This window comes from Wolffia australiana, chromosome 5 (genome assembly GCF_029677425.1).
Source record: "Wolffia australiana isolate 7733 chromosome 5, ASM2967742v1".
NCBI lineage: Eukaryota > Viridiplantae > Streptophyta > Magnoliopsida > Alismatales > Araceae > Wolffia > Wolffia australiana.
In genome coordinates, this window is record NC_135839.1 from 18,710,577 (window position 1) to 18,781,282 (window position 70,706).

Genomic DNA, 70,706 nt, shown 5'->3' on the forward strand with positions numbered 1-70,706 from the left:
ATCGTGTTTGACAATTTTTGTCATTCATAAAAGTAATTCCATTCATAATAAGAAGTATGATAAATTGTGAGGAATCATCTAGAATAGATTTTCATTATTAAAATTGAGTATGATGACACAGCTCGTTCATCCCTTTTTAAAAAAATTTCTCATCCAAACGACTCCACATTTGAAGATAATATCAGAAAAATTTCATGAAATTGTGACCAAATTGTGAAGCTAAACTCAGAAATTGTGTTTGATGATTTCTTCCATTCATAAAAGGAGTTCCATTCATAAGAAGAAATATGAAAAATTGTGAGGAATAATCTAGAATAGATTGTTCATTATTAAAATTGAGTATGATGACACAGCTCGTTCATCCCTTTTTTTTTTCCAATATGCTTATCAAAATGTTATCAGGCAGAAGTACAACATCAAACCTCCAGTACTTTTACATACATTTTTTCCCTAAGCTGATAGGGGACCATCACAACAATGCCAACATGGGACGAGTTTAACCACGCCAAACTGCTCGTGCTGATGTTCGCAATCTCAGTTTCAAATATTCAGCTTGAATTTATTCGGAAGTTTCATATGCTATTTCGTTGTATTTTAAATCTTGGCAAACAATCAGACTGGGCCATTATGTTGTGGGCCTCATTCATTAATTTTCTTTCGTCATTGTAATGTTCGTATAGGGGGCATCATCTCATGACAAATTCTCCCCCTATTGTCGGCCACTTGGCAACCCATCCTTCTTATATAAGGGGATGACATGCCCAAGTGAGGGAGGATTTGTCAATTTGAAAGGTATAAAGTTTCTTTCTTGTGTTATTAGAGAGTAGATAGCAGTTAGATCCGTAGCGAGTGGAGAACATGGATCCATCGTCGCCGCCGTCACAAACACACATCGAGAACACTCCGTGGGTCGCCTCGCCATCGATTTGTCCTCTCCATGCCCCAGTTTTTGTGATCTTTCAAGAACCTGGGTTTCTTGATCAATTTTCATCCAAGATCTTCCAGAATCGCATGTTCCGGGCAACTTCTTGAAGATACAACCGACGCCGCCTCTGTTGCAGCCATTGCTGCCTCCGCCACCATTGTCACTATTGTAGCGCTCACCACCGCCACCGACGGTCACCGCTGTGTGGCCGCCGCCGCCACCCAGTGCCCTTGCAAAACCCCACGCTCGTGCGCCCGCTCACGCGCTCGCTTGCGCGCTCGCCCAAGGGTCCGCATGTGCGCATGCCTGCGCTTTGCCCATGCGCCCGCTCACGCATGCGCATGCGTGCTCGCCTGTGCGCCTGCCAGTGCACCCCACCCGCACCCCCGCCCAAGCACCCGCCTGCTCGCCTGCCAGAACTGCTACCACGCACTCCGCCCGCACATCCTATGCCACATGCCGCTAGCCTAGAGCCACCCTCTCTTTCCCCACCGTCTCGTCACCGCTCTCCACTAAGTCATGCCATCCTGGTGTTTCAGCTGACTTTAACAAAACAACGTCGCCAACTCGCTATTGAGGAAACACGACCATTGACCATTATCTAAGCCAGGTTCCTTTCGTCTTCCCCTTATTATTAGTGTTATTACCTTTTGCAGTGCCGTCTTCCCCTATCAGTTCCTTTGCCGCGTTTTAAAAATACGAATCAAATAGGATAGCCACCCATGCTGAGGTAGGTTTTCTTTGAGGTAAATGCTAAATATCTGATAACGAAAGTTGTGGATGCCTCTGAGCTATCTGGCTCCTTGCGTCTTAGGTATCTGGTTGGTTTAGAAGGTGTTTGGGAGTCTGATTGTGCTCTCTCTCTTCTCGAAACCTTAATGAATCGATCATCCGGTTAACTGCTGGAAATTTTTTTTCGTCAAGAGCTATTTCATACTTGCATCCATTTCATTTTAAGAATATTGAGTTCATACTAATTGTGTTGCAATAGAGCCGTCAAACCCGGCCAATATCATATTACATCATAAGCCTAATATATAATTTATTCAACCCTATTATAAGCGCCCTACAGTGTGAACCAGCGTATTGCGAGGCAACAGAGGAAAGGGAATTATATATACCCCATGTCAACCAAATAATATTCAAGAATCAAGAGCGCGACAGATGATTGACCAGAAAGAACTACACCATGTTTTTCCATAGATCTCTTCCCATTGCAAGCACTTTTTCAAGAATCACTGTCAAAGAAACATCAAATGGATAACGGGCATCACATAAAGCAGAGGTAAGAGGAAAGAGACGGTATGAACCAGATGCGATGCGCTGAAGAGAAGATCTAGGAGAACAAAGTGGCAGGGAGGAGCAACCGCCGGCAGGTCAATGAAGACCTAAGATCGAAGAATTGAAGAACCCTACCTTGGCAATGTTTAGGCAATGAACCGTTTGATTCCTTAGAGCGGTCTCCGCACCCGTTCCTTGTCAGCCTATCAGCGTTCAGAAGGGTACACTAATTCCTATTAGTAGTAGTAGAGATTTAGGGCTATCCACTTTAGGTCAATCTAACTTTTTAATATTTTCACTACGTCTAAAAGGTCATGTAATAACATTACATAATGAAAACATGCTAACTAGGTTTACTTTAAAAACATTAATTTTATGATTGCTTAGTAAATGAAAAATACTAGTAATCTTGCTGAAAGATAAAGATCACTCAATGGAATTTATAAGAATTAAAAATATAACTTTTAAATTAGTTCACTACATATGTATAAAATGACCATTTCTTGATTTTAAGCATTTCCCATTGATCTAGAGTAAGTCACGATTTTGAAAATATTCAGGCCAATATATTATATGCGTGCTTCACTTTTCCTTAGTTTTCCTTATTTTTCTTGGTCTTGAAGCTGATTCCATGTGAATTGTTCATCACAGACCATATAGATGTTTGACCTTTAGATGTAACCATGTGGTCCTCGATGAGCCAAATATCTCCATTCTCTACTCTTCAAGTGCCAATATCAATCTGGGATAATATTTTTTCCATTATTGTCACACTACAAGGGTATGGTGCTCAAGAGAGGACACTAACGAGGGTATCTGAGAAAATATTTGATGGGTTTTATTTGGGATTATTTTCCTCGTAATTTTTCATACATACCCCCTTAACTTAAATATATCATTTCATATCAAAATAAACATTATGTATGGCTTTCTAGGCTTGCGCCCCAATCTAGTAATTATTTTTTTACTAACCTATCTTATATAGGAACAATGAGTTATTTTAACTAGCCTAACTTACTAACTATATCTAACATACATAATTATTTACCTTATGTTGATATTAACCCAATCAATAGCCACCATGTAGGTAAAACTTTCATCTTCGTGACACACCTAAAATAACCGAGGATATCGTCAACTATTAACCTTAATAGATCATTCTGGTAGGAATCATATATTGGAAAATCATCGTAAAACATTTTTACCATGTTTTCATTACATTTCATAGGGACTTAATTACATCATCTTCTGTGAGTCTACCTCATCTGGTACAGAAGTTGAACAATGTCATTTTAACCATGCAGTCATATTTGTAACCTTAATTCTACATTTGAGCTTAGAGTATTTGAATCACATCACCAAAGACTCCGTCATGGACAAAATATGATATCTATCCACTATGTCAAGTATGTCCCATTTGTAAGAATCACTTAAGCACGCTAACTTGGATCAATGTGGTTCAAAGTCACTCAAGTCTTCTTCTAAAGAGAATCCATCATCTCCCCTTGTAATGATTGTGTTGGGCTTCATGGGTTCCATTGAAGATCCAAAATATATGTTTACAATCATCAAAATCAAACAAGACTGAGCTATTAAATTTAAGCGGATCACATCACCTTGTGTGGCACTAATAATACTATTCATTTTTTCTCCTTAGAAGAGTAACTTCAACACATTCACTTGTTAGGTCTCTAAACATATCCATGCGAGCACCGTAACAATTGGTTTCCTCTTAAACTTTTAAAATCATCCATGAAGATCCGTTTATCACTGCCTGGTTTCAATAGAAGGGGATAAAATATAATGTGCTGCTAGATCTGGCTAATGTGGGCACCTAAATGAGTGCTCCCCTCTATTTCTACTTGATGGATAATATTTAGTTGTCAAGCCAAATCACACCACCATATTTTATTTGATTGAATAAAAATATTTTTTCATTTTTATTCTATTGTGATTTGTATAATGAAGTCCACGAATATATGCCATGACCTAGTGAATTATGACGAGATCATAATTCAATGACCTCTAATCTTTAAACATGAATTCAAAATATTCCTATTTAATGGATAATCAAGATGGACATCAAATTATCCAGATAGAATAATATTATATGATCATACTTATATGATAAGTGCGGTTGATCTTGTGGTTGTTAGTGTGACAACACCAAGGACAAATAATGTGTGCTCTTTGGAGAAATAGTTCAGGGAATTGATCCGAAGAATCCCTGAATGGTATGGTTCATGTCACGGTTGTATAAGTGATTCATTGACATGGGACACCAAAAATATATTATGGATGAACGACTATATTTTGACTACGACTTGCAAGTCTCTAACCATGGGATTCAAACAAGTCATAGCTTGTATGTAGAAGGAAGTCCAAAGAGAGTATCGAGTGGTTAAGACATGATCATCCGTCCTAGGTATAAGAGGAGATTGGCTCAAGGAAGATGATACAACAAATCCCTGGCCAGGGTAGTCTGGATATTTGAGAAGACATTTTCCAATAATCCTTGTTACGCATTAGTGCTAATAGATTGACATATTAGGGGTTGACAATAAATAATACCCTGTCATTCAAGAGTCTCACACAAGTGAACATTTTTGCATATAAGGTAATCAATGACGGTAAAGGTTCCATGACAGAGTTCTAACACTACTTGGTATCTACTAGATTATGAGGTGCAGCTTAACACCCCATAGATTGGAAACTTAACATATCGATTGGGTTAAATCAATCCTTAGTTAATTAATATGTATGTTGATATGGTTGACTAATGTGGTTGGCTAATAATTTTTATCTGGCCACCAAAGTTATTCACTATAATGATACATAGGCTTAGAGGGTCACACGCAAAAGATCATTGGGGTATTAGTGAATATATTTTACTTGATGGGTTTTTGAGAAAAATCTTAATTAGAATATAATAGGGGATGGGGCACCCATTTTAGGCACCCAAGCCAGCAAGAGCTAGGGGGCCCCCTTGCCTCTACGTTTTGAGATTTTCTCCACTTATCCAAGTATATAGTCTTCATGGTGAGAAAGATCGTCAAGATTTTCAAAAGGAGTTGGAGAAGAAGAAAACGAGATCCAATAGCAACTTAATCACGTGGATAATTCTAGAGGGTGTGCACATAAATGGCTTCAAAACATCTCAAAGTGAGCAAGTCAAGGGTGGAAAAAGTTCCCCACAATGTACATATGATGTATTGATTTCAAAGATCGATTTTGAATTTATTTTAAATGCTTCCATTGTATAGAAAACCACTTTTCTATCATCAACCAAGGTACCAGAACCCAATGATACTTAATATGAACTTTTGTACAAAAGCCCTAATAGTTAAATAGTATCCACCAACATCCATTTGTATTGTGTGTGACCCTCTAGGCCTATATCCAAGTCTAGTTTATAATTTTAATAACCTAATAATATTTATTGCCCAACCTTATACATGAAATATATAGATAGGTTAAATTTTCAACCAGTAGGTGCCCAAAGATACCTCATAATCTGGAAGATATAGAGAGGTAAAATACTCTTTCACGAAACCTTTTATAATCATCAATTATCATATATAGATAGGTTAAATTTTCAACCAGTTGGTGCCCAAAGATACCTCATAATCTGGAAGATATAGAGAGGTAAATTCACTCTCTCATGAAACCTTTATAATCATCAATTCAATCATTTTAAAATTAAACACTTGGTATCATCTTTTTCCCAAGTGGCATAGTGTGTATCATTGAATCTATTTACTTAAAACTATGCTCCTTCCATTCACGTCCCTCTAAGATGGCGTATGTTTCTCTGATAAATAATAACATTCATAACAACATACAATTGGCTTTTATATTAGGAATTTTTGTCCAGAGGTTCTGCAAGAATTAAGAACCCGCTCGTAAACTCGCACCTTAATCAGAAAAGACTATTAACAACAAACATTCAAGAATGTCTAGAAACGATGAGCGGCCGCCATTATGTAAACATAACTTCACGGGATGCTTCGGCTTCAGGGTAAAGGAATAGAACCTGCAGAGAATGACCAGTGACATCTTTATCTGACATTATCGCCCTTCCCCAAACATATCCTAGGCTCAGCCTGCAATGAAATTCCGAGGACACAAACACATTTTGACAGTAAAACCACATTGGAAGAAGGGGTCATGGCCCTGGATGGTAAAGTTTGGCATCTAGGTTCCGACTTTAGGAGGAAGAATGAAAAAGCTACAAAGACGTTGCTAGTCTTTTACCTGGAAGACTAGCAACAAATGGGTTCCTCTATTTTCTTTAGGGGTTCAACTTCAGGGGTTCAGGTACCACAAATGGGATGGTGTTCTGATTTGTATATTTTCCAATGTGCTGAAAGATAACATTTTCACATTTAAACCCACTTTATTATTATTATTATTATTATATTCCTCTATCTTTTGTATTATTAGTTCTTCAAATTTGACTTCCTCCCTACAAAGGCATAGATTGACATACTAGACGGAGCATTAACCTCCATACAACCAATGTTTTAAACACATTTTTACTAAGATATACATGGACTTCTAAAATATGTAAACAATGTTGGACTAAAAAGACAGTTTTTTATCTTCACTGTCAATCTCAAAATAGAGCATTGATAAATAGAGGACATTACGATACATGTAAACTCAAAATGTCAGCCCCAAATTCTGTCTAGATTCATAAATGTCAATTCATAGATGCGCCCGATGTTTTTCTTGGCGCCACTATTATGAATATGACCCTATACATGCTTTGCCACATTGAAATTAAACAATTGGCATCATCTTTTTCCCAAGTGGCATAGTGTGGATCATTGAATCTATTTACTTAAAAACTATGCTCCTTCAATTCATGTCCCTCTATTATGAGTTCAACTTCAGGGGTCAGGTACCACAAATGTGATGGTGCTCTGATTTGTCTATTTTCCAATGTGCAGAAAGATAACATTTTCCAAACAAAGGTGTGAGAGAGAGAGATAGGTAGGGCGTGAGTGAATGAGTGAGAGAGAGGTCGGTTGATTGTGAACGAATGAGTGTGAAATCGGGCGAGAGTCACCGAGAGAGCGAGAGGTCCGACGAGAGTGAATGAGAGAGAGAAGGTTGGGCGAGAGTGAAGGAGAGAGAGAGCGAGCGGGAGAGAACAACAGAGAAAAATTGAGAGAAAGCAGTAGCGGGAGAGAGAACTGAGATACAGAGAATGCCACAGCACATTAAATTTCCTAAGGAATTTTACTTAAATTTTGTGTCATTTGCATGCTTCTTTAATAAAAAGATACAATCCCATGCCTGTTGGAGGAATGAAACGTATGTGGGGTTTAATGTTAAGAAAACGGTGGGTGTCCAAAGATACCTCATAATCTGGAAGATATAGAGAGATAAATTCGCTCTCTCACGAAACCTTTATAATCGTCAATTATCATATATAGAAAGGTTAAATTTTCAACCAATGGGTGCCCAAAGATACCTCATAATCTGGAAGATATATAGAGGTAAATTCACTCTCTCATAAAACCTTTATAATCATCAATCATAATTGTTTTTCTTGGTGCCCAAAGATACCTCAAAATCTGGAAGATATAGAGAGGTAAATTCACTCTCTCACAAAACCTTTATAATCATCAATTATCATACATGTATAATCCTTCATCCATGTGAGGATCTTGAATGATTCAAGGTATGTTCAACCTTCGAATCCTTATTTGTCACTCCTTATAGTATTGATGTGAAACAAAGATCATAAGATAATGTCTTCTCCTATATCTTCAGTACCTGTTGTAGGGATTTAATGCATCTTTTACCCTGATTCCATCTCTTCTTGTATGAAGGGCTGACAACCCCATATTGACCACTCAATCATATTCATGTACTTATAGATTTATATGGCTAACATTTATTTAAATCACATGATTATGAACTTGCAAGCCATTATCCACGACATGCCTTTGGTTTCTCAAGTTTAAGGACCACTTATTCAACTGTGAGGTGATTAAAATGGATTGATCTTTAGGTAGAATACCATTCAAAGATTCATACAAATAAATTATGTGTAATATTTTTCTAAAGAGAACCCACTGTCCCTCATGATGATATCTAAACTAATGGATCTAGGATCAGCTGTATTTATCATATGACGAGGATGATATAGTGTCATTACTTTCGTATGGTTTGATATATGTCTTGAGTATATTTTAAATATAAATATTTGCAATACATTTTTAGAAACTATTTATGTCTATATTATGATCCCATTATAATTATTGAAGTCATTACACATAATCATTATAAACATTGCATGAGAAAAGTAAAAAATAAATATACATCTTGAAGAACTTAATCATGACATAGAAATGTGATTGGCCTAAAGGCAACATTTCTTTAATATCCGTCACACAAATGTCTCTTACATTGAAACATTTATTTCGATGAAAAAAATTATGGAAGTGTTGTTTTTGTGCCCTGTTGGCATTAGAGTGCGAGGATTCAGAAGAATAAAAAATAAATCAATGAATACAGGTGATCAAACATCAAAAAACAGTGTCTAAAAATTTAAACTGAGTTTCAGACTGAAAATTTTAGGGAGTTATCTTTACTTTCTCTGTCCATATACGGTGTTGCAATTATAATTAGTCCCATTTTTATATAAAACACATTGTTGTATTTTATTCATAATGATAGTTAATAGAGTGATTTGCTCATTTAAAATATCATTTGAGTTTTTTCTCAAGTTTTGAAAGCAATGATCAAAGAAGTGGGTATTTAAGAAAAAAATGAAGAGAAAGCACCACTGGGACCTATTGGGGATGTGATGACGAGGCAATGGTAATTTTGGCTTTTTAGAGTCATATCTTCATCCTTTTTATGGGGTGATCATTTTCAAGCATAGACTAGGCTTTTACCATCCCACATTCCACCATCATCTCCGCCACTCACCTTTGCATACCTGTCTTTGTATCAACCACTTCGAGATACAATCACTTACCCACTCTACTACTTGTTAATGTGTATTTGTCACCACCTCTGCAATATTCAGTGGTGGTAAAAACACTACATTTTTTTGTACTCCTTTACTCTCTGTAGTTCCCCATCACCCAGTGCTACCGAAGCAGCAGTTAAGGTGATAGCTGTTTCAAATTATAATAATAATCAACTAGAAAGCCTCGGAAACTCATACAACTATTCTAATAAAGTTTAATACATTTGGTTAAACACAGTTAATACTTTTCTAACCTTCCTAGAAGTATTTAAACTATTTTCCTTATTCTTTTATTAAATTATATTAATTTATCAAGAATTCACTTTTAAAAATTTGCTCATTGGGGATCCCTTACTCATATGCTTGTAAGGAAAATTACAAATATTTTTGCATATAAATAATAAACTTTGAATGACACAATTAAAAGTGATTTTTGGTTTGTCATGGGTGATAAAATCTACACCTAACAAATACAATTTAATGGGGAAAACCTTGTTATCTAGCATAACAATAAATATATTTGGCATCTCTATCAAATAGGTTCAATATCATGGTATGAATCTTTATGCATGAAAAATGATGTGGATTCATTATCTTCTTAGATAATCATATTTTCTAATAAGGTCTCATATGTGGATGTATTGCCCAAAACCAGGCAACCATCTTCGTTGCGAGGAATATAACCTTGCATGAGAGTATAAAGCACACTGACATGGATTGCTATGATATGTGTGGCAAGGTATCCTTCATTCACAATATTCAACATTTACTTTTATCATGCCTAAGAGATTCACTTTCCATCCGCTTAACTTCTGATTGGCTTAGGTAGGCAGAGATACGGCTCGCTATGCATCAACTTGCGCATGTTTAATATTCAAACTTGACAGAGAGGGCGATATGACACGCATTACTTCAACAATGTCCATGTCATCCATATTGGTCGCAATCCTCTAATGCGCGGGTTAGTATCATTTTTTATAACATCTGTTTATTTTGTAGGACCTCTCTTTTGTATATAAGGGATGGGGGTCTACTGTACTTCTGTAGACACCATTGAATACCTAATTATAAAATATAATGATAAAATTAGACGTTAAAATTTTAGATTGAACAAGAAAAATTGTAAGTCTATACATGTAAATTAATATAATTTGTTTAATTTATAATTGTCCCGCTAATTTAGAGTTAGCACCCCGGACATGAAATTTATACCCTTTAAATAGCTCATTACGGCGTTAAAAATCAATCTTTCGGATGTACCCGAGGAAACCGCCCGAAATCAGCGCGCGACGAAAGAGAAAAACGGCGCACCGCGCGAAGAAAACGGCCGCCGGATCATCACCGGAAGGTGTAAGAAGAAGGCGGGGAGCGCGAAGCGCGGAGAGGATGTCGATATTAGACCGGTTCATCTGCCAAAATCTCTCTCTCTCTCTACCCATTTATCGATCTCTCAATCGATCAGTCAATCGATCAATCAATCGGTCTATCTATCAATCTATTGTTCGATCTATCTCGTTCTCCCGTTCTCCGTTTTGCGCGAGGAGAGAGGGAGAAGGGGTTGGCAGGAGAATCGTCGATGGGTGGCCAAATGGGAACGGCGCCGCAAGGCGTAGAAGCTTTGAGCCGGCAAGCGAGCACCTTGAGGGAGTCGTTGCTCAAGAGCCAGAACAACACCGACGCGATGGTGTCCATTCTCGGGTCGTTCGATCGCCGTCTCTCGGCGCTCGAGACCACAATGCGTCCCACCCAGGTCCGATGATCTTTTTTTTATCACGATTGAGCGATCAGTTCTTCATTCTCTCGATTCATCGTAGTTTCCAGTTTCTGTGAAATTCTCTCTATTACGCCGACGTTTCTCTTAGGAATTCGTTTTAACCTCTGGGGTTGTCAAGTATGTACATAAATACGCGAAGAGCTCTCTCTACTCTGCGGTTCTGATGAACACAAGAATTGGGGGTAACAATGCCGAAATTTATCTTGTCAATTAGATGATGAGGGGACCCTTTATTGGCGTAAAACTCAAGAAGGACGAAAATATTACGATTTCATCTCAGTTGATTTATTTTTGCTGTTATTCATGACGACAGCCAGAGTATAAGCTTGGTATTTATTCCCTTCTGGTGTAGGTGAGGACTCACGCCATCAGAAGGGCACATGAGAACATTGACAAAACGCTGAAGTCTGCGGCCATCATTCTTGCACAGTTTGATCTTTCACGCGAGGTTTCAGTTCTCATACCATTTTTGTCTTTAGCCATAGAAAATAAAAGCTATTTTGCTTAGGAAAAGGTGATCATGAAGGGTTAATAAGGGCAAGGATTTTAAAAAGTCTTTAAAATTGTAGGCTGAGGCGAAGATTCTCAAAGGACCGCATGAAGATTTGGAGAGTTACCTGGAGGCTGTTGAGCAGCTGAGAAGTAACGTTCGATTCTTTAGTTCAAACAAAAACTTCAAAAGCAGCGATGGTGTGCTTAATCATGCAAATAACTTGTTGTCGAGAGCAATTCTGAAGCTGGATGACGAATTCAGGCAGCTTCTTTCCAATTACAGGTGCTAACCATCAACCTCATTTTATATTTAGTACTGTCCATTCATTGAAATTATCACTGTTTGAGAGGCTTACAAAAAGATCCGCGGAGATATGACATAGGAGGAGGACATAATTGCTACGTGTTGTGGATTATGGAAACAGAAGGTCCATTTGAAAATTAGGATCTTTGGCTGGTTTCTCCTTAGATGATGGCTGATGACAAGAGCCCTACATAAGCGCCTACTACAAGACATGTTAGCAATGTGTTCCATGTGCTCATAAGGATAGGAAGACTGCCAAATTGTTCCTCTTCAAGTGAGATTCTTTAAAAGTGTTCCATATCTCCTCGGAAGATTCGAGAGATAAGAATTCAAGAGCAAAAGATGTCTTCATATTGTCAAGGAGCCAGCGGTGAACAATGCCCTCGACATCAATCCAATGATCATAAGGGGAAGCAGTTGGAAGTGGTGGCAATTCCACAAGATGCTTCATAAGCTTTCCTTTCAAGGTGATTTGAACATATTGATGCCACTAAATAAGATTCAATCCTGTAAAACAAAATTCAGGAGGTATGCGAGGCAGAGGATAGTGCTAATGACTCAATTCTGTTGTTGAGAGAGTAGGCTGCGCTGGTGGCAGATTAACTGCAACATAGAGGAGTCATCAATAGCCACGAGATAACCCAGCAGCAACTCAAAAATGATCAACTGGAAGAACTGAAGCCGAAACAATGGGGTCGATACCGATGGAGCCAATATGAGCAATGGCGGAGCCGATGTGAGCGCCAGTGGAGCCGGAGAAGGTGGAGGCGAAGCCAAAACAAGTAGAGCCACTGCCGGTGCAAACGGTGGTGAAGCCAGCGCGAGCGGAGGCGGACTCGACGTGAACCATGGTGCAGCCTGAGCGAGCTGATAGGAGATCAAATCTGGAAGAAACGTCCTATAAGTGGCTAGGATACCTTGAAGAAACCTAGAATTGAAAGAGACTGAACCTCATAAGTTTGATTTAGGGTTCATTACATGGCACATAAGTTTGAGAGAGTCCGAAATGGGCCCATGTTAGTGGGATAGTACATAGAGATAGAAAAGAGAAAAAGAAAGAAACCCTTTCGACAGATACCGTTTTCAATGATGTGGAGAGCAGGGTCTCTTATTGGTTGGGTGCGGAAGAAGTTTGGTAAATGGACCAAGGTAGTTGGTCATGTAATTATCATGCTGATATATATTATTGTACGTGGGTTGATCACCGTTCTTGGGTGATCTTCTGTTCATTCCTTTAAAAAAACTGCCTCAACAATTCTGCGATCAACACCAAGGTGCATGCCACAATCAACTTGTAGTCAATTCCAAGTTACTCAGCCATGGTCAATGCCATGTTCTTCATGTTTTGGTTAATGCCACAGTTGTCCTGGGACTCCCAGGTTATTTCCAGATCTTCCACTTCTCTCTAGTCTCTTGGGCCTCTCCCAGGCGAGTCCAGGAGTCCCTTTCTTCCAGGGGCTCCCTCCAGGACATCTGGATCTCCTCCTGGGCCTCATGTGGGTGCTGAACTGCGCTGCAGCAGTGGGCTTGTGAACAGGCCCTGGGCCTGTGGGTAAACCCACTTAGTGCAAGTCTACTAAGGAAAAGGACTGCCTCAGGGCAGGGACTTGGGTTCTCTGATTGGTGCTGTTGTCTTGCACATTAAATGCAGCCACAGAGTTGTCAGGTTGTTGTCTTCATTATGGCCACTTAGTGTATGTGCCTCATTAAACACAGCAATTAACCCACTGCCTTGAACACAGCTCTTCTTATTAATAAAAATGCTTTAATGAGGTTGCACTGAACTTCATGCTTGTGCTGGCCGTGGTGGGCTCAATCATTTTGTTGAGCAGTATGGCATGTGCCCGCCATTCTGCAGTCTGCCTTTGCTCCCTGGGCAGCTAGTGCATTTCATCAAACACATGGACTGTGAGCAGTTCTCTGCAGTCCACCAAGGTTTCTGCTGTGAGCCTGCTCATTTTATCAAACATTTAGAGTGCACTCATTGTTTAGTGGTCTATCACACTAATAGGAGTGGGTAGTCAAGGTCGTCAGTCTTATTGTGTACAAACCAGCAGCAGGGCTGGTACTCCTGCACTGGGATGACTGTCAGACTTCTTAGCTCGCAGACATTGGGCTCACCACAATCAATTTCCTGAATTCCAGCTTGAGGACAAACAGGTCGTGATAGGGGAGGGGGTGGGTATTTGACATCCATGGACATAGGTGTTTCCGCCAGACTGGTGGAAACCGTAAAATGAGAATAGGCTTCTTCTTTAACAACAGAAAACCCTATCTTGTTCACTATTCAAGCAATGTTAAAAGATACATGTATTGGGCCAATAATGAGGCCCATTAGTCTAAAAACGAAAATTACAAAAAATAGAAAGTAAACATTAAAAAGGAAATAACAATGTACATAGGGCAATCCGGCTGACACCCCCCCTCAAGCTGGTAGGTAGATATTCTTGTTAGTGAGATACTGTTAGTGAGATACTAATCCTCATGGGCTAATGGGCCCTATTCTATAAGCCCATTAGCCCTCTTATCATCCTCTCTCTCTCCTAGGGTATACATATACCCACACATGTACTCTCTTAAGGTTGCGTCATTATCTTCCTCCTTCCTCACTTAACATGGTATCAGAGCTCCAGAGCTCTTCTTCCTCTACTTCTTCCACCTAGGGTTTGACATCACCCTCTCGCTGTTTAGCGAACCCCGGAGCGTGACCGACGGATCAGCCACAGCACGAGCTGTAGTCAGCCCGCGGAGCTTCCGGAGAAACAGCCGCAGCCGCAGCCGATGCCGCAGCCGCACGCACAGCCGCACGCCGCAGCTGCGCGCAAGAACGCAGCCGCGCCGCGACGCACAGCCGCAGCAGCAGCCGCACGCGCAGCTGCAAGCCGCACAAGACAGCCGCGCGCGCTGGCACAGTCGCCGCCGCAGCCGCGCGAGCAGCCGCACGCCGCAGCCGCGCGCAGCCGCAAGACAGTCGCAGCCGCGGTGCGCGACTGCCGCAGCCGCAGCCGCGCCCGCAGCCGCAGCCGCACGCACAGCCGCAGCCGCCGCGCGCACAGCCGCAGCCGCAGCCGCACGCCGCAGCCGCGCGCGCAACCGCAGCCGCAGCCGCGCGCACAGCTGCAGCAGCAGCCGCAAGCCACAGCCACGCGCGCAACCGCAGCTGCGCGCACAGCCGCAGCCGCAGCCGCACGCACAGCCGCAGCCGCCGCCGCAGCCGCAGTCGCAGCCGCAGCCGCCGCCACCGTTACAATGTCGGAGGAAATTTACTCCACGGGCCAGACTCGTCAGCCGGTCGTCAAAGCCGAGGGCTTCACCGATGCGGATTTCCAAAGATAACCCTTGTCACACAAGGTCACTCATTCACTGCCTTTGGTTCCCGACTCGATGTGTCTTCAGGGCCCGAACTTGCTACAGTGGCGTCACTTTGTCGAGACCACTCTCAAGGCTCGCCAACTGTTCAAGCATTGTACGCAGGCTCCTCTCCCACCGACTCATCCACACTATGCTGCATGGGAAGCCGAAGAACACTTTGTACTTGGTTGGCTCTACACGAACTCTCTGGCACCCTCGTTCCGTGAACGGTTCCCTCGCTGCTCCACTGTGAAAGGCTTTTGGGACCAGGCTGACATGTTTTGCGGACGAGACGGGGACAACTGGCGTCTCTTTATGCTGGTCGCAAAAGCTAGCAACCTTCGCCAGGGAGCAATGTTCATCTCGGACTATGCGTTGGAACACAAGAAGCTGTGGGACGAGGTGGATTATTACTTGCCGCCGGATGACCCAACGTGCAAGTCGTTCCAGAACACCCTTCGCCTACGACTCTTGGGGTTCCTCCATGGTCTCAACAAGGAGTACGATGACACTCGTTGACGTGCTCTACACCGCAAGGAAGGCCTTCCCACAATTGACGACTTGGTGAAGGAACTCCAGGAACAGGAGAGCCATTTTCAGATTCTTGGCACTCTCTCCCCGGAGACGGCTCGTGACTCGACTGCCCTTCTCACCTGGCCTCCCTCTCCAGCCCCTACTCCAACCGCAGAGACGGCATCCTCCGGGCTAGTTTGCTACTACTGCAACAAGCCTGGACATCTTCGCAAGTGGTGCAAGAAGCGTCAGTACGACAACCGGAAGAAGGAGGCCACCGAAGGGAAAGCTATGGTCGCCTCCTCCTCTACCACCTCTACCAGCCCCGCGACTTTAGAGCAGCTCCAGGCTGATTTGGCCCATCTCCGCGACCAAGTGGCTACCATGCAGACTCCGGCTCAGTCCACAGCACACTTCGGTGGATTTGGTGCGTCTCCCTTCTCTCCGTCTGATCAGTGGTATTGTGGTCACACGGCTCTCCACTCGCCTCTTGTATCGGATACGAGCTGGGTTCTTGATTCGGGGGCAACCGAACACATGACCCCGTTCAATGACCGGTTTGTATCCTACGAAAGGCATAGTGGGAACCGTACAGTCCTCACCGCCGGCGGTGGACGGTTGCGTGTGGCCGGTATTGGGGCAGTTTTTGTCGATGGCCTCGGAGTGGTCAGCAACGTCCTCCATGTCCCAGCCCTGCGAGCCATCCTTATGTCCCCTCAGCGTTTGGTTGACAGTCTCTCATGTTCATTTCACCTCCAACCTGACGGGATGTTTCTGTCTGACAAGGTGGGCCAGACTACACCGATTAGGTGGGAGAACGGGCTGCTGTTGTTGGACGATGGGGGTCGCTCTCGATGCTTTCTGCTGCACCGCCACCTCCGGCTGGCCGATGCGCAGCGCATGGGACGTCTTCAGTTGGCTCACCAACGGCTGGGTCACCCGCCCTTTCCTGTTTTACAGCGTCTATTTCCTTCAATGTGTACTGGATTGGACCTTCAGACTATTGTGTGCGAAGTTTGTCAGCTGGCCAAGCATCGTTGTTCATCTTTCTCTCCGTCCACCTCGCACTCGTCGACTCCACTGTTTCGCATCCACAGTGATGTTTGGGGACCCGCCCCGCAACCCAACCTCAAGGGCCACCGCTACTTTCAGATCTTTGTTGACGAGGCTACCCGCTACACCTGGGTCTACTTGTTGACTGCCAAGTCTGAGGTCGCACCGACGATCCATCACTTCTGCACCATGGTTCGCACCCAGTTTGGCCGGGGTATCCAGCGCTTCCGCTCCGATAACGCCCGGGACTTCGTCAACGCCGATTTGACCACGTATTTTGCTGATCATGGGATTCTACACGAGTCCTCCTGTGTGGCTACCCCTGAACAGAACGGGATGGCAGAACGTCGGATCGGGTATGTCACGTTGACAGCCCGTACACTTCTGCTCAACTATTCTGTTCCGTGGGCTTATTGGGGTGAGGCGGTCTTGACGAGCACCCATCTCGTAAACCGTCTCCCCTCCCAGCCCCTCGGGTTTATCAGCCCCCTGGATCGGCTGAACACGGATTTCCCCCAACTCTCGCTGCTGACTGGATTTCTACCTCGCATCTTCGGGTGCACGACGTACGTTCACGACACGGCTCCCTCTCGCACGAAGCTCGATGCTAGAGCTCTTTGGTGCGTCTTTGTCGGGTACGCTTCTCTCCAGAAAGGTTATCGCTGCTATCATCCTCCGTCTCGGCGGTTCTTCATCTCGGCAAATGTCACCTTTGCCGAGCATGAGCCTTATTTAGGTGACTCTACCTCGTCCCGCCTTCCGCTGGATGAGGCTTCCTTGACTCCTTCCTTGGAACCCTACCCATTTGTGGGACCCATTACATCACCATCGCCGTCTACCTCTCCCGCCACGTCTACCTCTCCCGTGCCTTCTCCTGAGAGGCCTTGTGAGCTCTCTCCACCTCCTTCACCTTCTCCCTTGCCCCCTACCACCTCTCCTCCCGGTGCACCGTATCCTTCTCCTAGTGCACCTCCTTCCCCCGGAGAGCCCACCTCTAACCCTGGGGAGATACCCTCTCCTCCCACCTTTGCTTCCGCTCCTCCGTCGGACGATGCATCCCCCTCGTCTACTGATGACGATGCTCAGTTGGGATGGCCTATCGTCCTTCGGAAAGGGGTTCGTCAGTGCACTCGCACACCCCTCTACCCCTTATCTCACTATCTCTCCTTCGACCGGCTGAGTCCTCCCTACCGGTTATTTCTTTCTCACATAGCGTCGGATCCACTCCCATGTCGCCTAGCCGATGCTCTCTCTTCTCCACATTGGAAAGCGGCGATGGATGAGGAGATGCAGTCCTTGCTCAAGAACCACACTTGAGAAGTCGTTCCCCTTCCTCCTGGCAAGAGGGCGGTGGATTGCAAGTGGATCCATGCCAAGAAGCATCATGCAGATGGTACTCTCGAGCGCCTCAAGTCTCGCCTTGAGGCTCGGGGGTTCACTCAGTCATATGGCGTGGACTACTTCGAGACGTTCTCTCCTGTGGCGAAGATGGAAACAGTCCGTCTTCTCTTGGCACTTGCGGCTCACTCCCGGTGGCAGATCCGGCAGTTTGATGTGAAGAATGCTTTTCTCCACGGTGACTTGACGGAGGAGGTGTACATGCAGCAGCCTCCCGGGTATTCCCTTGGTCCCCCGGGCACCGTCTGCCGACTGCGGAAGTCCCTTTATGGACTGAAACAGTCGCCGCGGATGTGGTTCGGTCAGTTCTCTTCGGTCATGAAGGCCGAGGGCTACACTCAGAGCAATGGGGATGCCTCCCTATTCTTCCGTCACAGTCCTGCTGGTGTCTCCATCTTGGCCGTGTACGTCGACGACATTCTCATTACGGGGTCCGATTCTGCCGAGGCAAGCCGCCTTAGCTCTGTGTTGGCCAAGGAGTTCGAAATCAAGGCCCTCGGGCCTCTTCGCTACTTCCTCGGCCTTGAGGTGGCCTACTCCCCTGAGGGATCTTTGTGTCGCAACAGAAGTATGCCGTCGACCTCCTGGCCTTGACAGGCATGACCGAGTGTGCGCCGGTGAGTACTCCCATTGACCCTAACGTCAAGTTGGGTAAGGGGGAGGACTCAGCCCCGGTGAACGCCTATCAGTACCAGCAGGTGGTGTGGAAACTCCTCTACTTGACCCACACCCGCCCCGACATCAGCTTCGCCGTCAATCTCCTCAGTCAGTTCATGCACTCTCCGCGGGAGATCCATCGCCAGGCTGCCAACCGAGTACTCGCGTACCTAAAGGGCTGCCCCGGGAAGGGCTTGCTCTTTCCTCGGAGTATGGAACGGACCGTGAAGGTGTACACTGATGCGGACTTTGCCGGCTCAGTTGTGGACTGTCGTTCCACCACGGGGTACTGCACCTTTGTCTTCGGCAGTCTCGTCAGTTGGAAGAGCAGCACGCAGGATAAAGTGTCCCGCTCCAGTGCTGAAGCCGAATACCGAGCACTTGCCGATGGGGCCTCTGAAGGCCAGTGGATATACGGAATCCTCCATGACCTTCGTGTGGGGTACTCTGGCCCGATCCACTTCTATTGCGACAACAAGTTGGCAATTGCTTTGGCAAAGAACCCTGGTCAACAGGGACGGATCAAGCACATAGAACTCCACCGCTACTTCTTCAAGGAGCGCATGGACGAGGGCATCTTTGACCTGGAATTTGTTCCATCCGCTGATCAAGCTGCTGATGTCCTCACCAAGGGACTCTCTCGACCTCTTCTTCAACGTGCAGTGTCCAAGCTCGGCATGGATGACATCCATACTTCGCTTGCGGGGGGGTGTTAGTGAGATACTGTTAGTGAGATACTAATCCTCATGGGCTAATGGGCCCTATTCTATAAGCCCATTAGCCCTCTTATCATCCTCTCTCTCTCCTAGGGTATACATATACCCACACATGTACTCTCTTAAGGTTATGTCATTATCTTCCTCCTTCCTCACTTAACAATTCTGCATGCCCAGCTTGGAGGAAGTCGATGAAATACACCTCCTGCAACTCCTTTCATAAGTAAATCCGCCACTTGATGAGCTGACTGGATGTATTTCATTTGAATCACTCTGGCATCAATCTTCTCCCCAATAAAATGCCGGTCTATCTCGACGTGCTTGGTTCTGTCATGTTGAATTGGGTTGTGACCAATATCAATAGCGGACTTACTGTCAGAATACAACACTGTGGGACCTTCTTGGGATATATTTAGATCCTGTAGAATACCTCTGATCCATAGGACCTCACAGATCCCCTTAGCAACAGCTCTAAATTCAGCTTCAGCACTGGATTGTGCCACCACCTTCTGTTTTTTGCTTTGCCATGTATTCAAATTACCTCCCAGGAATGTACAGTAGCCAGTGGTTGACCGACGATCGAAGACTGATCCATCATAATCTGCATCAGTATACCCCTCAAGTGTCAGTTGCCCACCTCTTCGAAATACCAAGCCATGTCCAGCAGTGTCCTTTAAGTAAGCAAGGACTTTAAATGCCGCCTGCATATGAGGTTCTCTGGGATGATGCATAAACTGACTCAAAAGTCCCACCGTAAATGATGTATTTGGCCTGGAATGTTGAAGGTATTAATTTACCAATTAGTCTTTGATATTGTCCACGATCAACAGGAGCAGCTTCTTTACACAACCTAAGCTTTAAATTTGCATCAGTGGGTATAGGAGATGGTTTGCAGTTAGTCACACCAATTTCTTCCGAGATATCAAGAATATAGTTCTTTGAGAGATAAATATACCCGCAGGAGAATATGCGATCTCAATTCCCAGAAAATAGCGCAGCAACCCCAAAGATTTGATGTCAGATATCTGAGAGAGTTTTTCACTTAGCATGGTAATTTCTTCATCATCATTTCCAGTAACAACAATATCATCAACATATACAAGAAGAGCAGCCATTTTCCCATTTACACTTGTCTTTACAAATAAGGTATGGTCTCCATTACTAGGTCCATATCCCATGTCTCTCATAGCTTGCGAAAACTTCCCAAACCATGCTCTTGGTGACTGCTTTACTCCATACAACGCCTTCTTCGGCATGTACACATGACCTTTGCATCTAGATTGATAATATCCGAGAGGAAGATCCATATAGATTTCCTCACTTATGTCTCCATGGATAAATGCATTTCGTACATCATATTGATATACATTCCATTTCAAATTAGCTGCCACTGCAATAAGGATGCGTACTGTGTTTAACTTTGTAACAGGAGAAAAAGTTTCATTATAATCAATGTCATATGCCTGAGTATAGCCCTTTGCCACTAATCTTGCTTTATATCTTTCTAATGTACCATCTGCTTTGTATTTTGTGGTATACACCCACCTGCATCCCACAGTCTTCTTTCCATGAGGCAAAGCAGTTGTCAGCAGGCGCTTTCCTCTTTCTTTTATATGTTTTTGTTATTAAACCCTGTATTATACTCTATTGCGTAAGTACCCTTATGAGGTCGGATCCACCATGTTGGGCCTGAATGGACCCAATAGATGTAAGCCAGTATAAGTACTGGCTGACACTTTTTCATTAAGACAAGTCATATTTTCGGATTGTCCTGTCTCTCTTGGCAGCTAGGGTTAGAACAGGTGAAGAAGACAACAAGGAGAAGATCCATTCTTGAGCAGTGCATCCATCTCTATATCCATAGCTTCCTTCCAATATGGATTTTTCAAAGCCTCTTCCACTGTTTTTGGTATAGGAATTGCATCAATTCCAGCTAGGAACGCTTGATATTCTTGGGAAAGATGTGACTACTGTACAAAGTGTGACATTGGATATAGTGGGAATCGTGTACACTTTCTCTTTCCCTTTCTTAAAGCAATCGGGCAACCTTTATCAGATTCTGGAAGAACTTGATCAGTCTGTACATTCTATCCTTCCTCAATGTCTGTAGGTATAAAGGATCTGTCGCTATCATTCTCCGTACCTTCGATCAAATTATTGTCCTCATTTGACTGCACGTATAATGGACTCTCTTCTTCAATTGCCTGCACTTGAACCTCAAGTGGCGCAATAGTAACTTCTCCTTTATCATTATTATCTGTTGCTGGTAGCCGAGCCATAGTTGGTAATTCAAGTCTCTTTTCAACTTGTACTCTGGATCCAGTAAAATCATTAGATTGATCATAGTACTTTTCCGGCTCATTAAATGTAACATCAAATGATATAAACATTTTCTTTGATGGAGGATGATAACACTTATACCCTTTCTGTGTCGACGTATATCCAACGAAGACACACTTATTAGCCTTTGGACTCAACTTGTTGACAGGATCATGAAGATGGACGAAAACTGTGCACCCGAAGATTCTTGGCTTCAGACCTGTTTTCATCTTGACCGAGGGAAAAAATTAAGCCATGAGATCTATTGGACTTTTATAGCCCAAAACTTTAGATGGTAGATGATTGATCAGATGTATAGTTGTTAATACAGCTTCTCCCACAAGAAATTTGGGTACACCTTGATGAATAAGGCTCTAGTTGTCTCAACAATATGTCCAATCTTCCTCTCCGCTACTACATTCTGTTTTGGAGTAGATATGCAGGACGACTCATGAACAATACCCTACATTTTAAAAGAAGTCTGTAGCGCTGCATTAAAGTAGTCTTTTGTGTTATCAGATTGAAATTTCTTCATCAATACACCATACTGTGTCTTCACCAGAGTGACAAAATTCTTAATGTTTTCTGTTACATCAGATTTGTTTCTGAGAAGATATACCCATGCGAGTCACGTAAAGTCATCGGATAAGTACAAGGAAACACGGAACACTATTCAGTGATGATATTATACACAGTCCCATACGTTGCTATGTACAAGATCAAATGGATTGATACTCCTCTCACTCCTGTTTTTAATTGAAGATCTTTTATGCTTAGCCAACTGACATGCATCACACATAAGTTTGGATAAATCCACATTGCGTGAAAAGGTAGGAAACATTCTTCCCAAAAGTTCAAAAGATGGATGTCCCAAGCAAGAATGATATAGTTTAATTTGTTCTACTTTGGAAAGATTATCTTCTTCAGAAGTCCTTCCTCCATTTGCCATCTGCACAGCACCAGCACCATGGTTCACGTTCAGCAATCCACCCTTCTCTTCAATTGGTCCAGTCTTTAGGCTCAGCTTCTTGTCATATACAAAACAACCATAAGAGTCAAATGTTAGAGTGAGAGGAGAGTCTTTGACCAATTTCTGAGGAGAAATTAATTGTGCCTTAAGCAAGGGCACATGCAAGACATTCTTCAGTAATCTCAGATTTTTTATTTTGACAATCCCAATACCAGTATTGGGAGCTTTTCTCCTCCTGCCGTCAATACACGACGGTAGCCAAGACATGTAGAATAATACACAAATTTAGAACGAAAAGGAGTCATGTGAACAGTTGCCCTGGAATCGATTATCCAATCTTTGGATTGAAATGAATGATGGGCAACAAGAAAGGAATGCTCACAAGTGCAGGCCATAGAAGTACTTGGGGGACACACCATGTCCTTTAACTTTTCCAGCTCCTCCTTGAGTGCATAAAAATCAGTGAGAGAAATGTGAGAAGCATCATCACCATCTGCAGATGGTTGCTCTCCTGTTGTTATATCATGTGCCTTTGCAACATGTACTTGAGTCTGTTGAGGTGGGCGACCATGCAGATCCCAACAAGCTTCTCTCTTGTGTCCTCTCCTATTGCAATATGAACATACCACTGGTTCCCGGGTCTGCCAGGTAGACTTCCCTTTTTGCTGATTCTGATTATTCCCTTGACGTGGATAAGGCTTGGAAGACTGATTATTCCTGGTAGTAGCTACAAGTCCAATGCCAATATCCCCCATTGGGACCGTAGACGACTTTATACGTCACCTTCTTCGAGAACATGCTGTATATCCTGTTCCAAGCTTGGAACTATTTCTCTATTAAATAGTTGACGTCGCATAGAGTCATATTCTGGATTCAATCCCGTCAAAAACTTGTCCTCAAAAACTTGTACAGATGATCTTTCATTGTATAATGCCGACAGGGCAGTCTGCTTCAGCAATAGGCCTGTAAAGATCCATTTCATCCCAGAGAGCTTGAAGTTCACATACATATTCCTGGACTGTTCTATCACCTTGTTGAAGGACTGCTTTTGTAACTAGTTCATGTATATGCCAATCGTTGTTTGTCTGTAGGCAACTCTTATGAATTTTATCCCAGATCTGCTTTGCAGTTGGAATTAGAAGATATTTTGAGATAAGATCCCCATGCATACTGCTGAGAAGCCATGTTTTAACAGTTGCATCTTCTGCTTTCCACATTGCATAGCGAGAACTGGTAGGCGGCATTTCCTCAAACAGGTGATGAGCGAGTCTTCTCCCTCCAAGCACCATTTCAACGAACTTGCTCCAATGCAACAGACTTAATCCTGTATACTTCATAGACTCTGGGATTCCATGGTTAATCACAGTGGATAACTCAGGTCCCTGTTGGTTAGATTGCATATTGTGCACCTCAGACTTCTCCATGGCAATGAGTTCTAACCTCGTTGAACCAATAACAATATAAGACCAAGCAACTTGATGACTGTCTCACGTGTATCATGTTCACAGAACGTGATGTCCACGACTTTCACAACACGTGAAGCAGAGGGACTGTTCTGTCCACGACTTTCACAACACTTGCAATCGAAAAAAAAAACTGACCTTGTCACCAGGGACAGCGAGGATGGTGAGAAGAGACTTAAACGCCACAGGACGATCTCCACCAGGATACGTATGCCTCAGTAGCATGATCTTTGCTCTGATACCATGACATCCATCGACATAGGTGTCTCCAACAGACTGGTGGAAACCCTAAAACGAGAATAGGCTTCTTCTTTAACAACAGAAAACCCTATCTTGTTCACTATTTAAATACCAGGTTAAAAGACACACGTATTGGGCCAATAGTGAGGCCCATTAGTCTAAATGGAGACAACTCTTTGGAGATGCAACTGTTGTCCACTTGCAGCAAGCTCACCAATTCTTGTGCAAGGTGGGAGGTAAGCGCTCCAATGACACACATCCCTCAGGCACTACCCTCTTTTTCTCAGCTCTCTTCACCCTGCCCTTTCTTCCTCTGTCGTGGTATCAATGGAGACAACTTTTAGGAGTTTTTTCTTTGAAACACTTGAGGCATTTTGATACATTACTGTAGTCGTATCAGTAATCAAACTCCAATGAATTTTGGATTGTCTAAATGGTTCAAGTGCAGTAGCAAGAAGAGAGAAAGGAGACAGAGAGGAGATGGGACTCAATTAGCTTTGTTGCAGGGATGGGGTGGAGTGGACATTGCCTGACTTCACTTGAGAGAGAGGGAGGAAAAATATGGCAGAATGGCCTTCACCAATAGGGAAACTTAGGTGCAGTGGACGTCTCCTGCAAAGAAGAGATACTGGCAGGACTGGCATCACTACTTGAGAACATTCGTAATGGTTCATGCTGTTTTCCTGACGCGAGGGATACTGGTCTTTAAACAGAAATAGTTGAAGAGATAAATGACAAAATGGGTGAGAAGTCAGAAGGTGACAGTAAACTACCGATTGTGGGTCTATTATCCTCTCCCTCTGCCATCTAGCTTTTCCCATGACCTCTCTCTCATGACCTCTGTGTATGCCTCCTTCCTGCAGATAGGCAACAATATCTCCCCTCTGATTTGAAAAGGTTCTTCTGAATTTCTCTCCCCCTCATCTATTTTTCTTGCTCTTGTTCTCTGGTATCTATGACTCTCATCCACTATTCCAGTCCTGATAGAGCCATCAGGCACAATGACATTTATTCAATATAAATAAACAAATTAAGCCTGAAACCAAGCTAATTGTCTGTTTGAAAATTATTGTCCGTAGAAATTATGTTTCATCTTGCACAGTCCAGTTTGTAAACTTTCTCTAAGGATAATCAAGGGTTTTTATGCAAAATGTTGTTTACAAAACAAATAACTTTAGTTTCATGCTTTAATATAGCTAAATTTATCATGTCTTTGTGATTTTATATTTCAGCAAACCATTGGAGCCGGAAAATCTTGTTGAATGTTTACCGAATTCACTGAGACTGTCTACAGAACCACAAGGAAATCATTTGGAATCTAATTCAAGGGTCTCTCCTGCATCCAATGTCTTAGAGCATCATAACAAGAATTCAGGCACAATTATATATAAGCCTCTTACCCTTATTTATCCACGCATATTACCTTTGTTACATGAATTGGCCCAACAAATGGTTCATGCTGGGCATCGACAACAGTGCTTCAAAATTTACAAGTAAGGTTTAGAATCTAAATGGTTTATCTTATTTCGTATCCTTTGCAGCTTTTGGATCGAGAAATGATCTGAAACGTTATAATATTCTAGCATCATATAATTTTTAACAAGAGCCATTGTTATTACTTTTTTCATTAAAATAAATTATTTATTTATTTATTTAATATTTCATATCATGTTAATCAAGATGTTTGAATCATCATATTCCTTCACACTTTTTGTAAATGAAATCAAAACCTAATATAGTTTGAGGAGATGAACATTTTTTTAGAAGGCTGATTTTTTATCTTATTATGTTTTATCTTTCTTGTTATTTATAAGCAAATTATTATTTGATATGACATATCGATATTGGATCTTTGTAATGTTCTTTTTACAGTGAAATCCGAAAATACCCTTTATTCTAACAAGACTAAAGGAAAAATGGAGTTTTGTTGGCAGTAGTGGGTGTTAGGACTTCCCCTTGAATGTTACAAATAGTGTTTACCGTTTCTACTGGTGGGTGCCAGCCAAATGATCAAAACGATGATGGAATCGTCATTATTTTTTTCTGGGATGATGTAGACGCGAGGAAAAAATTGTCATCGTCCCTTTGTAAATCTAGGTCAAATGACAAGTTCTTCACTGTCATCCTTCCCTAGACAAACAACGATGATGATTTTTCTTCTGATAACGATATGTTCCTGGGGTTGGAGAGTACAGCGGGAATGAGCAGAGGAGAGGTCAATCAGAGGTGGCAGGGATCAACTGGGGACGAGCTGCCTGTAGACGCGGTGAGGTAGAGACGATCACAAGGGACATGGATCACAGAGGAAGTGCGGGGACTTTGACATCAAGAGCAGAGGCAGGGGACTGTAACTTCATTCTTCTTGGCTGCCCTCCTAAAGGAAGGGCTGCCCTGTTTAAAGGGAATGCCCCTTAAGGGGGCTAACATAATGAAACTAACTTTAACTTTAAATAAAATCAGGATAGCAAACATCATTATTGTCTTTATAGCCTCCTGTCTCTTGACGAGGGTGACTCAAGAGTGAGACAAAAATTATATCATCGAAGGAAATAAGAAGAAAACTTCATGACAGACACGTAAGTAGTCCGAATGGAGGAAATCAAGATGCCCTGGTGCTTTTTCTGATTGAAGGATGCTGTTATGGTCTCCATGAAATAATATGCTAGGAAGAAGCGACAGAAAGAAAATATAGAAAGGAGAGTGTCACGTGCAGTAGCTTGTGACACTAAAGAAGTCATAACTAACTTCTTGTGTGGACAGGAAGTACAAATAAAAGGGGAAGATGAATAAAGAAAAGGGGGATCTTACTGACTTAGAGAAGGAAACGCAAGGGAGCGCTGCTGCATTTGGTGGGAGCCCTGTGCGTGGAGTCTCAGAGAGGGTGGATTCATCGGGGATCTAAAACATTGGAGGACTATTCTTCCGAACAGAGATCTAAGCGGCGAATTGATTTAGAGTTTCTTCTTGAAAACTATATTTGGATATTTGGGGATATATCGTTGTTATAAGAGCGATGATTCTGGCCTACGATGGCTGTCAAGAATTTCAAGCGAGGGTGGAACTCATGGAGGAGATCGCCGAGATGAAAAGAGGAAGCAAGGATTCGAGGGCAGGATATAAGAGACGATACAAAAGGCAGGAGATAATAACCAAGCGCGCATGGAGAAGTTGTTTGGCGCCTTATCAGCACAACTATCAGAAATCAAAGTGCAAGGATAGGCAAAAGGAAAAGGGAAAATCAGTGAACACAGAGGAGAGTCATCAGGAAATACCAAGGGGAGGACTGATGAAGAGCTGAAAGCAATGACAGTTAAGTCAAGAAAAAGGAACGAGGAAGGTGTGCGGGAAGCAGGGAATACATCAGCCATGATAATCAACAAATTAGAAGCCCCGACCTTTAGGGGTGAGGACGTAGAAGGATGGTTGAGAGGTATGTAAAAATACTTTCATGTGCATGACTTTACCGATGAAGCTAGATTGGATAAAGCGATATAATGTTTGGAAGGAGTGGCCTTGCAATGGTACATTTGGATCGAAGAGAGGCATGCATTTGATGTTTGGAATGACTTCAAGATTTAGATTGGGCAAAGATTTGGGAGGATTTGTTTGATAATATCCTACATCAATTTTTTGATATTAAGCTGACAGGCTCAGTGAAAGAGTACCGGAATGAGTACGAACGATTATCCGTGTATCTACCTCCGATACCTGATTCAATCATGGAAGAAATATTTGTGAAAGGGCTGAAACCAGAAATCCTTGTCAAGCTGACAGGAAAGAATCCTCAAGAGTTAAGAGCCATTGAATTAAGCGATAGAAACAGGAAAACGAATACTTACTGTTTGGAAGGCACAAAATTCTTCATCTCCGAAAGGGGGAAGACCCCCACAAGAATTCTCTGTCTTACAGAGGGAATGCAACTTATGGGTTGGGAGCCCAGAAGGGAAGGGATAGATATATGACAGATAAGCGCACTCCTATGGGAGCCCAAGAAGACATCTCGAAGAATCGAAAGAGACTATCCTTGACAGCAGAAGAGTTCCTCCACCGCAAGGAAAAAGAGCTCTGTTATCACTGCAATGAAAAATTCGGGCTGGACCACCGTTGCAAGAAAGCATTACAGATTTTGATAGTAGCTGAGAATGAGGCACAGCGAATGACTGAAGAAAATGAAGATCAAGATTGGGAAGAGGAAGAAGTACCTCTGGAAGGCAACCTACTGACGGCACACGTTCACTTCAATCTACTATGGGGTGTGTTAGCCCCCATTCTACGAAGTTAAAGGGATAAATCCAAGGGAAAGAAGTGATGATGTTGATTGATACTGGTGCATTGATAAGCAACTAACCAGAACTTACCAAACAAAGGGGAGGTGGGAAAATGATGCCACACATGTGAGCTGATCCGACACGTGGGAGTAACAGAATAAGAGCGGGAAGGAGCGGAGATTCAATATAAGGCCAAGGGCGTGCAAAGGGAAGGTGGCATTCAGAGTATCAGCACACGATTGCAAGGAGATCCTCCACCTCGTCGGAGTACTGTCGTCCGATCTGGCCTCGGTTCTCTCCAACCAGATCGAGGAGTCCCCAACAGTCTCTCCTCGAATCTGGTGTTTTCTTAGTATTCCATAATTGTTCGGGAGACAATTTACTTCTTGATTGTTCTACGATCGATATCGATCAATTTCCATTTTTCACTGAGTATTGATTGAAGTATATTCAAGGAATTTGCCCTCTCATACTTCACCACATTCAACAAGCCGATATCCTAACATGCATCAAATAATTTCATATATTCTGATTTACTTTCCAAACTATCATTTGATGTTGATAATTCAGTCAGGTTTGAGGTAATATTGGGAAACAGTGAAACATCTAAGGGTCATGGCTTGTGTGTGGGGGTGATGTTTTCCATACAGAAAGTGAGCCTAACCACTGATTTTTTACCATTCAAACTGGGACGGACAGAGATGATCTTAGGCATGGCCTGGTTGACATCTTTGGATGGACCCTTATACACTGGGATAGGCTCATATTGAAGTTCCAGTTGGGAAATCAATTGGTAGTTCTCAAGGGTGACCAACAACTATCCAGATCAACTCTGTCAGGGAAAGCAGTGGGAAAGGTAATGAAGCAAAAACAATTGATGATGTCGGAATTATGTAAGGTGGGAGGTGTTGAAGCACACAATAAGGAAACTGAGAGCAAAGGCATTCAAGATACCATGAAATCATTACACCCCAAAGTATTTGCTGATCCAATTGGTTTACCTCCCCCCAAGGGAAGTTGATCACTCACTTGAATTATTACCAAACTCCCAAGCTATAAACCTCAGACCATACAGATACTCCCACGTGCAGAAAGATGAAATTGAAAAATCAGTGAATGAGCTGTTGAAATCAGAATTGATCAGGCCTTCTCACAGCTCTTTTGCAGCCCAGTATTACTAGTTAAGAAAAAAGATGCAGGATGGCATTTCTGTGTGGATTACAGAGCTCTCAACAAGGTAACTGTGCCAAACCGTTACACGCCATACCAGTGGTAGAAGTACTGCTCGACGAGTTACACGGTGCCTCTGTTTTTACAAAATTAGACCTACAATCAGGATATCATCAGATAAGAATGAAAGTGGAGGATGTACACAAAACAGCCTTCATGACTCATGACGGACACTATGAATGCAGAGTTATGCCTTTCGGGCTGATGAATGCTCCGGCCACTTTCCTGTCCTTAGTGAATCAAATATTTAAACCTTTTTTTAGGCCTTTTTTACTGGTATTCTTTGACGACATTCTAATCTATAGAAAATCATGGGAGGAACACAGAGAACATGTGCATAGTGTCTTTCGCATTCTGGAAAAGAATGAACTTTGTGTCAATTCCAAGAAATGCCTCCTGGGGTGCAAGCAGCTGGATTTTTTGGATCACTGGATATCACAAGACGGAGTAATGGAAGACAGGGTCAAGATTAAAGCTATGCGGAATTGGCCATTTCCGATCAACCTGAAAGGGTTGAGGGGATTCTTAGGCCTGACAGGTTACTATCGGAGATTCATAAAGAACTATTCTGGCATAACAGCTCCTCTCACTGCATTACTTAAGAAGGATGCTTTCTGTTGGAAAGATCAAGCTCAATTTGCATTCGAAACACACATTCATTAATGCCCCAGTCTTAGCACTTCCGGATTTTAACTCAAGGTTTATCATTGAAACATATGCATCAGGTCTAGGTGTGGGTGCTGTACTAACACAAAATGGAAGACCCATTGCATACTTCAGTCAGGTCCTACCAAAGGGAAGTTAGATGAAATCAGCATATGAAAGAGGGTTATTGGCCATTGTCTTAGCTGTACAGAAGTGTTGGCATTACGTCATACACCTTCCGGTCATCATACAAACAAACCAATATAGTTTGAAATTCTTACTGCACGCATAAGCACTTCCAAAACCCCACAGTAAATTAGCCTACAAGTTGCTGGGATACAACTTTGAGATTGAATACAAACCAGGAAAACACAATACAGTGTACTATCCAGATTTCCGTTCTCATCTGATCTGGGGGTTATGACGACATCCGGGGTGACTATGCTTGACCGTGAATTGATAAGAAAAAAATTGTTGGCAGACAAACAGCTCAGGAGGATCATGGAAGACCTAGCAGAAGACCCTGAGAGCCACCCAAAATTTAAGTTTGACCATGGGACCTTGCTGTTCAAAGGGAGGTTAGTTCTCTCGCCTAAATCAGTGTTAATACATGCTGTACTAAGTTATAACGAGTCAGTAGTTGGGGATATATCATTGGCATCAGAAAAAAAAATCATTGGCATCAGACTGTCGATCAAAGACTGTCGTTCCACCGTAACCAGCATCTGTTCTCGTTCCATCAATAGACTGTTGATCGATTCAATTTGAGAAGGTTGGGTTCCATAATGCAATAGTCTGGGAGGATCACGACCGTAAACCACATTAAATGAGGTGCGTAATTGAGTTTCTCATCCAGTGGATCTGATCTATAGTTGTTTTTTCATTCAAAAAAATGGGGTCATTTTCAGAGCAGAGTGGTAAGTGGTATTGTAAGAATATTCGACCCAATGTAACCAACGTGACCATTGTTTGGGGTTCTCTGAGATGAAATATCTCAAATAACTTTCTAAACATCTGTTAACCACTTCAGTCTGACCATCTGTCTGCAGGTGATACGATGATCTCATCTTAAGCTGCCCTCCTTGCTGTGAGTGTAGTTCCTTCCAGAACAAGCTGGTAAATATTTTGTCACGATCAGAGACGGAGGATGGAATTCCATGGAGCTTCACCCCTCTGGCACAATTTTTTCTGCTACGGAAGCGGCAGTAAAAGAATGCTTCAAAGGAATAAGGTGGCAGTATTTACTTAGCCGATCGACTATCACCACGATGCGATTGAAGCCCTGTGACATGGGTGGTCCCTCGATAAAGTCCATTGAGATGTCTTCCCAAATTCAATCAGGTATAGGTAAGGGTTGAAGAAGACCTGCTGGCGTCAGTGTTGATACCTTGTGAGATTGACAGATGTGACATTGATTCACGTATTTTTTAACATCTTGCTTCATTCCTCTCCAGTGTAAATCTTGCAGAATGCGTTTATACGTCCTTAAACAGTCGAGAAGGTAAATTCTTTGCTTTAGTCAGACGATGTCTGATACAAACCTGTGGGGGAGTATCGATCAGAAGATGTCTGGTAACCCTCCCTCTGGATTGGGACTCTCCCGATCTCCATGCAGTGGCCAGGATAGCAGAACTCAAGAATGAGTCCATGAACTTGCCGTCCTCCCCCCTTTACTTGTAGGTCACCTTTATTTGGTTGACCACACCCATTATGTTGATTCTCTTATAAGTGCGCGTTAGGCTCATATCAAAGTCACAACCAGTTAGAGATAGGGAGAGAACACAAACAGGGTTACTCACATCTGAATTCCTACCCACCTGGTGCTAGAGGACGGAATAAAAAAGCTAAGTTAGTGGGACAGGCCTCCTGAATGGGCTTGCTTGTACATCTGAATTCACTACATAGGTCTGTCTTCAGATCATATCAACGTCCTAGTCATCTTATTGTGATATCAAAATTTGCATTTTTTGAACTTTTTTTATAGTTGTGAAAGTTAAGGCTGATATTCTCCTTTTATTTTTACATATGTTTACTGACTTTGGCGCATTGAGTTCCCCTACTTCCTGGATAATTCAGTTAACGAGGTGAAAATATTTCAGGGAGAATAGATCATTTGTTATGGAACAGACTCTCAGAAAGCTCGGAGTAGAGAAACTTACAAAGGAGGACGTTCAGAAGATGCAATGGGAGATTCTAGAAGCCAAGATTGGGAACTGGACAGTTTTTATACGAGTTGCGGTAGTGTGGGAATTTAGATTAATATGTCCTGGCTTCATCAAAAAGTTTGTAAAAATTTTCAATGTAATCAGCGATGCTAACTCATCTATAATTGAATACAGGTGGTGCTCTTATTTTCTGGAGAGAGAAAGATATGCGATCAAATTTTTAATGGCATGGATTCTCTCAACGATCAATGCTTTTCTGAGGTGACTGCGAGTAGCCTCTCATTGCTCTTAAGTTTTGGTGATGCTATTGCCCGAAGCAAAAGGTCCCCGGAAAAGTTATTTGTTCTTCTCGACATGTTCGAATCAATGCATGAACTTCAGCCGGAGGTCTGTGTCATATCATCATCAGTAGTATGTTATCTATGTTTATTAAAATTAATAATGACTATTGTCTCCAGATTATGGTGATAATTGAAAAACAAATATTACACTGTATTTCCATCATTTATCTTATCTCATAATATTTATATTTTTCTTCTCCTTATAGAATGACATTCTTCTCTAAAAGCAAATTTAAAACTGGCAACCCAGATTGAAAGGATCTTTGCTGGGAAAGCTTTCTCCGAAATGAGAGATTCCATGTTCACTTTAACAAGACGCTTAGGTCAAACTGCTCAAGATACCTTCGGAGACTTTGAAGAAGCCGTCGAAAAGGATGTTTCAAAAACCACTGTTTTAGATGGAGCCGTGCATCCCCTGACAAGCTACGTCATTAATTATGTCAAGTTTTTGTACGAGTGAGTAATATGGTTATGTGCCTTTTCAATTAGTTGGTTTTTAAGGTTGATTATTGCTGGTCGACTGATGAACGAAATGTTTGCAGCTATCAGTCAACATTCAAGTTGCTCTTTCAAGAATCTCAGGATGCAGATGAGACAAATTCCCAGTTCGCTAACATGACAATTAGGATAATGAATGCCCTTCAGAGCAATCTGGAAGGAAAATCAAAACAATACAAGGATCCCGCCTTGGCTTACATATTCCTCATGAACAACATTCACTACATGGTCAGATCCGTGAGAAGGTGGGACATACTCGGCGGTTTGATGTCCCAAGAATCTGACTGATGAACTAGTTTACACTATCGCTTTCAGATCCGAAGCCAAGGACCTGCTCGGTGATGACTGGGTCCAGAGACAAAGGAGAGTCGTTCAGCAAAACGCAAATCAGTATAGGAGAGTCGCGTGGACCAAGGTTTCTATCTCTCCCTCTCATAAATCAATACATAAATCTTTCTACCTTAATTCAGAGACTTTGGTGCCACAGCTCATGCAGAGTCTGACGATACAAGTCACCAACAGTACTGGAGGAGATGGGATTCCCGGCAGCCAGTCCATGGGAAATAGCAGCGGTGTCTCCCGGGCAACGGTGAAGGAGAGGTAATTTCTTTTCGTCTCTCTTTCTCTGTAATTTACTTGGGATTCGAACTATTGAAGAGCAACATCCAGCATAAGGAGGAAAAGTGGCATCCTCACTATCAGCTATAGCTTTTGGCATAGTTGGTAAGCGCTTGAATCCAACATGGTATCAAAGTCTGGATGCAAGTTCAAATCCCAGAAGCAACACTTTCCAACACGTGGGGAGTATCGAAGAACGACATCTTGCTATCAGCTATAGCTTTTAGCACAGTTGTAAGTGTTAGTGAGATAGTCAGCCTTATGGGCTAATGGGCCCTATTCTATAAGCCCATTAGCCCTCTTATCATTCTCTCCCTCCTAGGGTATATGTATACCCAGCCATGTACTCTATTGAGTTATGTCATTATCTTCTTCCTTCCTCTCTTGACAGTAAGCGCTCGAATTCAACACTAACACAGTTATCTCTTATCTGCCAGATTCAAGTCGTTCAACACGCAATTCGAGGAACTGCACCAGCGGCAGTCCCAGTGGTGCGTGCCAGATCTCGAGCTACGTGAGTCTCTCAAACTCTCCATCGCAGAAGTCCTCCTCCCGGCGTACCGCAGCTTCATCAAGCGTTTCGGGTATGTTCAAAAATCCTCTCTCATCCATATAGAGCATGGACATGGACAGGATGGCTATTTCGTAAGTGGGTGAAAAAACCTCCCCGTTCGGGAATTCAAACGAACGACGGGACGTAGGATTGTCCGCCCGGCTCAGTATGGGATGACTTTTTAGTCCGTGGACGAAATAACCATCCTGTCTGGGCCTTGGATGGCAGACATGACAGTTTCTGCCTTCACATGGGAGTACAGCAGGCGCCTGACAGCTCCAGCTGGCCGACACACGTGCTGTGCCGCGTGTCAGATTCAGAGTGCCCCAATGCTGGCGCGCACACTGTCTCGTCCCAGGCGTCGTTGGGCCAAGAATGTCTTGGATGGGACTGGACATGGACGAAAAAAATGGGACAGGATGAACCCCAGACAGGACAATCTGGACGAACCTCTAAAAATTGGGACATAGGACGGGACGATATTCGTCTCGTCCCCATCCGATATCCGATATCCGGATATCGAAAAAAACAGATACCAAAAATTTGATTTTCGGTATCCAGTACAGCACCCGTCCCGATACCGTAATCGGTTACCTGTATCGAGAAGGGCGAACCCTACTCATCCATCACTCTTGTATCTCCTCCCGAGCTAATTAACTCACTAATCTTCCCTCGTAGGCCCCTGATAGACTGCGGCAAGAACCCACAAAAGTACTACAGGCACGCACCCGAGGACGTGGAGAGGCTGCTGGGAGAGTTCTTCGAAGCCAAAGTCTGGGGAGACGTCAAGCGCTGACCAATTCAAAGCTGGGCTTATTGGGCTAATTATTGTACATCGGGCCACCAACCATGACATAAGAGGTAAAAATAGCCTCTCCAGTCTCTCTACCAGTACAACGCATTCATTCCATAACTAGAAGCTTCTTCTCATTCGACAGTAGACATGGTTGTTCTGTTCTGTTCGTTTTAAACGAACAAAAAATCCACACAAAAGAACTGCATAGGGCCTTGTTGTTTGTTCTGTTATTCTTTTTTCCAAAAACAAAAAAAATTCGCACATTCTCACAAATTCGCACATTCGCACTAAACTAGAACAAAATTCGCACAAAGCGAACAAAAGAACTGCACACAGGTCTGTGCGATGTTCTGTTTGAATTTGTTTTTCTTCTGTTCGGAAAACCGAATAGAACGAACAATTCGCTCAAATTCGCTCAAATTCGCACAAAAAAGACAGAACGACCATGTCTATTCGACAGATAGGCCAGTACGGTAGGTACTCTTTTGGACTCACAGACTGTTCTGGGTTTTAAGCGCTTCGATCACGGCGGAGAAGTCCTCCTCGCCGAGCCCCAGTGACTTCGCCGCCTTGTACACCTCGTTCGCCGCCGCCGCCACCGGCGTTGGCTGCGCTGCTTCCTCCGCCAGCGCCAGCGCCAGCCTCATATCCTGCCCCCAAACCAAACTTCAACTTATATCACATCTTCGATTTTATATATACTTGTTAAGTTCTGACCTTCTGCTGGTGCTTCAATGGGAACGCCGTAGGATACGCCGACTTCACCATCGACGGACCCTTCATCGAGAACATCGGCGCGCTGATGGCCCCTTGCGAAACCACCTGCCAGTCCAGCGATAAGTTTCCAAAATCTGTTCTTTTGAAGAACACACTTTTCTCAAGAACGAAAACCCACCTCGATTATGGCGTTTGGATCCAGCCCCACCTTCTTCCCCAGGAGAAGCCCCTCCGAGAACGTCGCCATCATGCTGAGAACAGAAGAAATTCAAGGATTTGTGAGTTTTTTTTTTTAACTCTGAGGTGGTCTTATCGTCGTCACCTTCCCATGATCATGTTCACCACGAGCTTCATCGCCGCGCCGTTCCCCACCTCCCCCAGGTAGAACTTGGACTGCCCTTTAACGTTAATGAAGAGGAACTTTCACGGAATGGTGAGATTTGATTTGATTTGATTTGATTTGATTACCTTCCCCATTACGTCCAGCAACGGGGACACTCTCTCAAACAGCGAAGCATCCCCTGCGGAGATTAATTATCAGAGGTAATTATCAGACCGTGATGGAGAAGCTTGGTTTCTCACCTGCGGTAAGGAAGATCAGCTGCCCATCTTCTGCTGGCTTTTTAGAGCCTGACACTGGAGCCTAAGGAAAGGGTTTTTACAGTTGTTAAGATTTTCTTCCAATCGATTATCACTGAATTTGATTGTGGCAGAGAAATTGAGGAACGATCTTATGCTCACCTCAAGGAACTGAGCGCCCTTCTCTTTGATTTGACTGCAGATGAATTGAGAAGTAGGCCCGTCGACTGTGGAAACATCTACATAGCTGCAGAGGGGATGACAGTCCGAAGAGAATTAAACCAAGTATTAATTCTCCAGCATGATATTGTGTTTTTGGATTATAGAATAATACCCTTTTCCGGATGTCATGCCTTTGGCTGCTCCGTTTTCTCCGCAGGCCACATCGATCTAGACGAAGCATAAGTTAATGGAATGAGATGGACAAGTATCGAGAAAGGGGAAAAACAAATACTCACTGCGCTCTGAGGATCAGCGAGCATGGCGAATGTCACATCACACGACGCCGCCACTTCTGCTGGAGAAGGCTCGTATCTGCAGAAAATGAATATAATTAAGGTTTTGTTGATTGGGAAGAAATAGATGGAACGCTGATCATAGATTTGATGGGATTTTAGAAGAAAATAGTAGTACAACAGATCAAACTGAGCGATAATGGCACGGATGATCAGCAGGAGGCATACCTCGCCCTCAACCGCAAAAAGATAGTGCACTTGGAAAGAAATAGATGGAACGTTGATCATAGATTTGATGAGATTTTAGAGGAAAATAAAAGCACATCGACAGTTGGCAAACCTCGCCCCCAACTCCAAAATGTGATCACATTTGCTTTTCGTCCGATTCCACACGGTAACGTCGTATCTGAAAATAAGAATAGCTGAATCAAAATTTCTGATCGATAATGCCCGCATGTGTCTTCGCCATTGCCGGTAGAGTCCAAAATTCGAAACACTATCGAGGAGGGAGAATCAATGGGAATTGGTACAATTCCAAATTTCTTGATTCAATTCTCTCAGACAACATGCTCAAAAGTTTTCGACACGCACCCTGCTTTCAAAAGGTTGCGCGCCATTGGCGAGCCCATGATGCCCAGTCCCAAGAAACCAACGGATAATGTCGCAGAAGAATCATCCGCCTCTGCTAAACAATTGGCGTGAGGAATTGGGAAAAATCCAGCAGTCAGATCCAACGATCATTTCTTTGGCAGAAGGCATTTCTAATCAAATCGTTTTTCCACTTCACTTTTGTCTCTCAACCTACCTTTCTCAGCCGAGAAATCGAAGACCTGCTGCGAGCAAACGCGGAAGATTCTTCCGGAAGCGGGCGACGACGATCGGAGATAGAGCGACGCGCGCCCAAGAGAAATCGGTGTTCTTGGGCAGAAGTTCAAAGAGAAGAGCGCCATCGCCGGTCACAAAGCCCAGAAGCTGCACGCTCGAGCAGTAGAAATCGAAGAAGAAACAAAGAAACGATCAGATACCCTCCCAACACCGCACGATACAATTCCAACGGCTCAGATCCTCCTCCCATACTGGGCCTCAATCCAGGAACAACGCATTGAAGTCTAATAACAGCGGGCCCGGAAGCCCATTTTATAAAGAAAGAGGAGAGGGCCTATTAAGGAATATGAACTACCCCGGGGCTAGCTGGTCTGACGTTGACAAAAGTCCCCGTTGACATCCGAGAAAAGAAAATCTTGGAAAAGAAAAAAAAAAAAAAAAAAAACAAATTTCGCCGTTCACAGGTACCACTTCCAGATCTTGATCCGGAGCTTGACCTTACAGTTCACGGCGGCCGAGCCGCCGCCGGCCTTCCCGCCGGGAACCGCCACGTCAGCGGCGGCGCAACTGACACGTAGCCTGATCTTCTTTGTAGTCACGCTCCCCACCACGGCGCCAGCCTTAGCCTCGAGAACAACGAGCAAGGGCACGGCGGTCTTTTTCCTCAGCTCCGCCGCCGCCGCCGGCGACCCCAGCGGCGCCGCCGCCGCCGCCGCCGCCGTCTTCAGCGTCTTCTCCGCCCCCGGCTCGTGCCTGAACCCGGGCAGCGAGCCCTCCCCGAGCCAGACATCGCCGGTCGACGCGCCGATCCGGACCAGCCCGTAGACGAACCCCACCTTCTTGTTCGGGTTGACCGCGGTCACTGTCAGCTCGACCCTCGAGCTCAGATCGCCGCCGGCGGTCACGTTGAAGGCGGTCAACCGCGCCGAGGTCAACGCGAAGGACGGGCTGCGGGGTCGGTAGACGAGGTAGAAGACCCCCCCGGCGACCGCGGCCAGGACGACGAGCCCGAGCACGGCGCAGGCGGCCCACGCGCAGCACCGGCCGCCGCACCCCCGCCGGTCGCGCCGGCGCCCCCGGCTCGGCGCCTGCGGTCGGTAGGCCGGCAGCGCTGACCCGTATCTCTGCGCCTTGGTCGCCGGGAAGACCGGCGGCGCTCCGCCGCTGTTCGCCACCTGGTTCGCCGCCACCGGCTTCGCCCCCTCCGCCATCTCTCTCTCTCTCTCTCTCTCTCTCTCTCTTCTCCGACGACCCCCCCTCGCCCATTAATAAACCCGGTCGCCGGCCCAGTTGGCCTTCTAAGCTGGCCGACGTTGACCCACCGACGGCGGTTGGCCCGTCGCTCCCCCCGGGCCCATAACGTTAAACACGTGGGTAACTAATCCTTAATGGGCCTAATGGTCTTAATGGGCCTAATGGGCCTAATGGGCCTTGCTTGTGCTTATATAAGTGCCAAGGACGAAGCACCACTCGAGGTTGAAGAAGAAGAGGAAGCTCGTCCATGGAGGTGGCGCCGTCGCTGTGGACGACGGTGAGCGGCTGGCTCACCCCCTCCGTCCTCTTCGTCGTCGTCAACGTCGTCATCGGCACCATTGCCGTCACCTCAAAGAGCCTCAGAGCCGGCTTCGAGGCTCAGCCCTCGCCGTCCTTCCTCGAGAAGCTGAGACCTTTCCGCGGGCTCGATTCCGAAACCCTAGATCGCGAGGTCGAGGGGGGGTCGGCGACGAAGCGGATCGCCGCGAGGCTGGTTCGATCGGTCAGTGCCATGTCCCCGATCCGAGTCGCGGAGCGGGCGGAGGAGCCGCCGAGGCCGCAGTCGGCCCGGCCCCGAGCCCCTCCCGATGACGAAGAGGTTGACGCCAAGGCCGACGATTTCATCAACAAGTTCCGCCAGCAGCTGAAGCTCCAGCGGCTCGACTCCATTGTCAAGTACCGCGACATGCTCACTCGAGCTAAATGAGAAGGACCCCCTTTTGGTTTCTCGGATTATAGTTTGCTCTTTTGATTTCGCTTTGCAAAGTTTGTGTTTTTCGTGGAGAATTGGAGGTGAAGGTCGATGAAGGGCGGTGGGTTTGTCGGGATCGCAGGAAAAATCTACTGTCTTGGGCGAGCTGTCAGATGCTTCAAGAAGGAAGATTGAACTTTAGCTTGGTGAGGATTGATGATGCTTGAAGAACACCAAGTTGTCTTTTTCAACAGTCCTCCGCTTGGTGTCATTGCTGCGTTGTTGATGCCCCATTGGGCCAAAGATGACATTGTTTCTTTCTGCATCTTCCTTGCATTGGTTTGTTGAATCGCTTGGTGTCAGAGAAGATGGATTTTAATCTTTAGCCCTTCTTTTTCTAATGAATGAATGATGCGAGTCTCTGAGAGATCATCACTGTATGTGATGATTGGACATCTTGGAAGGTAATGTGTTGGCGGGATCAACACAAAGTTTTTTGTCTCATTCGTAGATGCTGGCTACGTAGTAGGGTTAGCTTTCCATCCTGTTGGGGTCCACATTATTTCAGGAAAAAAAATTAAGGATTGTAGGTAGTTAGTGAGATTGACAGTGATGTATATGGATTTGTATGTTTTATTTTAATTGCAGCCATTCATTTCTAAACCATTAAAAAAATAATGCCTATCAATGTCCCCCGGTTCTAATGTCATCATCCATCATTCGTCTGGGATCTGAGATCATCGCCGTCTTGCACCCAGAGGGGTTGTTTTAAGTGAAATATCCTTAGTTGCTGTGGAATCCACTAAACTGGATTGTGAATTTAAATGAAGTCAAACTTTGACTTTGTACAGAGGTCTTCCGGGTTGGTCAAGAAGACACCTGGTAGGAGTTGTATTTTCAAAGGACTAAAAAAAGTGTTGACAAAAATAGTATACAGTTGGCAGTGAATGAAATGAATAAATAAGGATGTTAAACGAAATTCAGGTCAAGTTTGAGCGCAGTTGTGATCCATTTGGTATATTAATTTATTAACATACCAAATAGTTGAGACGTTAGCTGGTTTCATTGCACTAGCCCATGTGTTGTTCATTAGCTGGCCTTTGTGCTTCATAACACTCAGCCCACACAGCCTTTGTTGACAAATCAGACCTGGTGGTCTATAAATGGACTATAATATAATGCCCCAGCCACAATAAAATGACAGGTCAGTTAGTTCTGAGCATGAGTAAAACACCATATGAAGCATCCATATGAGCTCACTGCCGCCCAGATCTTTCTGGCAGTTTTTTGTGCCTTTTCACGTAGTAAAACTTCTTACTTGGCTCTTTAAGTAAATGTGTAATCATTATTTTTTATTAAAATAAATAAATATATTAATAAATTAGGAAATTTCTTATAAAAATCGTGATAATAATAAATATAGCTTTTAAAGTTGAGATTTAATCATTTATCTATTCAATTTAAATCATATATTTTGAAATGCATTTTTATTTTTTCTAAACACACTTCTTTATTGTGACTCAAGTTTTTTCAGTTATCTATTTTGTATGCATATCTTTTTCAACATATTTTGACTTTTTAAGTGTTATTACAATCCAAATTTAGTTAAGGAAGTTTAAAAAATGAACCTAGACTCTTGAAATATTAATTTATTTTCTTCACAATTGAAGATTTTTTCAAACTTGGATTATGTGAAGAAATAAAATTTAATTCCAAAATTTTCCCTTATTTTCTTGTAAACATTATAAAATTCCCTGTGAAAATCTGAAGTCTAATAAATTTGAAAAACTTTAAGAGACTACGAAGATAACTGAATAAGCTTTCATATTTTTTCTATTCTCCTTAAATAATGTTTAGTTTATTGGTTTCAACTTTTGAAGTACAAAAGCTATGACGTAACATTTTAAACCATCTAAAATTATATAATTCCAGGCGAAAGGCTAACATTATGAGGAAACAAAATTTTGGTATTCTATTTGATAGTTTAAAAACACTTTTTGACACCTGATTTTATTGATCTAATTCTACAATGGCCATCTATTTGATATTTTGTACAATGTTTTACAACACATAGTCAACCTGTTGATTATGTCCTACAAGCCAATCACACATTCCACATCTTGTTCAAAATTTATTAACAAAAATCATACTTATTATTATCTATGCATGATGTTTATGATGACGGATATATAAAATGACGAATGAATTGTGATGATATTATATTTGAACATGTAACTTAAAAATTCATATTCATAGGATAGACAAGAATGACATAAAAATATACATATAGAATATTATTATCTACTAATAGTCCTACAATGATGATGATTGATCTTGTAACCGTTAGCATGGATACACTAAGGAAAGATAATGGGTGCTCTTTATGGATGACATACCAAGGAGATCATGTGGATGTATAGTCATGGTTTGACTATGATACGTGAGTCATTAATCATGGAATTCCTAACAATATTAGCCTGAATGGAGCAACAAGTACATGAAAAAGATGGGATGGTGATACTCATAAATAACATGCAAATTTTCATAGTAATTTCATGTATTTTATGTATTTATTCTCATTGAACCTATCACATGACCATGTTATTGAGCCTTAAAATGATTTTTTACATTTTTAGAATGACGTTCAAAATTTTTACATTTTATGGTATTTTAACATTTTCTGACATAAATTTTATTAGTTAGAAATTTAAATTTAGATTTCCTTAAAAATTTTCTAGGGGTTATTTTTAGAATGATATTTTATTTTTTTGGATGTTCTGGTATTTTATGAGTTTTTCTAAAGATAAATTCATATAGAAATTCTTTTTAAAGTAATCAACTATAATGTTGAATTGATTTAAATATTTTGAATGAATTTATTGATTTGTCAACTTCTAGAATTAATTGTCACTCTGCTAATCCACTACACATTTATAAAGAGAGAGAAAACTTGGTGGCTCAGACTGCTCTGAAATAAAATGATGACATCTAATGATTTAGAAGAGTTTCAGGCTGAAATTTGGAGGCTAGTTCCAAATTTCCCTCCTCTTTCTATCTACCATCTTGGATCTACAAATAGAACCTCCCAGCATTGTAAAAAATGTATCATTGGATTTTTTCCTTACTGCAATTAGCTGAGTGATCCACTCATTCAAAATCTCGTTTGTGTGTGTTATTGTATTCCAAGAGCAAATGATTGATGGAGTGACATTCAAATATAGAGAAAAAGAACCACTCGGCCCCTCGGGAAAGTGACAAAAAGGTTAGTGTGATCTTTGTCTTTTCTAACTCACATCTTCATCCTTTTTCCTTGACTATCATCACCAATAGCTTAGGTTTCTATTTCGCAAAAGGGCCGTAATTGAAGGGTAGAATCATATTTTCTATGCAAAAAAATGATGATTGATTCCAAATAAATCTCTAAAACATCATGCATTTTATGTATCTTTTAGGAAAGTTTTTCCACCATTGAATTTCTCTCTTAGAGATTTTTTTGAAGCCATTCACATGTCTTTCCTCTAGAAGTATCCACACAGTCAAGTTGCTCTTTTTTCTCCACTTATTCTTCCACAACTCTTCTTGAAGATCTTGTAGATCTTCTCATCATTAAAACTCTCTTATAAGATGAGTGGAGAAACGGAGAAGGAAGAACGGGGGGCAGATCTGGCTGGCATAGGTGCCTAATATGGGTACCCCTCCACTATTTATATTTTACTTAATATTTTTTATAAAAACTCATTAAGCAGAAGTATATCCACTCATTCCCCAATGATATTATGTGGATGATCCTCTAGGTCTATGTACCATTCTAGTTAATAACTCGAGTGACCCAATAACCACTATTAACCAACCTTATTAATTAATTATATCATCGTATAGATTAATTAACTAAGGATTGATTAAATTCGATTGATAGGTTAAGTTTCTTTCTGAGGGTTGCCAAACCAAGGATTGATTGTATAATCATCCATGTGAGACTCTCGGATGACTTAGGGTATGGTTAATCATCAAACCCTAATCTATCATTTAATATTGATGATGCTTGAAAGCGATACTTGGACAATGCCTTCTCCAATATCGTAATTACACTAGCCACGTATTTATTTGCATCATTTTCCTTCAGTCAATCTCCTCTTATACCCTCCCAATGACCGTAGAATTGTCATCACTCCCCCCTCCTCTGCCCTTTGTTGGCATATATTATCAGCCTCTGTTGAAATCAACACATTATCTGCTTCATCTGCTCCACTCAACTCATGTCCATCTCCATCTACTGTCACTTGAATGGTGTTATCAAATTGGTAATGCTTTGAAATGAATAAATCAAAATGATAAACAAAATTCAGGTCAACTTTGAGCACACTTGTATCTGAATGAAATATTTAGATATTCGCTTTGTAATAAAACCTAAATGTGTTTTTAACACAAAACTACTATGAGATATATGAATAAGAAATTTGAGAAAGGCCATAACTTAGATATATGTAATATGGCGGGACTCGTCATGCAATATCCAGTCTAGAGGACAACTTCTGTAATCTAAACCTCTCCTAGATTTTGTGCTAGTATTGAGACAAAATAATGTTGTCCAATGCTGCTTATATGATGATTATGGTGTATCATGTAGCAATTAGTGCAGAGACACTAAGTATCGATAATGTGTACTCTTTCGGGAAATAGTTTATTAAATTCATCCATATGAATCCCTAAATGGTATTTACCAAAGTATTAATCAATTTGATTCATTGTGTAATTAGTTCCTTGACCTAAGATACCAAAGAAATCTTGTGGATAGATACTTATACATATACAATGACGTATGAATTCCTAACCAGTGAATTCTAAACAGTATAGTTGGGGTGCAACAATTAGTTCAGGAAGACGATTGAGCGTTCAAGATGTGATGATTCTCCCTAAGTGTAAGAGGAGACAACTGAAGTAAGATGATGTGATGAAGTCCTTGGATAAGGCAATGGAATATCATACAATTAGTTCTGGATGATTTTCCAAACACATTAATACTGACTTAGATGAAAGATTAGGGTTTAACAGTTGAACATAGCCTTAGTCATCTTAGGAACCTCAAATGAGGTATAGCTTGCCACCCGTGTGCCAATGATGAATCAAATCAATTATTTTAAATTGATCATTGATTAATTTATCCATATATCGGTATAATTAATTTACAAGGTTCCCCAATGATTGCATCAAAAAATTGATTACGTTAGAAAAGGGAAAATATTCTCCAATGATTGCCTTATGTGGCACACATTTTTGCGTGCCACATCAGCTTCTGGCTTTAATTTTAATCCATTTTAGTGGTACACATGCTCACCATGCATGCAACATGAACGACCAGAATTTTAAAATTTTCTTTCTTCTTTTTTATTATATCTATTGTTGATCTACAAATCACATATATTATGATTTAAATCTTGGCTTTTTTTCTGTTGGAAAATGTCAGTCCTTTGATTTTAAAAAAAATAAATCAGTAAATGATTGGGGCACTATGGCACCGTGATTCGTAATTGCACCTTTTGAAGTGATTAGCTGTGCTGATTATTCTGAACACTTTTGATTGGTGATCATTTGATTGAATCAAACGGTGACACTTAGTAATGCGCATTTTTAAGACAAAAATACATAAATCCTAAGATAGAAAAATATAATAAAGATATATTTTGACGTATAAAATTCATGTCTCCATGAATATAAGGTAAAAAGGTCATAAGTATATATATATTATCTGTCATAAAATTAATTATTGAAGAATATGATGTCAGAAAAATCCTTCAAAATACCTTTAGGCCCACAAAAATAATAATATCACTCTAAAAATAGATTAAGTCATTTAAATATTCAGAAACACACTTATATACTTATCTTAATGCACAAAAATGTGTAACTTTGATAGAAATAACCCAATAATTAGTGTGTTATCAGACCCCCCAAGTTAATTCATTTATTGTCCCTTAACAATGGCATTTGATTTTCCTTGGATTTTTCACTCACCTTGTGATCCTAAAAACTTGGGTATGAAGCGTTAAATATATCAAGTACACCTCGAAATAAGAATATCTCCATGCTATGCTAGAACACAAATGATGAACTCCTTCATGATTTCCGCAAGAGCTGGTGGTCATGAGGGAGGCTTACTTCTCGCTTGTTATGATATTATAGTCAAGGTGATGTTCTCTCGTTCCTTCTTGTCTAGGTAAATCTCTCACATGTAGTGGTAACTTGTCTATTGGAATTACCTACTGATCTATAAATTAAAGTTAATATTCTAATCCAAGATTAAATCCCTGGTTCATCATGAAGGTGTAGTGAAAATTACATTGTTTGAGATTCTTGTTCCATGTACGGCTTCAATCTTTGTCCATTTACTTTAAACTGTCAACCTGTCTCTGTATCTGAAGTCAAAACATCTCGTAATCAAACAATTTAATGATAAAAATGTTCCATCCCATCTGCTCCTAAGCTCCCCTGGAAAAAAGAATTAAACAATAATTATAAAGGAATAATTTTTTACTTTCGTAGAAGTTTCTTCTATTTAGCTTGCTATCACAAAAGGCCTTAATTTTTTATTAATAGATCACTGAAATATGATATGTTTCTTTTCTCAACTGCTGAAGCTCTTGAAACTGAAACATACAATTTTTTCCTGCATCTTCCAATGTGAATTTTAACTTCTTAATTTCCCAATAAGCTCAGTGTTTAATCTCAATAGGAAGATGACATGTCTTTCTTAAGTTTAACAAATAAGGGGGCATCCCAAGGGGTCCCTTGTATAATGTAGTATATACCCACGAGGCATTAGGAAATCTTTTACTCCAATGTTTACCATCAGGTCGTATTATCTTTTTAGAATCTTCTTGATCTCTCTATTGCTTGCGTCGATTTGGCTATTGGCTTGAGAACGGTGAGGAGTAGTTATCTTATGTTGTACTCCATACTTTTTTAGTAAATATCAGAAATGATAATTGTTTTAGTAGGATTCACCATCACTAATTATTTCTATTGGACATCCAAATCTAGAGATTCTATACTGGTTCAAAATTTTATGTATTACTTTATGATCGTTTGTATGCGTAGGAATTGCCCCAACTCATTTGGACACAAAATCCACAACCAACAATATATAATCATGTCCATTAGATGGTGGAAAGGGTCTGATAAAATCTATGCCCCATGAATAAAAAAATTCATTTTCTACGATTGGTTTTATAGGCATAGCATAATTCCTTTTAAGATTAGTCTTAGATTGACATTTTAGACAAATTTTGAAAAGATGAGTCAAAATAAAGTAGGTCAAAAGAACCCACGTTTAAAAACCCATGAAACAGTAATTTTTTATGCAACATGTCCACCACAAAAAGATGAATGACATAATTCGAAGATACTTCTATGTTCATCTTTTGAGACATCTCCTCAAAATTTGATCAGCCCCCAATCCAAATAGTTCTGGATTCTCCCAAAAATAATATAAGGCCTCTTTATAAATTTCTTCTTTTCTTGATCAGTCCAATCCTCTAGTGTTCTTCCTGAAGCTGAGTAGTACACTATGTGTGCCAACCAAGTGGTTTTCTTGATGACGCACGCCATCTGGACCTGTCGAAGCCATCATCTGAACCGCGGTCACCGTGGATGACTGCCCGTTGTCGCGCCCAGCCAAGCGACACGCCAAGGCCATGGAGAAGAATCCGGTTTTAACACCAGGGGGGAGAAGCACAAGTGCGTCATCAATTGATTTGAATTTCTCACCGGCTCGTGCTCGCTTCATTCACCAACTTATTGTGTTTTCATTTTCGTCGTCCATATCGTCATGTCCGTTCGTATCGTCGTGTTTGTGACACGTTCGTATCATCGTGTTCTCATATCCATCCATATTGTTTTACTTTCACATCGTTTAATTCCCTATTTCTTTTATTTGTGTTGTAAAAGGGGGGTCTCTTATTGGACTCCCCTTGTTGGACCCATTGTAAGGGGCCCATCATGGCCCTATATAAGGCCATGATGGCCCCACGATCTTGCTTAGATCTGGATTTCTGAAGTGTTGCAGTTACCGCGTTGTTCAGATCTCACCCCTCCAGAGAAAGAAAGAGGGGAAGGAGGAGGAAGAAGGAGAGAAGAAGAAGAGGGAGGAGGTTAAGGTAGAAGAGGGGAAAGGCTGACTTGATCCATCGATGTCCCACGGATCATCTCCCGGAGGCTTCCCACTTTCATTGAACCAGTCGAGAAGCCCCATTTCGCGCGGAACCAGCCGACAAGACGGCTCCCTTCGCACATCCGGTTGCATCTTCCGGACGTGAACCCACACGACCCACGGTGGACCAATGTGACTTGCATTCACGGCCGATCGCGAGCGCAAGGACTGTACTTCTGCTGCGGGACGATGCTCTGCCCTGACATCATGGTCACACCGTCCGAAGATCGACTCGGCGCTGCTACTAAGCAATGCCCAGTCAATGCCTATGCGGCTGATCTGCAACCATGGGCCGACTGTGGCTGCACTTCACACTGGTTCGCTGAGCAGAAGTTCTTTGGGGCTGATCGCAACCGCGGTCCACCGTGACCGATCCAGTGGATCACGTGAGATGCAGTTGTAACCCTGGGCTACGACTCTTGCAGCGGGTAGCTTTGTTCATGTGGCGTTGTCGAGCACTCGACATGGCGCCCTGTTACAGCAAATGTTTGCAAGGAATCTGAGTTTTTCCCGGCCAGCCTGTGTCGTGCCACCCAAAAACCGCAAACTTATGCCCCATTGGTATCCATCACACGCTCTGGAGTAGGACTTGTCACCCGCGGCCATCACTGTGAGACACGCGACAGTCGCCGATCACACGCCCGAGTCACCTGTGATACTATTGGACTCCTTCAAGGCCGTGCCAATTGACGCCAAGCGCTCAGCCGCATAACCGGACCGATCACACCAACTGCAATCATGCGATCCCTACGGATGACCGTCTGCCACGCGTCAGTTGCACCGTCCGAGAGTCGCCCAATCCCTGCTCTGGGTTGCGCTGCTGTGACGCCGACCTTCCTTGTGACCTGTCATCTTCCTCTCCTTCGACCTCTATTATAGCTCTTGTGCTGCACCGCCAGTCGAGCCACCGCCGCTCTCCGACGCCTCCTCAACCACACCCGCTAGACTGCCGCAAGTGTTAATGACTCTGCACGACGAACCACGCGCCGACGACGTACGCCGTCCTCTCGCTTGCTCATTACATTATTTGTTGCCGTAGACTTTCGTCTTGACTCCGCCGTGCTCGGGCTAGGTAGGTGAGAGAGGTAATTGAGAGAAAACTATGACACAGTTGAGTTTCTTACCATTACGGACGAACCTGTCTGTTACGGTCGAGCCCTAAGGATTGATTCCGTTCGGCCGTAGACGTCTTCGTCGCCCCGATGAGGTTCGAGAGGCCACCGTTGCTATCACACGGCGACCCCGTCCAAGCTCGGAGCTCGGTGAATTCCCACTCGTTGGCCTTGCACGTACACTCCACTTAGTGAATTACCCGTCAGACGATGCAATTGACGACGTACGACATCACTTCTAGTGCTAATCTTAAGGATATGCTCATCGGAAAAGGTTTCAAGTATGGGAATCTTGTTAAATCATTTGACATGGATAAGTGATGAGCTATGAAACTTTAAGATCCACATCTATCCTTAATTTTTGGGTCAAACTCTTGCATTAATAAAATCTATCTATTCAGCCTAGGCTTTTTATTCATTAAGTACTTAATAGCTGCATGGTCAGAAAATGTAACTATTTTACTAGCATGATCTAAATTTATCTAATGAAAAAATAATAGCTAGTTGTTCTATCTCAATAGCTAACTCTTTCATGATCAGGAAATGTAGAGTACTTGAGTGTCTCCTAAGGTCTTGCTAGCTTGATAGATGAACGCTGGATTCTTTTTAATCCATTGACTAAGCACTACGCCAACTGCAAAATTGAAAGCATCACACGTGTTCAAAGGGGTGATTCCAGTGTGGGGATTATGGAATTGGTGTTTTCACCCGAGCCTCATTATTTTTAAACATGTGTGCTTTTCTGTATCATTAATTTCAAATTTCACATCTTAGGCCAACAAGTTAAACTTTTAGATAATTTAGTAAAATATTTGATGAACTGCTTATAGAGTCCTATGTGGCCAAGGAAGACTCTAAGTTCCTTGGTGTTCGTGGGAATTGGAAGGTTTTGGATCACCTCCACTTTGGCAATGCCCTTGATATCAGAAATAGATCATGCAGTGGTAACTTTATATTTTCTATGCATATTGAGTAATTTATTCTCTCAATGTGAAGACAAGGATGAATGGAGAATAACTTGAAACTCATTGTTTAAGCTTAAAAATACATATTTCAATGTCAATGGTGACAGTTTTAAATTGATCTTCACCTCAAGAGGTAAAAATCATTATCGATAAATTTTGAAGTATTAGAAAGCTCTTGAGATGATGCACATAAAGAATTGTAATTAATATGCTAAAAAATATAGAGAAATTTTAATCATCAAGAATATTTTCAGGATAATTCATCAACTTATATATGTTAATTTAAATTTTTTAATTTCCAAATTTAAGGTCTACTATTCCCTTTTCCCAATCTGTGCTTGTCCTAGCTGTATCCAGGAAGGGTCTACGTAAAATCATCGGGGTTTTCTAAGATCTTTTGCCGCCTTCATTTGAGCAATAATGAAATCAATTGGGAAACAACAGTGTTCTATTTTAAAGAGAAAAACTTCTAATAGTCCAAATGGTTACTTAACAGAGATGTTGGCTAACTGTAGTTGTAAAAGGATAGGTCAGAATTCCCCAAAACTGAATATATCATATAGGGATTTTGACAAAATATTGAGACGAGCTCCTGAATCAAGTAATAATTTTGAAAAGACCATTCCTCCTACAGTTATCTGGAACATTTTGTGAAATAAAACTAACATTTTCAGATAATTGAATTCTTTTTTTTCCTACTTGGTGCACATATTTTTCAAAAATGTAGCGTACGAGGGAATATGTTGTATTGCTTTAGTCAATGGAAATTTGAAATTGGAAAATCTCAAGAAGTTTTTCATCATGAGGTTTTGATTGATTTTGAGAATTTTTCAAAGCACCAGGGAATGGAATAGGTGGAACATAGTATTTTGGATTAGGTTGTATCTTGTTAGGATCATCCAATTCGTCCCAAGGTCCTTCCACTTCTATTTCTTTTTAAACTTCAGAAATATCAGGTAAGATTTTCCCATTTCTTAATTTAGAGATAGCATGCATAGTTTGCTGATGATTTTGAAATTAACTATGACTTTCAACCAAATGTAAATTCCTAGGATGAATTTGAGGTTTAGTTGGGAGTCGACTGGTTTCTTGGATGGGGAATCCATTCTGTCCATTTGGGCTTTTTGTTGGAGGTTCGTCCTTGAGTTTTTTACATCTCTCATTCGATCCATTTCCTTACTGAGTTCTTGGAGCATTTTGATCATTTGAGTTTGCATTTGCTCCATTTTTTCCTGCACATCATACGAAGGGTAGTAGTTTGATAAAATAATATTTTGATAGGCACATGGGAAAAAGTTTCTTTGTTATTTGTAAAAAGGAGAGGGGCTTTCATATGCATTTCTTGGCATGTTATTTCTAGGGTATCCACCATCTCTAGGGTCCCAAGAATTTTGAGCTGCAAGTCTATTCATCATGGACCTAACGATGGCCATAGCATGTTCATGCAATGGACAATTATGATCAGCGCTAAAGTCTAATTCTACATGATCAGCACTAGAACAATTATGGAAAAATGAAATATCTATTTGATAAGGGTGAGATGAATAGAGTGATTTAAAACTATCGACACATGTAGTTAAATAAAAAACAGCTTTAACTAGTTGTCTGATGCGTAAATCAAATGCTTACATCAATCATCTTATCTATCATTGAATTTGCATTTCTCCCATTACGTTTAAGAGCGACATAATAAGCACCATTTTTTGTTCAACTTTCTAAAATTCCAAGTGCCTCATAGAAGTGCCTCCACTGGCCATGTAGATCATCTTTATATCTTGATCTCTTAATCATGGATAAAAAATTTGAACAAATTTCTCAATCTCCTATCACATGGTGTGAACAAATTTGAACAAATTAGGGAATATATTTAATCATATGATGATAAATTTTGAAGTTTGTGATGGATATTATGTGTCTGTCAAACCAAATCACACCACCATGTTTGTATTTAAGTTCATTAAAAAAAGTATTAGTTCATGATTATTCCAGTGGGATGTTTATAATAAAGTCCATGAATATGTGCAATGACCTAGTGAAATATGATGAGATTATAAGACAATGATTTCTACTATTTAAAAATGTATTCTATATATTCCTATTCAATGGATAGCATCCACATTAAATCATTCCGACAGAAGAACACTATATGATACTACTAATACGATACGTATGGTTGATATTGTGGTTATTAGTGTGGAGACACTAAGGATAAATAGTATGTTCACTTTGGAGGAAGAGTTTATTAAATTGATCTGAAGAATCCCTGAATGGTATTATATCTAAATGTCAATCAGGTTGATTCATGTCACGGTTGTATAAGTGATCCATTGACCCAAGCCATCAAGGACAACTCGTGGATGGATGACTACATTTGGGCTATGTATTATGAGTCTCTAGTCAAAGGGTTCAAACAAGTCATAGCTTGGATATAGGAGGAAGTATACGGATATGATTGAGTGGTCAAGACAAGATCATCTACCGTCAGTATAAGAGGAGATTGACTAAAGGAAGATGATGTAGTAAATCCTTGGTCAGGGTAGTGAGGATATTAGAGAAGGTATTCTCCAATGATCCCATTATGCATTGATACTAATCAAATGATGGATTAGGTTTTGACGATCAACCATACCCAAAGTTGTTTGAGAGTGTCACAAGGATGAAGGATTACACAAATACGGTAACCAATGATGGTAAATGTTTCATGAGAGAGTTCCAAGACTACTCAGTATCTTCTAGAGCATGAGGTATAGCTTGGCACTGCACTGGATGGAAACTTAACTTATTGATAGGGTTAAATCGACCCTTAGTTAATTAATCTATATGTTGATATAGTTAATTAATAAGGTTGGTAAATAATTGTTAGTGGGGCACTAAAGTTCTCAATTAGAATTATACATGGGCCTATAGGGTCACACACATAAGATCATAGGGGCATCGATGAATATATTTTACTTGATGGGTTTTTGAGAAAAAAAGTTAAGTAAAATATAAGGGAAGGGGCACCCATTTTAGGTGCCCAAGCCAGCCAAAGTTGGGAGGCTCCACTAAACCAAGGATAGAGTCTTCATGGTGAGAATATCTTCAAGATTTTCAAGAAAAATTGCAGAAAAAGAAGTGGAGATCCAAGAGCAACTTGATTGTGTGGAACAATCTCAGAGTGAACAAGTCAAGGGTGGAACAAGTTCCCCACAAGGTACATTTGATGAATTTATTTAAAGATTGATCCTCAATCGAATATAGCTTTCGTTGCATAGAGAAAAATGTTTCATATCATCCAACCTTGGCCCTAGAACCCAACAATTTAACCCTTCATCTAGAGGAGTGTTAATTTTAGTGAGCGGTTCATATCCTAGGGAGCAGAATATTTGTTTAATCTTTGTCTTCTATTTCCTTAAATTTTCATTTATAATACAATATCTATTATTTGAAGTCTCCTCTCTCTCTTCTTAATTTTCATTTTGCTTTAGTAATATTCTACCATTCCTGATGAGATATATTCAAGACAACGTAAGATGAAAGAGTGCTAGATACAGAAAAATTAAAATTGTACCTTGTCTTTGTATCTATCTCTTGTGGTTTTGTGTAGCGGATTACATATCTCAAAAAATAGTAATTATTAAAAAATACTAAATAAAGAAAAAAAATACTTAATGGCTATTGTTGCTCGGCAATGACACCAATTGATATGCTCAATAATTAGGGTTTTAATTCATCATTGGTAATTTTGAGTTTAATTTATAAAAATATAAATATATACTCACTTACGTAAATTTAGCTAGAGATAATTTTGGATCACCTTCATAGGTAATGGTAGTTAAGGATTTAAAATTCTTAAAATAGTGACTGGTGTAATGAGATGAGATACATATAAAATACAGAGTTGAGACCTGAGAAAATACAAGGCAAGACTGATAATTAATCCAATAATTAAGTTTCAAATATTAGATAATAAATAGTGATAATTAATATTATAGAAGATCGAGCGATAGCGAGGATGAAATGGTGATATTGAGAGGAATGCCGCGAAGTGACGTAAAGAACGAGTTGAATGAGTAAGGTGAAAATCATACGGTAACGTGAAAATGGTAACATAAGCTTAGCGAGTGCATGAGCACAATCCAATGGTGGGATGTGATGTTGAAATCAATCTAAGTTAACAATGATGTCGAGAAAGAACAACGCAAGGCGAGGATAGTTATCGAGATCCTTATGTTCTTCTAGGATCATGGTGATTCACGACTACAGGTAAGCTCCCCCTCTTGTTTATTACCTCCTGCCACACACCCAATACACCAAGATCAAGCTTGATGGATCTCAGAAAGTCACTACCTTTCAGTTATCCCACTTGAGTAGGAAGAAAGTTTAGGGATGAATTGTATACCGATCTACGCCTATATTTATAGATCGGAGATATGGATGGAAAGAGGGTGAAGATGAAGCATCACTCAAAGTTACAGCTCGATCATGCATCTGGATTGTCACATATCAAGCTTTAAAGTTGGAGCAATCCTAGCTGTTCATTTTTTTTATCTCCTCATTATTGGTTGGCACTTCCTTATTTTCCGTTGGCAATAGAGATATCCAATCGTCTGTCATTTAATAATTTGTACAGTTGCCTGCTCCAAGAATGTCATGTGTTCCTATGCAAAATAAAATAACACACACTTTTTTATTAATTAATCATCGTGTGATGTAATGATGTGTCGCCATGCTCCATGTCACAAGATTCCTCTCTTTTTGTCCTTTTCTAGTAAATGACATGTTGGCATGTGTCCTTCACGTAAAAAAAGGGATACTCCATCAGCATCTGTCTTTCACGTCAGCATTGGTCTTTCTTTGTCATAAATTCCGGTGGTACATGTACCTACCACTTGTACTACCATATATTTTGACTTTTCTTTTGATTTTTTTTTAAATTTTTTTTATCAATCTACGAATCAAATTTATTGAGATTCAATCTTGCCTTTTTTCTATAGGGCCACGTCAACCCTGAAACTAACTGACTGAAAACATTCAGTTAATGATTGGGACATTACGCACCCTTTTGCAATGTTTAGTGCAGCTAATCATTGTTAACACTTTTGATTGATGAAATGGAGACAGGTGGTGATCGCATTTTTAAGGCAAAAAATGCATTATCAAATAATTGTAACATAAATAATAAGTCATAAAAATATCACCAATATATATTTTGACTTATAAAATTCACATCTTCATTGATATAATGTCAAAACATTCATAAAAATATATTCAATGTAAGAAGATTAATTTTTTAAAAGAATATGATGTCGAAAAAATGCTTCAAAATACCATTGTCAGAAAAAATCAGAATACCACTCTAAAAATATATTAAATCATTTAAATATTGATAAAACACATTTATAATTTACGTGTTATCATGAACCACACTTTCATATACTTCTCTAAGATAGAAAGGCCGTAATCGCCTTCCACCTCCATAGTTGGCTACCATTTAATATCATCTATTTTCTTTTCCTATTCTCACCTGTTCATGATTTCTTGCAAGTATAATTATTTATAACTTATTTCCACTTATCATATTAAACATTAAGGACAAGAAAGCATACTTTTTAATATGCTATCTCACTACGAATTTTTTTGCTTGCATTAATTGAGCCAACCCATAACCCTACAACATGTCCTTCTTGTGGCATTAACACTTTCACACGTTGGACTGCATGGTAAAAAACACATAATCACATTGTACCACATGATATAAGTCATAATAATAATTTATGCTTACAAATTACTGAAATAACCCTTATAATCATTCATTTTAAAAAATTCATGTTAAAGTGTACATTTATCAATGGTGCACAATAGTTCCCACCTATATCTATAACTATTTATATATAGTTATAGAGGTTTCAGATATGATGAACTCAAATTTAGGGTGCTAATTTTTCTTTGGTATTTTAAGTTAACCAATGATAATTTATAAACCTTTAGCCATAAAATAATTTGACTAGTAAGTTTTAAGCAATGTTCGTCGCCATAAGGAACATATATTAAGGTTTAAATACTTTTTGAATGATGTTACAAGAGGGATGAGAGGAGATACATATAAAATGAGAGATTGTGATGTGATGAATCCGCGGTGGTGAGAGGGTGATACTAATTATTTAATAAGTATTATATTAATAATCATATGAAGAATATGTAGGATAACGTGGATAGATCAAATAGAAATAAGAGAGTGAGATAGACGAAGACATGAATGTGATGATGGACGTATAAGATGAATCTGAAGATAGGATGATAAAATGGGTGAGGGGATGGGGATGAATGGTGGAAGAATAAATGATCCTGATCTAACTAATGGATGTGATGAAAGAGCAGATAGGATGTTGTGAGATGGAGAAGAGGATGATGTACTAGATTATTTATGATTTTTATTTGGGATGAATGTGGCGAGATTTGAGATCAAGATCGAGATCAAGATCGAGATCGAAGATGGCTATGGTAGGGTGAGATTATGGAAGACGTTGATGAGAATGAGATGATGAAAATAAGGATGTACCTATAACTAAAGGGATGTGAAGAAGAGAAACCAATGTAAGGCAAGAGACTAACTTAGATCCCTATGTTCCGCTGGGATCAAATCATTTTCTTGATGCAGATCAGCCTTTCACTTTTTTGTTGGTCTTCCCTGAGCACTCAAGACACCAAGAACAATCTTGACGGACCCTCAAAACTTCATTTTCTTCCAATCTAGCTCTCTAGGAGGATGTGAGCTTAAAAAAAATTATTATAAAATATCAAGGCTATATCTATAGATCCATCACTTTGGACAGAAAGAGGTGGCCAAAAGGAAGCTACGCTTTAAATTTCAATCTCGAAACTCCTTTTGGATTTTCAATATTGTGATTTGAACTTGGATTATTATTAACCCTCCGATTTTCTCTCTCCTTTGATTTTGGAAGACTAGAAAAAGTCAAAGAGCCATGAAAGAATTCCAAAAAGTAGATATTAGTTCATAAAAATGTTATGTATTTTGACTTAGAAAAATGATCTATTTGAACATAATGCCAAAAATTGCAGGAAAAATCATATTCTACTAAAAAATCACATCCTTTCAAAATATGATGCCATAAAAACCATTAAAAATCATTAAAATTTAAAATATTTTTCTAAAATAAAATTTAATCATTTTTGGCTAAATAACACTCATACGTAATCAATTTAATGTAAATAAACATGAAATAGGCGCATGCGAACCTATTAAAAATGTGTATTATCTATATGCTCAAATAATTTTGCAACATTTTATATTTCAGAACCTTTAAAATCACAGATAATTATCTATCATATGATGTCAGATGTCGTCGAGGACACCGTCCGACGAGTAAGTCACTAAGTGAATATAACTACGTGGATGCAAATGACCTAGGTGGAGTATACGAGTAGGGTTGACAAATGGGAATTCGCCGAGTTCTGAGCTCCGGAGCGGGCGACCGATGACGATGACGGTGACCTTCTGAACCTTGTCAGAGTGACGACGATGACTACGACGCAGAACGGAATAATTCCGTAGGTGCTCGCACGTAACGGACAGGCTCGGCCCGTACCTAGGAAGATGCTTAGCTTGTAGTTTCCTCAATAATCTCTCACCTAATCTAGCCCGAGCGCGGTGGAGTGTAGTCGAAAATATACTGAAAGACGTAATATAACTTGACGAGCAAGGGGACAGAGTACCTCGTTGGTGGCGTCGCTCGTTGTTGAGGTCTTTGATTGTGCACGGGCTGGTGCGGGCAAGTCGGCGGAGGCGGGCTGGTGACGGACACTGCTTTGCTCGAATGGTGACGGCAGACGTAGTGCATGAGCGTGTCGTGGGAGGAGGTTGAGGTTGAGTTTGAGGTGGCTAGAGTGGCGCAGGCCACAGGAGTCGTCGATGCGGGGCACGAATGGCACGAATAAGGGTGATGCCAATGCTGATCACAGTCGGCACGGGCAACACAATGGCAGCGGTGTGGGTGTGACGCGATGTATACGGGCTGTACTGGTGTGGTGCAGGTGAGAACAACGACGATGGACTGGCAGTGGCGTTACAACGCGGCGGGAGCGTAGGTGCATGTTGTGGCACTAGAGGCTTTGGGTGGAGGCACCTTCAGGGGGTGACTCCACAATAGTGGCATGGCAACAGGTGCGTTCGCGTTCGGGATGACTGGTGCGAACTCGTCGGGCACTCCGTTTAGCAAGGCAGGACATCGGTGTTTGGCACCCGTCGACGAGGCAAACGTCGCCGTGCACGTGTGTCAAACGTGACCGTGAACAATGTGTTTGGGCGTGAAGGTAGCTCTGAGCAGTGATCGTGCGACAGTACTGAACTGCCCTTGGAGCGCCGCCGCACTTTGTGAGCGCATGGGACTGTGGTCGACGCCTATATCACGGTGCACGCAGATCAAATGTGACTGCGAGCGATGTTGATCGGCACACGGGAGACCCCAATCTGCGGATGGCAACACGCTATGTCCCGCAGGCGTCGACACACACTGATGGAAACCCACGACACGACGATTTAGCTCGGGCGACTCTGTACTCGTAGAATTGGCGATGGGAGGGCCCAAAAGGCAGTCCGATCGGGCTGGGCAGTGTCGTGACAGCGCCCGGCGTTGACCAGCGCGTGGATGACTCTACCTCACAAATGTGCGACAACCCGGGAATAACCATGGATCGTTGACGCGCGTTGGAAGATCAGGACGACGCGATGATTTGACGCTGACAAACGGCGATTGAAAGGGCCCTGGTGGCATTCCGATACGAACTGGATGCACCTTATACCCCTTCTTCCTTGTCTCTTCCTCCCTCTTCTCCCTTCTTACATTCTCTCAAGGTGAGACCTGGACAAATGGTAACTGCCAATAATACAATCCAGATCTGACGAACGTGGTGCCCATCATGGCCTTATATAGGGTCATGATGGCCCCCTTACAATGGGTCCAACAAAGGGAAGTCCAATAAGAGACCCCCCCTATTACAATACAAATAAAGAAAATAAGAGATTAAACACATGGAAACAAAAGGATACGAATGGATACAAAAACATGATAATACGAATGCGTCATGATGAGTAGGCTGCACTCGTCGTGACAAACACCAAACAGAAAATTAAGTGAATGAAAACAGATAATTAAAACACGAACATGTGCGCGGACGTGCTCTATCCGGGGTATTTAAATCAAGGCGTCTTCACGGATGCTTTGGCGTGCCGGTTGGGCTGGACACCGACCATCGGTGATGTTGTTGATGGCGAGGATGGCTGCGATGACATTCTGTTGATGTCGTTTGGGCGTGCTCCATCATCATATATCAAATTATTGGAATTAATGTATCATAATTTAAAGAGAAATAGCCAAATTTATCAATATTTAATGTGTTTAATTTATTTTTGTGTCATATTTAGCTCGAGAAGTATGTTTTGATGAGAAAAACACGATTACTCTAGAATGGAAAGCCCATGTCTTATAGTGTATATCATTCATACAAAATTATGATGTCATATGATAAGCCACTAAAGTGAAAGTTTGGCTCATATAGTTTCCCATAGCATATGATGGAAACGGATAAGTTATTTCTATTTAAACAAATATTTATGGAGTCAACTAAAATAAAATTAATATCTTCATTTTTTCTAAATTTGTTATATACGCTAATATGCAAACAATTTATTATATTTTATCCCTCAACGTTAAAATATTTATTGAGTCAACTAAAATAAAATTAATATCTTCATTTTTTCAATTTGTTATATACGCTAATATGGAAACAATTTATTATACTTTCTCCCTCAACATTAAAAGTTAATGAGATGTTCAATTAACGTACTATCAACCTAATAATAAAATTATTATTATAAATTATAACTTCCTATACGTATGGTGTTTCAATAATTATAATATCCTTTTTGGCAACCATCTGGACTAAATAAAAATAAGAAATCAGTAAAGTAACAACTAACATTTAGAGACAATTTTCATGGTTTTGTGTCCAGATGATGGCCTACAACAATTAAAGCATTATATACATCTCTGATACAAAATAATTTTTTTATGAATATCTAATTTAATAATTTAAATTTTTAATTTTTAATTTTCCCTCAGAGATGGCCACTGGAGCAGTGATCTATCTCTGAGGCAAACTTAAAAAGTATCCCTTACTCAAAAAAAGAGAAATTGGCATGGTATCAAATTCCAGCTCGGTGGGGTCCACAAGCCGCCACATGACGACGTGGCAGCTGACTTTCGGCGGGTCGCGTCGGCGGCCGTGGGCCCCGTCGGTCAAACAGTGATTTTTTTTTTGACAAGCAGTAAAACTGGGTTTCGTTGGCCCGCGGTACACTGTACCGCTTTCGACTGCCCAGAGATAAACTCGGGTTGGGCCGGGTCAGACTGGCCCTGCTGCGCTGACCGGCCCAATAACGCCCTGCTTGTTCTTTTTCCTTTATGAAGAGTATTTAAAGTTAATGCACAGATCCCCGCCGCGGTTGCTGATTCTCCGTCGATCCCTTTCTCAAGCTCTCGCTTCTGCCACGGCTTTTCTCTCTGAGTTTGTTTTGTAGGATTCCTACTGTTTGCTAGGTGGAGGGAGAAGGATCTCGCGATTGTTGCCGGTCTGTTCCTTTCTGATCATAATATTTGATTGACAGTTTCAAATTTTGGTTTTTTTTTTAAATTTTTTGGTTTGAGATTGGAGCGATCGGCCGGAATTTTCCGTTTCTATCGATCGTTGTATCGTTTTCATGGGCGTGTTTGTCACTGTGCATGAACGCCACGGAGATGAAGAATTTTTTCTACTTTCCTCTTCTGAACTTTATGTACTTTTCCTGGGTCTTTCTTTTTCTTTTACTTCGCCGGAGCTTCCGAGCTTGGTTTTTCATTCCATTATCTGGGATTTGGGCTCTCGTGATCTTTAGGAACATGTGCGTGGTTAAGTAGGGCGACGGATCTTGTATTCGTCCCAATTGATGAAAGGATGATCTTTGTCATCAGTTATTTTTACTTTAGAAGAAAATTTTGAAAGTGGCATGAAATTCTGCTGCTTTATTGACACTCAATTTTAACCCCTTGTCTATGGTAGTTGACGCTGATGATGGCGATAGATGCCGCTTTGTCATCTCTCTTGTCACTACTAAAACCGTTATTTTTGTTTCCTTTTCTATGCTATCAAAGCTATAGGGCATCCCGTTTTGGTCAAGGTCAAGTTTGGGGATTTTGTATTTTTCTGATACTTTGAAAAGAATGAACTTGGAGTAATTAGAGTTGAACGTGGGCTAGATAAATTACACTAATCTAAAGATTTATACAATATGTTTGTCTATTTTCAATGGCTATAGTATTTAAAACATGAGCGGGTACTCGAGGAAATTTTGACTGGAACAGTTTCTTTCATTTTTTCTTGCAGAAATGGGCGAAGGTTCTTCTTCTGTCCAACTGATTGACGGTGATGGCTTTTTCAATAAACTTGGTCTTGATGGACTCACGAAGGCTGTAGGACTCGCTGAATGCGGACTTTCCTATGCAGTTGTCTCAATAATGGGTCCTCAGAGCAGTGGTATGTTTGTTCTTTAAATTTTAACCTTCTACAAGAGTTTTGGAATGTCTATCAGACCATACTTTCTAACAAAGCAGGACAAGAACAACAGTATACTGGGAAACCTCTGATTCTATGTGTTTATAGTAAATTTTCATTTGAATTCGGAAAACATGTAGACAACATTTACATTTTTTTTGGCGTTTTCTTCTCGTTTTGCTTATTCGAAATAATCCTTTTCTTTGATAAGATCTACTAAATCAAATATTCTTTAGGGAAGAGCACGCTGCTCAACCAACTTTTCTACACGAACTTCAGGGAAATGGATGCCTATGCTGGCAGGCTAGTCTTCGCATCTCACTCTTTTTTTTTACTGTTTTAAGGCTGAAGAGAAAATCCCATAAAAATATTGTCGGTTTCATTCTTCAGGTCTCAAACTACCAAAGGTATTTGGCTGGCTCATTGTTCTGGCATCGAGCCCTGTACTCTCGTGATGGATTTAGAAGGCACTGATGGTAGAGAGCGCGGAGAGGTATTTTTTATCTGCGAGATTAGTGTTGGACTTGGAATTTATCGCTAGGTTGTAAATGGTTATTTCCACTCTTTTCAGTAATATAATGGTTAGTGATGTGACCTGTAACAATCGAAAGTGATAAGTCATGGGAGTTACCTTATAATACCTTCTACTCTTAAAAGAGGTCATGAGAGATCTATAATCAACTGATATACACCAGACATGTTTAGTAGCTTAATAGAGGTGGGGTAGTCAATATAGCTGTTGTCTGATAACGAGGCCGCTGTTCCAGATGCAAGATTATTCTCAATCGTTCATCACAGCTTTTTCTTTTTCTGAATCGAAGTTTATTTATCTTTGATTCTGGTTTCCTGAATGCCGGATTTACTTTCTTTTGTTTCCAGGATGACACTGCATTTGAGAAACAGAGCGCACTTTTTGCGTTAGCAGTTTCGGACATTGTACTTATCAACATGTGAGTTTTTTGAGATTTGTCCTCCCCTTCCCTCACTGCTCTGATTTCCTGTGGCGGATTATGAGTACTAGACTTTACTGTTTGTCTTAATTTACACTTAATAAGCACGATATTTTAGCCGTGTCATGTTATACACATTCTATGCATTGCATATAAATGAATCAACAGAGGTATCTTTTTTTAATGTAGGTGGTGTCATGATCTTGGACGTGAACAGGCTGCTAATAAGCCGCTCCTGAAGACTGTTTTCCAGGTTTTTCTTGTCAAGAACTCACCTCTTGGTATGATATGAGTTTTCTTACTCATTTTAATTCGTCCGTGATAGGTCATGTTACGTTTGTTTACCCCACGTAAAACAACGTTGCTTTTTGTTATTCGTGATAAAACCAAGGTTTGTCTCTTTTTAATTTCTACTGTTCAGTGCTTATCTTAGATTTCGAAATGTTTCTGACTCTTCGTGGTATTCTGCACTTATTTATCATCAGACACCTTTTGAAAATTTGGAACGTCTTCTGAGAGAAGATATTCAAAAGGTGCTGATTCTCTTCTGTTTCTTTTTTGTTATCAAACTTTTATGACATTTTAAAAACATTTTACTCTTTTCTTTTAGATCTGGAACTCTGTTCCTAAACCAGAGGCACATAAGGAGACTCCACTCAGTGACTTCTTTGTTGTACGAATCCATGACTCACTCGATGCAGTATTTTCTGAAGAGGGTTTGAGTGATGTTATTAAAATTTCTCGCTATCAATGAATTAAACAGGTGGAGGTTGTTGCCCTTCCGAGCTTCGAAACTAGGGAAGAAGAGTTCAAGGAGCAGGTGCTGTTTTGGAATAAATAATTTAAATAACGAAATGTTGTTTGTGTTTGTGTGTCTCTCTCTTTCTATCAGTCACAGAATAAAATGATAAAATATCCGTCCAGTTCCGGCTTTTATGGATTAGTTTCATACCATTTTTTATCTTGCTTCCATTTTTAGATTTATATGGTGATTAAAATCTTCTGTTTAATGAAGGTCTCTAGTTTAAGGCAACGGTTCTTCCACTCTATTGCTCCTGGCGGATTGGCTGGAGACAGACGGGGTGTGGTCCCTTCTTCTGGGTTTTCCTTCAGCATTCAGCAAATCTGGAAAGTTATCAAGGAGAATAAGGATCTTGACTTACCTGCGCATAAGGTCAACCTTTTGGCCTTTTCAACATGTAGTTACCTGTGATGCCTTTTCTTTGAATTGAAACCTTTATCTTCTTGGCCTGACCATAGATCATGGTGGCTACTGTGCGCTGTGAAGAAATTGCGAACGAGAAGCTCGGATCTTTCACGGCAGATGAGGTACCGTATATTTCTGTGTTAGATTTATTCTATGATGATCTTCCTCTTCTACCGCTTTAGTTGAATATTTGCATCTTCGTCTTGAGCAAGCAACCCTTGTGGTCTGGTGTCTTATATGGGCCTCCTAAGAATTTGGTTTTTACTCTCTTTTGCAGTTTCTCAATGAGATTAATTTCCATTCAACAAGTGGTAAAAGTGGGAAGCAAATCTATCTTATGACATATTTTCTGAATTAGATATGAAGAATCTCCAACGATTTTAGGGTTCGGCAATATAAATGGTGATATCTTAAAGTAGGTAGAAGTACGAGAGAAACAGTCCCTCATAAATGGGGGAAATGTGACTGCGAAGCATAAGAACAGCCAAAAACCCGTGAATTCATGGAACGAAATCTTGTAATCGCTATCATTGACATAATTTTGATCTTCGCGAAATCAAGTTTGACGATGTGCAGGATTTGAGGATTCTCACAGATCTATGGTGGCCACTTGGCATTCGTGAGAACCGCTCCAATGTTTTCAAATTAACCTTGATTTTCCCTTGTTTTCCATCTTCATGCTTTATCGTCAGATTCATGACTTTCAGTCTTTCTTTGGTGGTTACTGCTTTATCGGGCGACAGCCCTCTTTCAATCATCTTTAAAAAAATGACTTTCAATCGTTTATCTCAATCTCAGAGTTGGCTTGAACTTGAGGAAAGCGTACAGAATGGCCATGTATCTGGCTTTGGGAAGAAACTTAGCTCTATCCTTTCTTTCTGGCTTTCCAGGTGGGTGATCATCTTTTGGCAGCAGGAAAAAATATTTTTTTGGCTAGTAATATATTTCCGTGTCCTCTCATGCACACCTGTGTCTTAAGTGTATAGCGCTTTACCTTCCTAATGAATAGTTCTCTTTAAACAAATGTTCCTGTCGAGTTCTGTACGTTCATAGTAAGTAAAAAGTCGTCACATGGTGTGTATTTAAACTACAAAGTCGTCGGCTTGGTTATTGAATGTTCCATCATTTTTCATATTTACCATCAAGTAAACCTAAGAAAAATCTTGGATGATGCATTCCGGGAAGAAAATTCTTGTTTTAGTTATTCCTAATTGTGTTTTGATATAAACTGAGACGTATCGTATATCTATTAATGTTTTCCATCTTGCGTTTGGTCTTTTTCCTGTTCGCTATTAACTAATGTCTTTAAGTTAACGCGTCGTCGTTTCAATGTATGTGAAGATTTTGACTTTTCATTGATGTTATGCCTTGCGAATTGTTTCGTTTTTCTAGACGACTTTTCTTCCCTTATTAACCATTTCACGGTCTCTCTATTCCACACATTTCTTGGTTTCGTGTGCGCTTCCTTCCTTGCATCAATAAGCTTTAATTTCAAATTCTATTATAACTTGTGAAATTACAGGTATGATGAGGAAGCTGTGTTTTTTGATGATGGGGTCAGAGCAGCAAAGAGACAGCAACTAGAATCAAAACTTCTTCAGGTGATCCTTATTAGATTGTTGTCGAGTCTTCTCTCTTTTCTTTTTTGGTACAAAAATGCATCAGTATTGCTGTTTTACTTTTGGCGTTTCCTCTAGTAAACGTAATATTTTTGATTTACCGTTCGGAAATATGTTTAATCTGTAGATATCGCATCCGGCATATCAAGTGACGCTTTCTCATCTCCGAGCAAGGACACTGGATGACTTCAAGGAGGCGTTTGAGAAACTTTTGAACAAGGGAGAAGGATTTGCCCTGGCTTCGACTGAATGTACAAAATTATTTATGTCAAAATTTGATGAAGGATGTGCTGGTAAGTATTGGCATAGTTGACGTTTTTCTCCTCAGCTTGGCGGTGTTTTATGGTTATTATGTTCTGTGTCAACTATAATAGTGATAACATTTTTTGATTTTTTTGTCAAACTGTATAGAGGCGGCTATAGAGCAAGCGAATTGGGAATCTTCAAAAACTCGAGAGAAGCTGAAACGCGATATCGATGGACACGTTACCGCTGTTCGCGTTTCCAAACTGTCTGAACTCACCGCATCTTATGAGGTTAACTAGCAAACCAAATGTTCTCCTTTAATCTTAATTATTTTGGAGTATCGAGAATGATTATGAACATAAATTCTCAGGCTAAACTCAACGAAGCTCTCGCGGAACCTGTGGAATCACTTCTTGATGCAGCTGGCGACGACACGTGGCCGGCTATTCGAAGGCTTCTTCAGCGCGAAACAAGTAATGCGATCAAAGAATTCTCCTCCGCCCTCGTTGGTTTCAATCTAGAAAGTGAAGCCCAGGAACAACTGTGCCTGGGCCTGGAACAGTATGCCAGAAACATTGTGGAATCAAAAGCAAAAGAAGAAGCCGCAAGAGTGTTGATACGCATGAAGGACAGGTACCCTTAATTAATTCAAGGATGAATTAATATTTTCCTTGTTCTTGAAGATTTCCTTATTTTTTCTCCTCAGGTTTTCGACGCTATTCAGTCGCGATTCAGATTCGATGCCAAGAGTTTGGACGGGGAGGGAAGACATACGAGCGATCACCAAAACTGCTCGATCCGCTGTAAGTCAATCAATTGCACTTGATGAAGTTAATAACGTTAACCAATTAAGTTAATGAGCTAATATGGTTGAACTTTCTCTTCTTTTGGAACACATTCTGTTCACTAATTAATGCCCTAATCCCCGCAGTCCATGAAGTTGCTTTCGGTAATGGCTGCAATACGATTGGACGACAGCGCCGATAACATAGAGAAAACTCTCTCGCTTGCCCTCATCGACTCCGCCGGGAATACGACCAATACCGCTGAGAAGAGTATTGTGTCCCTGGATCCGTTGGCTTCCAGCTCCTGGGAGAGGGTAATTCAAACTATCCATCATGCTCTGAATTATTAATCCACGAGGGGAATGTTTTGCAGAAAAATCCTGGTTGATCTGAGATGATGGGATGTGTTTATGGTGGCAGGTGCCTTCGACGAGGACTCTGATAACACCCGTGCAGTGTAAATCTCTGTGGAGGCAGTTTAAGGCGGAGACGGAGTATACCGTTACCCAGGCTATGGCCGCTCAGGTTCGTATTCCAAACCTTTATCCATAACCACCACCTTGTGAATTCTACAGAAAGAATTGATGAAACATACGGTGCCTTTTTATTGAAGTTGCTTGTTTCATCATCCAGGACGCCCATAGGCGTAGCAATAACTGGCTGCCTCCTCCATGGGCCATAATCGCCATGGTTGTCCTCGGCTTCAACGAGTTTATGACACTCCTAAGGTTCAATCCATTCTATATATATATATATATATGCCTATCTATCTATTTATCTCTATCTCTAGCGATGTTGTGATCCGAATAGCTCACTTTTTTCATGGCAAAATCCAGGAACCCCTTGTACCTGGGGGTCTTGTTCGTGGCCTTCCTGCTGGCCAAGGCGCTCTGGGTTCAATTGGACATTGCAGGAGAATTCAGCAATGGCGCGGTGGGTATTAATTAAATAATTTTATCATTAAGCCCCTAAACTTTTGTTTATTCGAAGCCCGACCGCCGTTAATTGGTTTCAGCTCCCTGGGATACTGTCCATCTCCACGAAGCTCCTTCCCACTGTGATGAATCTCCTGAAGAAGCTCGCCGAAGAGGCCCAGCAGCCTGCCGCACCGCCGCCCACTGAGCTCCGGGCCAGGCCCCAAGGCAACGCCACTGCCCGCAGCAGCGTCGCGTCCTCTGAGACATCCTCTAGCCTGACCTCCCCCGACACCAGCTACGAGCACACCAGCCCCCGTTATGACTGAATTTCTTTTCTTCCAAATCTCCCCACGGTGTTTTTTGTTTTACCCCGTTTCGGGGGTGAGGAACGGGTTATGTAATGAATGAAAAACTTAATTCTTGATTCATATCTTAATCAAAATGGAGAGCAGACTCGGATGAAGTCCGAATAAAGTTGAATAGACGAGGTTCCCGTTACATGATTGGTAGCAAGGAAAAAAAAAAGATATGGGTCCAACACTATCATGTAATAACAAGGATGGGAGACATACCTGTGGCCTGTGGCAGGGGCTGGCTAGTCTATCTTGACAGAGGAGTAGATCTTGCGGACGAACCAGAAGCAGGCATAGAAGCCGATGGTGCCGGTGAGGACGAAGAAGGCGTAGGAGACGATGAGCATGTAGCCGAAGTAGAGGACGCCTGAGACGAGCTTGGTGATCTCAAGCTTGGTGAAGAAGTAGAAGGCGGAGTAGAGGAAGAGGTAGAGCGCGGAGGAGCCGGCGGTGAGGTAGGCCCGCCACCACCAGTGGTAGTCCTCGCTGCACAACTGGAAGTAGCACAGCACAATGGTGATCTCGGCGCAAGTGATGACGAGGATGACGAAGACGATGAAGAGGAAGCCGAAGATGTAGTAGAATTGGTTGAGCCAGATGGACGTGAGGATGAAGAAGAGCTCGATGAAGACCGCGCCGAAGGGGAGGATGCTGCCGACGAGGACGGAGAAGGCCGGGCGCATGTACCAGGCCTGCTCAGGCACCTGGCGTGGGATCTTGTTCGTCTTCACTGGGTCTTCCATGGCGGGCTTCTTGTAGCCCAGATAGCTGCCCACGAAGACCAGCGGCACGGAGATGCCGAACCAGAGCAGCACCAGCGCGAACATGGTACCGAAGGGCACCGCCCCCGACGACTGCTCACCCCAGATGAGCGCATTCAGCACAAAGAAGACCGAGAAGACGATGCCCGGGAACATGAAGGCGGTCTTCAGTGTATTCTTCTTCCACTCCCCGCCCTTGAACATCTTGTACAGCCTGGCCGAGGCGTAGCCAGCGAAGAGGCCCATGAACACCCACAGCAGCACCATTGCCGTCATCAGCCCGCCACGGTTGGATGGCGAAAGGAAACCCAGCAGAGCGAAGACCATGGTGACCAGGGTCATGCCCAGGAACTGCACCCCGGTGCCCACGTAGACGCAGAGGAGGCCGGCCTTGACGGGCGGCCGGAACACGTCACCATGCACCAGCTTCCAGCCAGTCTCCTCCTGTGCTTCTTCCTGTGTCTCCAGCTGGTTGTAGTTGGCAATGTCCTTGTACAGCGTCCGCATCATGATCATCGCCACCATCCCCGACAGGAACAACACGATCATAAGCGAGTTTATAATCGAGAACCAATGGATCTGATCGTCGTTCATCAGCAGGTACGTGTCCCAACGAGATGCCCACTTGATCTCGCTCGGCTGCCTCCCATCACCCTCAAAGTCAGTAAAAAACAAGGGAGAAAAATACCATGGAAGAGAAAAAAGGGGATCAGACACCCACCTCGAAGGTGACATCGAAAGTGAAGACGATTTCCTTGCCTGCGTCCACTTCTTGGCCTTGGTGCTCGCCTGGGACAACCTTCGACTTGGCATCACAGCTCCTAACTTTGGGGTTCTTGGCGTCCCATTCACTGTACTCGTGGGCGACACTGTTTGCACGGAGAAAAATAAACACATACATTTAAATAAGTTTACATCAATAAGCAAAGAAATGGGTTAGAAAATATTACCTGAGCGGAAGAACCTCAAAACCAACAATACGGGCGGTCTGAGACTCGGTATCCTCGTGGAACATGACCTTAAAGCTCAGGTGATTATTGATGAAATACTTGTAATTTTTGGTCTGCATTCACAGGAGATTCACAGCTTATGGATTGCCGGTAAATTTTCATTCAATCTAATACAATGATCATGGTATTTCACATACACCGGCAACGGGCCGCTTAAAACCCACACGGAAACCATGCTCGTAAAATTTCGTGTGGATCTCTTCTCTTCTTGGCTTGACAACGACTGCCACTGGGAGATTATCTAAAATCCTGCAGATATGTTAAGACAGGAGAAAATTATTGAAAAAGATGAAGTTGTGTGTTTACAGAATCCGGCCAAGGTTTGAAAGAATTAAAACTTAATGTCTCACATGTTCACCCGGTACTCTTCATCGATCTTTTCTTTGAAGTTCTTTGCTGACTCGGCACTGAGCTTTATACGGCAACCTATGTTGCACCCTTGGTCTGATTTCATCTTAAACTGCAACGGCCGGATATTAACGGGATATGTAATAAGATTAAAACGGTAAAATTTCCTTGATCACTCACCGTGTACACCGAATTTTCAATGCGATCACCACGCAAGACTTCGCCCAGATTCTCAGCACTATTCCTGATTTTCGTTGGCTTGCAATAATCTAGAAAATAAAAATCGTATGGAAGTTGGGTTTTCGTGGAAGAAAGCTTGTTCACTTTCACTTGAAGATCATCTCCCTGCACACACAAAGAGAAACCTCTTAACAGAGCCTACGACCCATGAACTAAGAAACAGCGCGCAGATCATAAAAAACTCTGCTAAAACCCAACTAAGTAGTGGACCATAAAATAGGTAAATTGCCACATCCACACGTAGGAAATGCATCATTGACAGAAAAGTAGATCAGTGGCAGATTTTATCTATCAGCCATCACTTTTTCCCTGGCGGTAT

At 41.7% G+C, this 70,706-nt stretch overlaps 6 protein-coding genes across 6 annotated transcripts in view; 3 read left to right on the top strand and 3 right to left on the bottom strand.

Annotated features, from left to right (window-relative positions):
• Nucleotides 1-10,455: 10,455 nt before the first annotated feature.
• On the top strand, nt 10,456-37,478 carry LOC144703687 (exocyst complex component EXO70A1-like). Its single transcript, XM_078575917.1, has 14 exons — nt 10,456-10,944; nt 11,321-11,416; nt 11,538-11,743; nt 25,677-25,937; nt 32,687-32,825; nt 32,927-33,139; nt 33,344-33,549; nt 33,636-33,836; nt 33,907-34,006; nt 34,079-34,191; nt 34,647-34,793; nt 35,441-36,656; nt 36,762-37,139; nt 37,234-37,478. Exons 1-12 carry the CDS (start codon nt 10,771-10,773, stop codon nt 35,556-35,558), a joined length of 1,974 nt encoding a protein of 657 aa, XP_078432043.1. The 5' UTR covers nt 10,456-10,770; the 3' UTR covers nt 35,559-36,656; nt 36,762-37,139; nt 37,234-37,478.
• GLYR2 (glyoxylate reductase 2) lies at nt 35,822-38,259 on the bottom strand. Its single transcript, XM_078575918.1, has 12 exons — nt 38,115-38,259; nt 37,901-37,994; nt 37,650-37,715; nt 37,313-37,388; nt 37,189-37,244; nt 37,017-37,101; nt 36,858-36,918; nt 36,744-36,796; nt 36,598-36,668; nt 36,454-36,526; nt 36,276-36,380; nt 35,822-36,208 (listed from the first exon to the last, which is right to left on the bottom strand). The coding sequence occupies exons 1-12, from the start codon at nt 38,257-38,259 to the stop codon at nt 36,050-36,052; spliced, it is 1,044 nt and encodes a 347-aa protein (XP_078432044.1). The 3' UTR covers nt 35,822-36,049.
• Nucleotides 38,260-38,411: 152 nt separating this feature from the next.
• LOC144703689 (Late embryogenesis abundant (LEA) hydroxyproline-rich glycoprotein family) lies at nt 38,412-39,388 on the bottom strand. Its single transcript, XM_078575919.1, has one exon. It carries the CDS (start codon nt 39,343-39,345, stop codon nt 38,593-38,595), a length of 753 nt encoding a protein of 250 aa, XP_078432045.1. The 5' UTR covers nt 39,346-39,388; the 3' UTR covers nt 38,412-38,592.
• A 202-nt stretch (nt 39,389-39,590) lies between these two features.
• Nucleotides 39,591-40,464, top strand: LOC144703690 (uncharacterized). Its single transcript, XM_078575920.1, has one exon. It carries the CDS (start codon nt 39,636-39,638, stop codon nt 40,092-40,094), a length of 459 nt encoding a protein of 152 aa, XP_078432046.1. The 5' UTR covers nt 39,591-39,635; the 3' UTR covers nt 40,095-40,464.
• Nucleotides 40,465-60,837: 20,373 nt separating this feature from the next.
• On the top strand, nt 60,838-68,117 carry LOC144703691 (protein ROOT HAIR DEFECTIVE 3-like). Its single transcript, XM_078575921.1, has 23 exons — nt 60,838-60,992; nt 61,784-61,933; nt 62,188-62,254; nt 62,342-62,444; nt 62,831-62,901; nt 63,091-63,154; nt 63,227-63,292; nt 63,387-63,434; nt 63,512-63,574; nt 63,665-63,721; nt 63,917-64,075; nt 64,162-64,230; nt 64,907-64,998; nt 65,631-65,709; nt 65,855-66,020; nt 66,139-66,263; nt 66,344-66,606; nt 66,680-66,776; nt 66,905-67,072; nt 67,179-67,283; nt 67,392-67,486; nt 67,595-67,691; nt 67,774-68,117. The coding sequence occupies exons 2-23, from the start codon at nt 61,786-61,788 to the stop codon at nt 67,999-68,001; spliced, it is 2,430 nt and encodes an 809-aa protein (XP_078432047.1). The 5' UTR covers nt 60,838-60,992; nt 61,784-61,785; the 3' UTR covers nt 68,002-68,117.
• The window catches only part of LOC144703694 (transmembrane 9 superfamily member 7-like), a 3,301-nt gene continuing 702 nt past the window's right edge, over nt 68,108-70,706 (bottom strand). The window contains exons 2-7 of the mRNA XM_078575924.1: nt 70,328-70,492; nt 70,150-70,259; nt 69,937-70,048; nt 69,740-69,852; nt 69,511-69,658; nt 68,108-69,428 (exon numbers count right to left, since the gene is read on the bottom strand). Of these exons, the coding sequence (XP_078432050.1) occupies nt 68,271-69,428; nt 69,511-69,658; nt 69,740-69,852; nt 69,937-70,048; nt 70,150-70,259; nt 70,328-70,492 (1,806 nt within the window). The 3' untranslated portion in view covers nt 68,108-68,270. The remainder of the gene's footprint in view (nt 69,429-69,510; nt 69,659-69,739; nt 69,853-69,936; nt 70,049-70,149; nt 70,260-70,327; nt 70,493-70,706) is intronic.

Excerpts from the sequence above, each read along its gene's own strand:
- LOC144703689 (XM_078575919.1), bottom strand. The coding sequence starts at position 39,345 with ATGGCGGAGGGGGCGAAGCCGGTGGCGGCGAACCAGGTGGCGAACAGC.
- LOC144703687 (XM_078575917.1), top strand. The coding sequence starts at position 10,771 with ATGGGTGGCCAAATGGGAACGGCGCCGCAAGGCGTAGAAGCTTTGAGC. Across the intron at positions 25,938-32,686 it reads CAGTGCTTCAAAATTTACAA|GGAGAATAGATCATTTGTTA; the intron begins GTAAGGTTTAGA and ends AAAATATTTCAG. Across the intron at positions 33,550-33,635 it reads TATGTCAAGTTTTTGTACGA|CTATCAGTCAACATTCAAGT; the intron begins GTGAGTAATATG and ends AAATGTTTGCAG.
- LOC144703690 (XM_078575920.1), top strand. The coding sequence starts at position 39,636 with ATGGAGGTGGCGCCGTCGCTGTGGACGACGGTGAGCGGCTGGCTCACC.
- GLYR2 (XM_078575918.1), bottom strand. The coding sequence starts at position 38,259 with ATGGCGCTCTTCTCTTTGAACTTCTGCCCAAGAACACCGATTTCTCTT. Across the intron at positions 37,995-38,114 it reads CGATTTCTCGGCTGAGAAAG|CAGAGGCGGATGATTCTTCT; the intron begins GTAGGTTGAGAG and ends CCAATTGTTTAG. Across the intron at positions 37,716-37,900 it reads CGCAACCTTTTGAAAGCAGG|ATACGACGTTACCGTGTGGA; the intron begins GTGCGTGTCGAA and ends TCTTATTTTCAG.
- LOC144703691 (XM_078575921.1), top strand. The coding sequence starts at position 61,786 with ATGGGCGAAGGTTCTTCTTCTGTCCAACTGATTGACGGTGATGGCTTT. Across the intron at positions 66,264-66,343 it reads AACTCACCGCATCTTATGAG|GCTAAACTCAACGAAGCTCT; the intron begins GTTAACTAGCAA and ends ATAAATTCTCAG. Across the intron at positions 67,073-67,178 it reads CTTCCAGCTCCTGGGAGAGG|GTGCCTTCGACGAGGACTCT; the intron begins GTAATTCAAACT and ends TTATGGTGGCAG.